Genomic DNA, 70506 nt, shown 5'->3' with positions numbered 1-70506 from the left:
ACTCAGCTCGCAGAACATCAAACTCGATACGCCCGCCTAACACCCTAGAAACCGAATCATTTAACCTCAACCAAACATCTCCTCCTTCCTCTCCATCGACCTCACCCCCTCTGCAGAGACACCATGTCCTGCCACCACCAGAACACCACCTCTGCCACTGCCGCTTCACCACCACACCTCCACCATCATCACCCCTATCCTCCACCATCATTACCCCTTTGTTCTAGCCTCCTATTATATAGTTTTCTCCCCTAATTTCTCTCTAAAAACCTAGGGAAGAAATCAATAAAATAGGACGAGTTGGAAAGACGTAATTGAAGCATGGGAATGGAGCAGGACTGAGAGAGAAGAAGAATGGGTCGAGAGAAGACTCGTCAAATCACATGTTAGGTGAGTTTAATTTCAAGCCCTAATTTCTCTGTAATTTGGGGGTTTTTTCTAGAAACCCTAATTCATGTTGGAACCGTAACAGGAGAGAATTAGAGTAGGGGAATGGGCTCAATTAGACCCATGACATTAGATAAACAGTAAACCTAATTGTACTGTTATATTGGGGATTTTTGGGTGAAAATGGGTAGAACCCTAATTGTGTTGTGGGTATAAATATGTAGTGTGGGTGTGTTGTAAAAACCATGTTTGGATTAGCCTACATCCAGGACTCTCATGTCCTGTTAAATTTCAATTTTCAGTTACAGCTCAAAGTTCAGTTTCTTGCTCATGTTATTTGTTTCCTGTTATGCTTAGTTTCATGTCATGTTATGCTTGTTTCCTGTTAATGTGCAATGCTCTTGTTATGTTTGTTATGTTATGTTATTTCCTGTTGTGTTCTGTGTAATTGTATTATCCATGTTATGTTGTCTTAATTAGTTTGTGTGTTTGTTTCTACACATGAGCTTGTAAGTCCCCTGTTCATCTCACATGTTCTTATTCTGAGGTTTGATGCTTGACAACCATGAGGTCTCTTAACTGCAACATGTTCTAATTCCTCTCTAGGATGAGAAAATAACTGAACCATGATGGTTAGCTATTAGGATGGTTTTTGCTGAGCTTAAAACAGTTTAGGCTAGTTGGATTCTTGAAAGATCACCTGATTTGTGATTAGTGGTGCTGTAAGAAGACCACTAATGCTAGGGGTCTGTGGTGGTTCTAAGGAATTCATTAGCTACATTAGTTAGTGAGCCACTGCCTAGTTAGTCTGTGATTGGTTGTGCCTTAAACAGACAGCCAATACTAGGGGTTAGCTAAGGCTGTAAGGTTGGTTAACTAGACATTTGACAAGAACTTAACCTAGGTGAACTGGCTAGGTAAAGGAAACTCTCATTCATCCCCTGCACTTCCCCTCCACAATTTCTTTTCCATGTTTTGTTTTGATTAAATTGTTCTTAGTTTTTTCTTTGTTTCTTTGCCTCTTAACTCCACTGCCTTTGGCTCACTGCCACTGAATTTTCTTTGTTTCTTTGGTTCTTTAGTTCACTGCCTGTCACTAGCTCAGCCATCTAGGAAACTTCAATACACCCCAAGTCTCTGTGGAATGATCCCTTGCTTACTTTCTATACTAAAACTTGGCCTTGTATACTTGCAAGAGTTTTTGTGTGTTTTCCAACCACACCAAGTTTTTGGCGCCGCTGCCGGGGACTTGGCGTTGTGATTTCGAAGCATTCTTATTTGCTGTTCTTAGTTCATCTAGCCTCACCTGCATATTCATCCTTGCATTGCATACTCATTGCATCTTGCTGTCCTGATTGCATATCATATTTGCATATTAGTCATCTTTACATTCTTGCAATCAATCTTGCATTACAATTCTTGTTCACTGCCCCTGAGTTGCTGCTGAACTGCCCCTCCTGAGACTTGCTTGCCAAGAACTGCTGCCTGAAGCCTACCTGTGCTGCTGTTGCTGCTTCCTGTTGCTGCTGCCAGCCTCTGCTGCTGCTGTTGCTGCTGTGCTCCTGCTGCTGTTCCCTGCTGCTGCTGCCTGCTGAAGCTGGTGTAAGATAAAGCCCAACTGGGCTGTAAGCTGCAGAAGAAGAGGAAATTGAACCAAGCCCAACTGGGCTGTGAGTGTTGAAGCCAAAGCTTAGGATGATCCAAAGCCCAACTGGGCTTTTGCAACCAAACTGAACAGCTGGGCTGTGCTTAAGCAAGTAAGCCTAAACCCATTAAGAGAACCCAACCTGTGGGTTTCCATTTTTTCTGTTGGGCTTGTAATCTTAATTACTTGTGGGCTTGTTTGTTTAATTGCTTGTGGGCTTGTGATGTTAGACTGATTTGGGCCTGTAGTTTTAAATTAGAAAAACTGAACTTTTGAAAGCCCAACTGGGCCTCCGACCAAACAAGCAACAGTTAGGCTATTTCAAAAGCTACATTGGGCTTCAGTTTGCATACACATTGTAGGCTTAGTTCAACTTCCCTTGACAAAGCAATTTCTCCCACCAATGTGGGCTTGCTCCTAATTTCAAAAACCAAAATTGCTCCCAAATTAAACCAAATTTTTATCATCTCCCTTGGGCCTTACTTTTTTGTGATTTGTGTGATTATTTCATAAAACAAAGACATGTCTGGATTTTGGTCTGCCTCTGGGAATAAATCTATTAGAGATGCTTACGGGTAAGATTCACCTTATGAGCCTCCCACAGACCATGATGTCAATAGTTATAGGGATTATAATTATGGACCTTTTCAAGGTCATGAGCCTCAATATGCAAACCCGTATAACTATTCACCCATGTATCAACCTAGCCAACCTAATATGCATGTTTGTAACTTTTGTGGTGGTTTAGACCACCCTGATGAATATTGCTATGTTTTGCATGAATTTAGGAAATCTAGGGGATACCATGAAAATCCAAATTATGAAATGCCCACAAATTGTGAGGCTGGTAGTCATTGGGACCATAATCAACCTTTCGAAGGTTGTGATCAATATTTTGTAAACCCTAATGACCATGCACACATGTACCATTCACCACAATTTGAACATGAAGAATTTTGTACTCCCATGAATTTAGACTCCACCGTAGAAGCTCTCAGACTCGGTGAGCAAAATTCTGATAGAACTATGTCACGCATTCAGGCGAAGTTAGATCAGATTTTGCTTCAACTACAAAAGGAGGAAATTCATGAGGAAATGCATGTTGTCCCTAATGAAGTGTCCAGTCCCATTCATCTAAATGATATTGAATATGAACCTGATTTAGAGGAACATGAATCGACTAAGGACACCACCACTTTTAATGAGGATCAATATGCATGTTACCATGATGATGATTATGATGATAATGATATGTTAGAAGAACATGTTTTTGCTGAAAATATTGTGGAACCTTTTGGTTCAATAACATATGGCTTCTCAGCCTCAACCTTCATGAATGTTGTTTCTTCTGATACTCATTGTAATTCATATGATTTTGATTCTAATATGGGGCTTGTACAATTCTTCTGTGAAGATGAACATGACATAGGAATAGTTGAATCTTCTGTAGACACTAATTTTATTATGCATGAGGACGAATTTGATGTGTCTGATTCCTTGCCTAAGTCACAAAATGTTATTTCTTCCGGTGATGATTTGAGTACTTCGAACAATCATGATACTGATTTAGGTCTTGATGTTTTGTTCGATGAATGTGAGCATGTTTTACCTGTTTCTGATTTAGGGAAAGTATGTGTTGGTACTATTGATCTTACCATGAAATAATTTAGATGTACCCACTTTCTTACCTAAATCTCAAATTGAGATTATTCCACCCAACCTAGATTTGGTTTGCAACAAAAAATTTAAACCAACTTTTCTGAAAAGTCCCAATCTAGGATTGGAACTGTGTGCCTCCCAAGTCCTCTTGGACTATTTTGCTTCAAAATATAACACTTCTAAAGAGCCACAGTTGGAATGCATTTCTTTGCCCATCCCGAAAACAGTCCATTATGAGTTAGACCTTTTGAATCCTGAACCCCTAAAATTAAAAGATTTTGTGCTTAAAAGTAAACCTGTTGAACAATTTAGGTTTAGGGGTGATTCATTCGGTTTTTCACTCTCACTCCCATTTCAGTCCAATTTTAGTGTTTTGAAACTTTCTATGTTTCAACACTTTGTCTTTTGGGTTGATCCTCAACTCTTTAGACTTTTGGTGTATGGTGAATTTTTTGTATATAATCCAGTAGATAAATTTTAAAACTTTTTGGTTTCTTTTGTATATATTTTTGCTAATCCAATATAATCTAAGTTGAAAATGTTGGATTCTAGCCGGTGAATAATGGAGTTCGGTTCGTGTTTTCGACGAATCGGGTATTCTCTCTCCTTTACTCTACTTAGCATGTTCCTCTTCATATGTTGCATTATAATTTTGTTATCTTTTGAAACATTGAGGACAATGTTTAGTTTAGGTTTGGGGGTATGGAATGGATACCATGATAATATGCTATAATTGAAAACGAACTCCTTCTTCTTTTGAAAAAATCGAAAAAATTCAAAAAAATTAAAAACTAAAAAATTAAAAAAACATAAAAAATGGAGCTCATTTACCTTGAAATGTTGACTCTTGTGCAAATATGTAATTATTAGGAGTCTTAGTCTAGATATTTAGGCACCCTGATTCTAGCACAATTCACATAGTGATAAGAAATTTGCACGCGCACGATCTACCAATACATGTATGGCCTCGATCTTCAAGGTGTTTGATAGGAAGTTACGATTGCCAATCACTTTAGAATACTGAACGAAACTTGACTAGCTTGTTCTTTGGTTGGTTGGGATAGAAGGTGGAGGTTACATTAAGAAAGACAACCATCGAATTTAACTGGGTGCATCAAAAAGGGCTACCTCTTGCAAAGTGTCATGTAATCTTTTGTTTCTTTTTGTTATGTATCAAAAGTGTTTCCTTATCAGTTAAAAAAAAAAAAAAAAAAAAAAAAAAAAAAATCAAGTATTTATCAATTCCATCATCTCTTGTTCCAAAAAAAAAATAGTCAATGTAAATAAGAGTCATGTAAATAGTCATTTTGTTGTTTCATTGTAATAAGCAAGGAGGGTGTATGCCATTGATGTACAACGCGAGTAATTGTGAAATACCTCCATCTCATTCACAATTCTCGTAAAGTCCGGACAGCTAGCTAGATTTCGACCTCAGTTCTTAGCCTGAGAAACTATCTCTTGGTGATTAGTAGTCATGACTTCAGATCTTTCTTTACACATGTGTAGATACACTTTACACTCTTATCACATGTCTTTTTTTTTATCAGTGCTAGGATTGTGCCTTCGATAGCTAGATTGACATCTCCATTTTGCTGTGAGCTTAAACTGTTTTGCACATGTCACATTTGATGGAATCTGAGCTCATATTTTCCTTAGGTTTTGTAGGCACACCTCTGGTAAACCTTCACGAGACTTCAACTCGTCCACTAGGGACACTTAGTGGTTTAAAAGGCTTAGTGCATACGCTAAATGCATTCGAGAGACCAGCGACAGTGGTATAGTTAGGATTTCCTTAGTTCTGTTTTACTTGAGGACAAGTAAAATTCAGGTTTGGGGGTATTTGATGAGTGCCAAATATTGTATATATTTATCCCTTTTTGTTGGCATTTTAACTCATCTTTTGTGCATTAATTCTACATTTTATCCCATATTCTGTATTTTCATTGTTTTCAAGAATAAATATTTTTCTTACTTAAATTTGCATTTTTAGGTAATAAATAAAGTTCGGATGAGTCACGGAGCGAAAAGAGCAGAAAAGTAGTGAAAAGCCGGGAGAAATCACGCAAGGAAGCCGCGAAGAATGGTGCGCACAACCTCATTTTCTACACACAAAAGCGCCTCCGTTCTCAGCCATCAGATCAGTTCTCAGAAGCATCCGACGGTCGCTCCTTCATAGATCATCAAAATCTGATGTCTCTGCCGAGCACCACAGCGCTGAAATTCCAAGCCTTCAGATTAGATGGTAGTTGAATCCAACGGTCGCCCCCTTGCTGTTCATCAACGTTTGATATCTCCGCCTTACACTACAACACCTAACCCCATCTAGAGCCGTTAACTTCGTTGTATCAAAAAATCTGACGGTCGCTACCAACCTCTTCAGGGGGAACCATCCGATCCACCTACCAGCTTCGCATCCAGTGACTCAGCTCGCAGAACATCAAACTCGATACGCCCGCCTAACACCCTAGCAACCGAATCATTTAACCTCAACCAAACATCTCCTCCTCCTCTCCATCGACCTCACCCCCTCTGCAGAGACACCATGTCCTGCCACCACCAGAACACCACCTCTGCCACTGCCGCTTCACCACCACACCTCCACCATCATCACCCCTATTCTCCACCATCATTACCCCCTTTGTTCTAGCCTCCTATTATATAGTTTTCTCCCCTAATTTCTCTCTAAAAACCTAGGGAAGAAATCAATAAAATAGGACGAGTTGGAAAGACGTAATTGAAGCATGGGAATGGAGCAAGAGATTGAGGAGAAGAATGGGTCGAGAGAAGACTCGTCAAATCACATGTTAGGTGAGTTTAATTTCAAGCCCTAATTTCTCTGTAATTTGGGGGTTTTTTCTAGAAACCCTAATTCATGTTGGAACCGTACCAGGAGAGAATTAGAGTAGGGGAATGGGCTCAATTAGACCCATGACATTAGATAAACAGTAAACCTAATTGTACTGTTATATTGGGGATTTTTGGGTGAAAATGGGTAGAACCCTAATTGTGTTGTGGGTATAAATATGTAGTGTGGGTGTGTTGTAAAAACCATGTTTGGATTAGCCTACATCCAGGACTCTCATGTCCTGTTAAATTTCAATTTTCAGTTACAGCTCAAAGTTCAGTTTCTTGCTCATGTTATTTGTTTCCTGTTATGCTTAGTTTCATGTCATGTTATGCTTGTTTCCTGTTAATGTGCAATGCTCTTGTTATGTTTGTTATGTTATGTTATTTCCTGTTGTGTTCTGTGTAATTGTATTATCCATGTTATGTTTGTCTTAATTAGTTTGTGTGTTTGTTTCTACACATGAGCTTGTAAGTCCCCTGTTCATCTCACATGTTCTTATTCTGAGGTTTGATGCTTGACAACCATGAGGTCTCTTAACTGCAACATGTTCTAATTCCTCTCTAGGATGAGAAAATAACTGAACCATGATGGTTAGCTATTAGGATGGTTTTTGCTGAGCTTAAAACAGTTTAGGCTAGTTGGATTCTTGAAAGATCACCTGATTTGTGATTAGTGGTGCTGTAAGAAGACCACTAATGCTAGGGGTCTGTGGTGGTTCTAAGGAATTCATTAGCTACATTAGTTAGTGAGCCACTGCCTAGTTAGTCTGTGATTGGTTGTGCCTTAAACAGACAGCCAATACTAGGGGTTAGCTAAGGCTGTAAGGTTGGTTAACTAGACATTTGACAAGAACTTAACCTAGGTGAACTGGCTAGGTAAAGGAAACTCTCATTCATCCCCTGCACTTCCCCTCCACAATTTCTTTTCCATGTTTTGTTTTGATTAAATTGTTCTTAGTTTTTTCTTTGTTTCTTTGCCTCTTAACTCCACTGCCTTTGGCTCACTGCCACTGAATTTTCTTTGTTTCTTTGGTTCTTTAGTTCACTGCCTGTCACTAGCTCAGCTATCTAGGAAACTTCAATACACCCCAAGTCTCTGTGGAATGATCCCTTGCTTACTTTCTATACTAAAACTTGGCCTTGTATACTTGCAAGAGTTTTTGTGTGTTTTCCAACCACACCAGTGACAAGATGAGTTTTCTTCGAGGGAAACTCCTAAACCTCATGTGATCACGTTAGAGTGCAATCAAACTCTCGAGAGGATCTCTCTAAACAAACATATTCATTCCATAATCACAACCGATTACGTTGCACCTTTTTATAAGGTTTATTCTTACAACAGTTATAATAACTAACTAAGATAATCCCTAAGAGCATCTCCAATGCTAGGGGTGGAGGTCATCCTATGTGGAGGTGATATTAAGACTTTTTTTTATGGGTCATTCCTATGTGGCTAAGAAAAACAATAATAAGACTTTTTTACCAAAAGTTTCATCTCCAATGCCAATGTCTTGCTACTCTGATTTTTCATACGTGTTAAATAAAATTTCATTATCAAAAAAAAAAAAAGAATTGGAGACAAATTCCCCTCGAAATATGAACAATTTTTAGGTTAGATAAAAACCAGGGGGAAATTTCCCTCCAACAGATTTCCCTCCAAGAAATTTCCCTCCAGAGAAAATTAGATTGATATAAATCTACAGATCGGTACCTCTTCCTATTCTCACTTTTCCAAATCCTTTAGGTGTTTGAGATTGAGATAGATTGGAGCAAAAATATTGGTTCAGATAGAGGATTGATCATCACTGTTATCAACTATTACGGTAAAATCTTTTGATTTTAGTTTCTTCTTTTGATTCCTGCTTAGTTAAATTTTATCTTGTTGAGCCCAATCTTCAATATTTAGGAAGATTCAGAGATTTATATCCATTTGGTATACATAATGATTATTGTACTTCCATCACACTATTTAGGTTCAAAGAATGCATACTAGTTGTTTGATCAATGTTCAGTAACTTGTATGATGTATTTACTTGTGCTAAACTCATTAATATTTGGCTTGCTTGTATGGATAGGTGATAAACACGGTTGTTCATGGATTCAACATCTGATGATGATGCCAGACACTCTGACCTATCCAGCACTCAAACTAATGGAGTGAACAATAATGGTGTTACCGAAAACCATAACTCCTCTTCAACACCCAGTGTAAAAGCTCAAAATTATCATGGGTTTTTACAATCAAACCACTTTAGCCTATGTCCACCAACACATCCGAACTTCGCTTTGCATAGAGTTGATGCTCCTTACCCTTCTCAGCAATTTTATGGAACTAGATTACCTTATCAGGGTTTTATGAGAACTTCTCCATTTTTTCCTTATGATTCTCAAAATTCTGATGCTTCGGTAACTACGGTGAATACTGAAACTCCTAATTCTCAAAAGAAACCCAGAAAGAAAGTTACAAAAAACACTAAAGCTCCTCAACCAAACCAACATTCCAATTCCCGTGTTACTTGGACAATGGAGGAGGATGTTGCTCTAACAAAGGCGTGGTTGTATGTAACCCAAGATGCAATAACCGGAAGAGATCAGCCCTCTGATAGAATGTGGAATCGCATTTGGGGTGTTTGGAGAGACAACATGGTGAATCCCGATGGGCGAGGGTGGAACGCCTTAAAATGTCACTGGAAAGGGATACAAACACAAGTGTGCAAGTTCCATGGTATCTACGAAATGTTGGAGAGGCATCCCCCAAGTGGAAACAAATTGCAGGACATAGTAAGATTTGCGTATAATAATTTTTTTATTCAATATGTTTTTATTAGTTTCATTTCGTCATCGTTTCCCATTGTATTTTATGTAATGTGTAGGTAATGGAAGCTAAGTTTTTGTTTGAGGGAAATGATAAAGGACCATTCAAGTATGAACATTGTTGGGAAATAATGAAAGCCAACCCAAAATGGTGTTCTCAACAACTCACCTTAGCTAATTCTTCAAAGAAATTGAAGGTACTTGATGGTGACTCAGTTGACACCGGAAATGCATCTGTACCTAACAATGAAGAAGAATATCTAGATGTTGATGAGGTTGATCGAGGTCCTGGAAGGAAGAAAGCTAAAGAGAATGTCCAGAAAATGCATGATCAAAAAGCTGTAGTTGATATGCTGAGTAGTTATAAAAGTACTCTTGAAAAACAACATGCCATCAATCAACAAAATATGGAATGGAGGGAACAAATGTTTAAAAAAGATTTTGAATTGCGAGAAAAATCTCAGAAATTGAAAGAAGAGACTCAAAAGAGTAAGCAAAAGGCCTATAAGCGAAAGGAGCAAGAAAGAATTTTGAACACTAACCTTGAAAAACTCCAACCTGTACTGCGAATTGCATATGAAAAAATGCAAGCTCAAATATTGAAAGAATAGGAGAATGAAGGCTTGTTTGGTGATGAGGTCATGAACGGCGGTGCGGATATCTCATCTATTTGAACAAGTATCAAGTTTTAACTTGAAGTAGGTTAATTTGAATATTTGCACTGTGGTTCTTTTACCTTTTGTCTTGGTTACAGTTGCTTCCACTCTGTAGTGTGATGCAACTCAACTAGTTGTTGGTGTCTTTTACTTTGGTACTTCAATTCTGTTTGGTTGTGTTTTTTCTTTAGCCTTTTATGTTACCTTCTTTGTTTTGAAAATCCTTTTTCAGCTAGTTTCGGTTAGTCGTATGTGTTGTTTGTCACTAGTCAATTGAATTTAATGTTCATAGTATTCAGCCTTAGCAAGGATTTTAAACAGTCTTTATGCTCATATACTTTCTGCAGTCTCTACAGACGTCTGTTTTATCAACTGCAGACTCATTTTAGCTCCCTGGATTACCTGCAGTTGTGTGTGGCTCCATAGATTCCCTGTATTTTCTACAGTATTTGTACAAGTGCAGTATATTACTATTTGCAGGTAGTGTCAGTCTTTTGAATGAATCAGGAGCACACCTCTACTACAATTTCCAAAGTGGGAACTACTTCGAATACCAGGTCTTTGATATTGGGTCTCGCTCGCAGTCTGTAAGAGAAGCGGTTGCATTACCTACCTCGTTTTTTAGAGAACAATTAGAGCCTCGCCCCGATTGTAAAAAGTAGTTACGAGATAAAACTGTTGGATTTTTCTAACGAATTGCGCAAATGTTAAAACAACAAAGGGGTACTGGAATTTTTACCTGATCATAAATCGTTTTAATTTAACATATCAGGCGATAAAGTTACAGAAAATGAACTGAAAACTGAAAGGTGATAAAGTTACAGAAAATGAAAATATAACATATCAGGCCATTCTAAATCTGGCAGGAAAGGAGGTGTTGATATGAAAGCAGAAATTGCAGCACTTGAATCAGATGTCACTAAATTTTGTCGCAGAAATTGCAGCACTTGAATCAGATGTCACTAAATCTTGTCTGACCAACCCAACACAAACAAAAAAAGAATTGCAAGGATTTGTGCAGTCCAATTAGTAACACAGCCAATTCCTCGTGCAACAACACCAGCTACCACCCCTAAAAAAATTCTCCTGGTGAATCCAGAAGTGGATATCATTAATTTCTAGTAGAGACGTTGCTTTGGTTCGTATGTGTATCCCACAAGTGGTTGATAAGATCAGTTTTCAGTGTGTCATGTGCTTCGGTGCTTCGAACTTGTTTCATTCTATACATCATCCTGCAAACAAGAAAGCGATGATCATGCTCTAAATTAACAAGCTTAACTCTTTCTTCTACATGAGGCTCCCATCGTTCCGGATCAATTCCTTGAGGTTCTTCATTCTCGATAATCATATTGTGCAAGATAATACACGTCTTCATTATTTTACCAAGGTCTTTTGCCTTCCAATTACGCGCTGGGCCCTTTATAATTCTCCACCTACTCTGTAAAACTCCAAAAGCTCGTTCCACATCTTTCCTCACAGCTTCTTGTCGCTTAGAAAATAATTCCTCTCTATCATTACTTGGGTTAGAGATAGTTTGAATTAGTGTGGCATATTTGGGATAAATTCCGTCCGACATGTAATACCCCATATTATACTTTTTACCTTGTATTGCAAATTCACAAGGTGGAGCAACTCCATTAATAATGTCATCAAACAGAGGAGATCTATCCAAAACGTTGATGTCGTTGTTCGTACCTGCCATGCCGAAGAAAGCGTGCCAAATCCATAAGTTTTGAGATGCTACAGCTTCTAAAATGAGGGTAGGGACCCTTTTGAAACCATTAGTGTGTGTACCATGCCAAGCCGTTGGGCAGTTTTCCCAGTGCCAATGCATACAGTCAAGACTCCCAATCATGCCTGGAAAACCACGAATCTCTGCTTCCTTAAGCAACCTAGCTATGTCATTTTCATTTGGTTTTCTTAGATACTCTTTCTCATATATTCCGATTATGGCATCGCAAAAACGCTTGAGACATTCAACTGCAGTACTTTCACCAATCTGTATATATTCATCAAGAATATCAGCTGGCAAACCATAGGCAAGCATCCGTACAGCTGCAATCATTTTCTGCAAAGGACTTAAACCTTCCCTTTTAACAGCATCATACCTTTGTGTAAAGTACTTATCATAATTTGTAATATCATGTAATATGCGAATGAAAAGGCTAATATCCATACGAAAACGACGACGGAAATGTTGTGGAGGGTATTTCGAGTCTTCACCTCTAAAGTAATCACGAACAATAAGATTGTGACGTCGTCTCCTATCGCGAACAATTGTGCGTCTACCAAAAGTAGATCCACCATGAGGTCGCTTGTTATCCATTGTCGCAGCTGTGAAAATTATAGGAGTAATTGTTTCAATGGAACTTCTAGAAGATTGTAACTCACCTTCGACCACCTCATCCATGTCTAACAATCGTTTGGTGTAAGTGGAAGAATTTTCGCTATCACAATCAGACGTTAAACTTTCATCAGAGTCCCAGATTGAGTTGTCGGAGTCGGACATTGAACCTGACAAAACCATAATTTAAAGTGCACCTGTTAACAGGCAAAAAAAAGAGTCCAATGTGTTGTCAAAGAAACAAAAAAATCATTCTGAATTGGTAAACGAACACAAAACCAAAAATTTCCCATCTAAATTTTATTTTCTTCACTTGGAATCAAGAGCATACTTCAGTTATAAATACCAACTAAACAAACCTAATCAAGATCATACTTCAGTTAAATAACCCAAATTGGTTTTACCCACAAATGTCAATTGGATGTGTAATTTGCTTATTCTGTATTTGTTACTGCAGTAACCCAAATCTGATTAGAAATCATTTTATTTCGATTTGACAAAATTTACATCCTAAATCAAGCAACTAAGAATGATTTAACCATCAGTTAGAAAAAATCGAAATAGGAATTGTACTTGGGTTTATATTTTAAATTATCTTTTTGTGTAATTTGAATGAATATGAATGCTTAATTGATCAATTCCAATAGATTTGGCGGACCATTTGAAGAAATTTTGAACTGATAGTTCGTTGTGAAGGACATGAAAACAATTTCTTATCATATAGATATATGTTCAAGCAAGCTATTAGATTAAACAGGGAGGTTAACAAATAAATCAGGTATAGAAAAGAAGAAAAATATGATCAAGATTTTACCTTAGCCAGAAGCTTCAATCGAAGATGATTGTTCACAGTGAAGAAAAATATTTCGATAGGAAAGGAAGAAGAAGATGCAATCTTTGAGATTGTCGCCGAATCGTCTAATTTAAGAATTTTTTTTTTTTTTTTTTGGAATAAAAATGATGACGTGTCACTGAGTTTGGGGTCAATGAGAGGGTGAAAATATGACTTTCTGGTTTACCCTTGACTGTGAGATGGCAGCCATGTCATTGTCATTTATTAACCTCCATCTAGCATTGGAGACAAATTTTTGGTTGAAAAAGTATTAAATCTTATGTGTCATGTCTATTTAAGACCTCCACCCCTAGCATTGGAGATGCTCTAAACAATAACCACCCCTAGATACATATGGATACATAACAATTTCCCACCGTGGACTCTGAATAATCTTAATCTTTACTTAATTTCGGTTCACAGTTTTGATCTGATTGAATCACTTCAGAAAATGTAACCCTAAATTGAAAATTACAAATTCTTCCGAATTGGTTTGGTTATAAAACTCATCTTCTTCACTTCAGGTAAAGTTTGTCAACATTAGGATTGTATAGTCGTATTTAACTGATTGAATTTGTTGAAATGATAGGATTTAACTGATTGAATTTGTATATAGACAATATTTTGCTTATAGAAGTTTACTTGCTATATTCTGAAAGACAAAGGCTCTAATTATTCAATTCAAAGTCATTTACTGTGTATTTTCTATGCTATACGGCCGCGGGCTCATTGTAATATTTTGTATAAAGTCTATGGCTGCCATTACTTTTCTCTGGATGGTTTGAACTCACAATTCCATGAACTTCATTTGTGAGGATAGCTGTTGGTGCAAACTTGCTCAAGGGCCCTGCATTCTTTTTTTTTTTGAGGTTTGCACTTTCATTTTTTCTCATCTGCTGTAGGCTTTCACACAATAATGCTTTAAAATTCTAAGCACATGAGTGTATATGGCACGTATTTGGCAGGTCGTGCAAGTTAGTTTTTATATTACGTCTCAACTGTGTATGCTTGCATTGTTCTTTGAGATAGTTGTTTTACCAAATCATTGTACAGCGTGATCAGTGTATAAAGATGCAGAGCCTCAAGTTTGACTAATCAGATGTTTTGCTTTTCTTACTCAGGTTTGTCCTCACAGGGCAGGATACTAGGCTTAGATGTTATAAAAATGCAGGGATAGGGTAAGCATACATTTGTGTCAAGAGTTTATCATTAGTGTTTTTGTGAAGTTCAATAATTGAGAAATAGTGATGGTTGAAATGATTTGTTTTCTTTATCATTCCTTTATCCAGTTTGATTGACAATGTTCCACTACACCATTCATGTCAGATATAAAACCAGGTTTAGATATCAGGATTCATAAATCAAAGCATCAAATTAAAGTTGACCCACTTCAATTGCATGGGGCGGTGAATGAAATTGAACTGCTGTCTGGGTAAGATGTAGTTTATGGCGCTTCTTATCCTGCATCTGCGGGGTACGTACTTTCTTTTCTTTATGTTTCAATTGTATTTAGCACATTGGGTTCCTAAAAGAAAATGTTTTATCTTTTGTTTTCGTTTACCTCAAGTGTGTTAATTAGAATAGTTATCGTGTATTGCCCAAGGATTATAAGAATTGGGGTATATGCATTGCAGAGTTCATTGCCATAACCTTCCTTGTTCCCTGAAATATTCTCTAGAGAAATATATTGTTCCTATGCCGATATGAATTACCAGATGATTGATAGCATATCATTTGATCTCGGACTCGAGAGAAAAGACATTTCAGTAATGGAATGGAGGTTTACTAGGATACTCGTAAGATGTTTCATGTGCTGGCATAAAAATGGTAGCCACCTTATTTGAAAGCTAGAAGAAGCATGAAATGAAAGATCTCATTTCAATTAGTATGGAAGGGTAAAGATACCCACGGACATCAAAATGATCAAAGAGAGGGTTTGCACATGCTTTACTCATTTTATTAACGATACTGCATTCCAGTCTCCATATATGATGGATAAGTTGGATAACTAAGATATTTGGCGTAGGTGTGTATGTATAAGCTGTCTGTAAACCCAATCGAATGTTATTCACCTGAAAATTGAAGTTTATTGCAATACATTTTGCAGGGGTCTTAAAAGGAAACGGCTGCACATCGCGGCTAGCGTCCTTGCTAAGATTGTTCACAATCTCTTCGCAAGTACAACTATCAACTGTGTGTTCTGCCGAAATACAAAGAAATCTACTGTTGGTGATAATATTGTGATGATTCTTAACATTTTCAAATTGAGCACAATTGTATAGATACTGTTGCATTCTTTATTAGTTTGCTGTTCATTTTTGTTGCGAGTCTACAGGTTTTACCAGTGAGATAAGAGAGATAAGAGTCTGGAATTTTGAAGATATTACCAGTGATATTTATGTTTTGCATCTACAGGTTACCATTGAAAAACAAGAATTTTTCTTTTACAATCATAATATAATTTACATTTGCACCATGTCTTTGCTAGAGAAGCCATTTTAGTAACATGTTAATGAAAGAAAGTAGAAGTTTGGTGGCTGAAAATAACTCGACCCGATACACCGACGAAGGCATTAGCCATAGCAACAGCACCCTAATGGCACGGGCGATTCTAGTATATATATACGCCAAAGTAGACAGATACTAACATACACTATGGCATGTCCATGCCAAATCTTCCTAATAAAATGAGTCCTTTTTCTTTCTGGTTCGGGTGGAAGTATTTTGGTTTTTTAATAGGAGTTTCTTGAATACAAAAGGAGAAACTAAAACTAAAGTGCGAAATTCAGTGAATGGAAACTGAAAAAAGGCTTCCTTCCTTTGCCATCAATGGTGGAACCTTGTGAATATTTCCGGCAAGATAATGCAACAGATTCTCTCATCGACTCAGGTCCGCAGAAGAAAACACCTATACTGGAGTCACCAGTTCGGTTTGGGAATTGAGAGAATATATCTGCAAAATATCAAGCAATATGTGTTTCTGTTAGTAAATTTTCATAGTGTATTGTATTTGAATGCTTTAAAGTAAAAATTGTAATTACAGTACCGTCGAAGTTGGGTCTTTCTCCACAACGGATTTCATGACTGTCAAGAATGTCTTTTGGTTCCGTGGGACCGAGTTCCATATGATCACATTTTCTCATGGCAACTAGTGGAAGATCTTTCTTTGGTGTTCTTCGTTTCACTATGGCCGTAGCTAAGGCACCACAGATTATAGCAATAAGGAATGAACAAATGAGAAGCAGATCAGTAATCCAAGATGGGTTCTTCTTCTCTGATCCTTTCACATTGGAGCGAATAAACGCATGGTTTAGGAACACAAGTGTTACGAGGAAAACGATGGATGAAAATCCTGCCAGTGCAGCAAACCATGGTAAATTTTCGGATCCAGAGACTGTATTATCGAAAGCCTTCCAATCAAAGTTTACTATTTCCACTGTAGATTGATCATTTAGTAATTCTCTCACTGTTTTAATTGGTCTGTTGTCCTGGGTAATGAAAATCTTCACTTCAAGACTTGTTTGGCCCAAGGGCTGGGTTAGAAGTATATCCGAAACTGGGATTAACAGACTGATGTCTTCTGATTTCTTCACGGCATATATGAGTTGTATTCTTGAGGGAAGAGTACTCTTCATTTTAATTTCAGTAGATGCTAGTTCTCGCAATATGCTTAGAAGGGGAGTTATTCCGATTCCTCCTGCTACCAAAAGTAGGCTTTCGTATCTGCAAGCAGAAGTTGCTTCCAAGTTTAACAAATGAGGTACCATAGCTATTAGCTAACACTCTATCTTTATGTACTAATTGTTCTCTAGCTTGATAACTTGTTTGTACACACCTCATTCTATTTTGTTACAAGTTGGTGACCTCAACCGCATAGAGGTCTAAAGATTTCTTCTTTTTGTTAGTTAAGCTATTAATTGACAGACCTATAGAAATTCTAGTATGATTGTGTTTGTTTTTGGTTCTAACTTCTGCTTTCAACATCTAGAATGAAAAAGTAGGCATACCTTAGGAAATCGGTACAAACTGGCCCATAAGGGCCTTCAATATGAACAGGAAGACACTTAACTTCATAAGGATCAGAGTGTACTGCTGCAACCATTGTGTCATATAGTGAACTTGTCCACCATCCATCACTTTTGACAATAACGGTAATTCTCTCATCATCTACACTTGAGCTGGAAGTTATACTAAAAGGATGCCATTGAAACTTTGAGATGCTAGGTACTTTTAGGTATATTAAACTTGTGGGACTGTACTTCAATCCTGCAAACATTGGATGCGTTTTTCATTTAAATTTTACTAGTTCTGATAGATGAAAATCACTCCAATACTTACTTGGGTCTTTGGATAGACTGAGTTCTATAGCTTTGCACGGGAATATGCGGGCTGATACTACACCCGTTGGGGGTCTTGATTGTGTAATTCGAAGGAGCTTGTCTAGGCCAAATAGGAGAACCCCTGAGAAAACCATGTAAAAGTGCCGATCTCCAGTATGAAACAAGAACAGTACTAGGAAGACAGCATAAAAATGGTGCGTGTAGTAGAAAATCTCGAACCACTTGCGTCTTATTTGAGGAAGAGATGTGATCCAGATTACTAATCCTGTTACAAGGCCGAGCTCACCTGCAAGGTACACCCGCCCTGTTTTTTGCCACTTCCACATCTGTTTACTTGTTAAGAAAATGGCAATTTTCTAAACGATTTTACTAGATATGAATAACTGAAACTAGCTAGATAGTAAAATTGTGTACCTCATCTTGAATTTGCTGTTTAACACCCCAAATGAAAAAGGTGCTTGCACCATGCAATGTGGCGAAAATTATCATAGCAGTCCCAAGATAGATGTGGTATCTAACTGACGCTTCAAATTGGATTCTGAATAACCGAAATAATGACATCCCTCTTAAGACAGGCAGAAGAAGAAGTGCTAGGCATACTTCTGCTAGCAAACCAAACCTGGTCCCTATCTTCATGAGCCTAAATTGCCATCTGAAAAATAGATGCCAAAATGGTATTGCTACTTGACATTTAATCAGTATATTTAAAGTAATTAAGATCGATTTGGAATACTCACATATTCAGCTTTAGTAGTTTTTCCGGCGTCATTTTCTTGAAATCCTTGGAGAGGTGGGCATACATAGTCCATAGAAGAAAGATGGTAAAGATCATCGCTGCTAGTAGCTCACTGAGAGATATTACCCCAAGACGTCTAGAAATTATAAACGGGTTGGAGAGTTTTGTAATTGACATTTTTTTCTGCCTGTATTCAAATACAAGATTCAGATTTCAATCAAACATGATGAGCTTAGGAAATAAAATAAGATATATTTTGTACCTGCTTCTTCGTAAACCTCGTGGTTTTTTAGCATAAAGATACAAGTATAAGTATCCGGTTATAGCCATTGAAATAAGAGGTAATGAGTAAACAACAAAATTGAGACCTGCGTGAGATAGGATAATCAGTTTCACAAAAGCTCAGCTGAACAAGTATCCAAAGTGAGAGACGAGATAGAGAAACTACGTACCGTAGTATCCAAAAACAGTTTCTCGGGCATTATCTTCAGCTTTGTGCCATGATTTTGTCCATAATTCAGTTGGTTTGAGAAGCCAAAGAGAAACCCAAACAGCAGATATTAAGATCAGCAACAGTTTGAGGGCAATCTGAAGATTAGTCCTAGATAACATTTTCGGTCTTTGTTTTCTTCGTCACTAGACTTGTGGAATGAAAAAGAGTGGGTTCTAAGTTAAGTGCGTCGATGATATTTAAAGACTACTACTCTGCTGGGGTTTGGTCCCCTCCACTTCTAAGTTACTGTCTACCCTCATCCATCCATGGCTGCTTTCTTTTGATTGTACGTATCCACTTCCAAGTTATCAGACTCAATATACATCTCTCTCCGCTGTTTAAAAAAGTGGATTGGTTCTGTTAAAGATGTTAGTAATCTTGTTATTCTTCTTCTTTTCAGTTTTGCTTTCTGATGAATAGTGATGATATAATGACGATATAGATTTCAATTTATACATCATAGAGTAGGTTCATTTATACAAATGTTAAGAGAATTTACTCATTCTCCCGGTGGACCCTGCCGGAGTCAACAGGGGGCCATTTATGGTGAGGCCAATAAAATTTCTGTGGGAGGTAGTTTCTGCATTATTTGAATTTTTGTTATGTTAAAAATTAGACGTCACTTAAAAAGATTCTTCATTTTAGTATGGTTGGTATTGAGAGAAGTCTGCTACTTTACCCTACCTTTTTGTTTTCTTCTTTTTTGTTTTTCTTTTTGTTATATTGGTTATCATTCAAATAAATATTCCACGCTTAGCTTTACTAGCTAGTGTTCTTTGTTGCAGCTTTTCACTTTATACTTCGCAAAAAATCAAGTATAGTAGCAGTGGGAACTACAACCATAAGATGACGATGGCGATTGCTCCATTACAGTGCCGACCTTGATACCTCCAAGTTGACTCAATCTCTACCATGTTTTCTCCACCCAAGTATGACTGAATACTGATAATATACTGCACTTCGAAGTTTTACCAAAAAGGGTGTGATATTCTTTCTTCCTTTTTTTTATTAGGTCCAGGCCTTCAGAGCACTACATATGGTTGCTGTATGCTCGTCATTTTCGAATGGCATCTATCTATCCAACCATCCTTATTTTTACTTCTTTTCAAATCCTTAAAAGGTGTCTCCCTTTTGAATTGCTTTTTATCTTTAGGATAACCAGTTGTTGTAATGGAATGTTTAGACGCGCAACCAAAACAGGACCGTACGTGCTGGGAAATAGTGTTAGCATAATTAGTGGAGTTAGCAGAGTAGATGAACTACTACATCTGTTTCCACACTTTGATGACCTGACTAAGCAGTGACGGATCTAGGATTTGAGATTAGGGGGCTTAAAACTTTTGTTTCGGCGCACATGTAAACAAGGAAACAAAGTTACCTTCCATTTTCGGGCAATTGAATCTTGTTTCCACCTGACCCTGGACAACAACTCCTAGTTTTGGATGTATTCCTGCCTCCTGGAAACAATAATGTTCGATCAATACTAAACTACTAGCAAATGAATTATAATTAATTGTTTAATCAAGATACACCATATTCCAGTGATCTACCCGGTTAAAATGTTTAGCGTGCAGTTGTTAGTAAGAAATAACAACGTACAGATATAGTGAGACCATATGTTATATCAATCTCTGCAGATATACATGTCAAAGTGTTTTACCCAATTAAAACTATCACCAACCCACATCTAAAATATACACATGAAAATGTTTCACCAAAAAGTGATTATCATCAGCCCATTCTTAGTACTGCAGCTGTACCCTGCGATTTCCTAACTCGTAAAATTCATCTATGTTAGAATCAGTATGGATAGCTCCTGCAACATAAGTTGGTTCAATTATAATGCTATAGAAAAAAGAATTGAGCAACCCCATATATATCTGCAATACATCAAGTATAGAAATAAGAACTGCAGTTGCACACCCTTCTTGGCAAAAGATTTAGAGCAAAACTTCACCATAACATATGCATTTCCACCTACTTCAAAAAATCCAAGGCAGTTTATGATGCACATAAGCCTTAACAGCAGCATCTAAGTCAGAATGAATAATGATTTTGTACCGATGATCATCCACTGTGATACACGAATATTAGCCATCACCTCTTCCATAAAGTTTGTTAAACTGCTGATCATCCACTGTGAAAACTTCTTGACTACCCAAAATTCCATACAACAAAAGAGCCCCAATTCCCATGAAAACCCAAACAATCAAGTAATCTGATTATCTAAAGTACCCACTAAAACCCTAAAAAACATTCTTTACAAAATAAAATCCCCAAATCAGAAAAACCAAAGATCGACAAATTATGGTAAACAACAATTTAATTAATTTAACATCAAAAATTTAACTGAAATCATACCACTTTTCAGTATACAAATACAAACTAGTAATCCTAGTGATAGTAATCTCAAATTAAGAAAAACCCATCCCCATTCATGATATTAAACAAATAAATTGATAGATATTCATCTGATCACCCAATATATGACCTCAAATCTCAAATGTATCTCCTTAACTATTCCGTTTCCCTCTTTATGTCGTTCTGCCGCTCAAACTAATCTTGAAAGAAAATCGCTTTCTGTTTTTGGATAAAAAGAAATTCTTACCCTGGCTTGGACTGGGCTGGACGGAATTTGGGCTTTGATTTACTACTAAGTAAGCAATTTTTTTTCTAGGGCTTGGTTCTAGGGTTTAGCATGGGCCGGTATGGCCGGTTTTTACCTCATCTGCATCCAATCCAATTCGCTACAGATTTCAAATTTGGCATCCGCGTCCAATCCAAAAAGCAACGGATTTGCATCCAATGGATACACGGATGAACGGATTGGGTGCGGATAATCCAGTGGATTTGTGTTAGTTAAAATTTATAATGAAAAAGTAAAACCAATATGGATGACTTCTTATAGAACCTAAACATTTCATATATGTATATAAATATAGAAGTGTCATGGACAACACTCCAACCAAACACCATAAAAATTCCAAAACTATCTATATATTATCTAGAAACTATATAAATGCCCTTAATCTAACGGATATGGATGTCCAACAGATTTTCAAGGTTGCATCGGGTCCAATCCATAATCTGTTGAATTTCAAAAATATCCGCGTCCAACCCATTAGCGAACGGTCCAGGCATCCATCCGCAAAAATACCGTTGGTCCCCGTTAAATCCTCGGATACGGATAAAATACTCACCCCTACTTGCTTCAGCCAGTCCTAGTCTTGGCATAGTTCCGCCCTTATAACTAAGAAAATACGGTAGAAACTCTATAAGTTAATGTTGCTGGAACGACCAGAGCTTATTAATTAAGCGAAATATTAATTAACTGATAAATTAATAATTTTTAATTTGGATATTAATTAATATCTTATTAACTTATAGATAAATTTATTATCAAATAATTATTTTTTGAATACTGTAGAATATTTGAGTTCTTCAAAGCACCCTTCAATCTTCCACTTTGCTTCATTATAAACTTCGATCAACGGATAACACAAGTTTAAGCAATTCAGATGAAACGTTAGACGGTGAAATCACTAAAGACTTGCAAAATTTGATTGAAAAGTTTGGTGATCTCAATTCAAGATGTCCTGAATTATCTGGAAGAATATAAATTTACGCAAACCGTTATGGGAACTGATCAAAGATGGGGTAAGAAGATGATGCAAGTTCTATAATAGACCCTCTTCACGAAACAAGGTTGTTAAAGCGGCAATCGCATTGAATAATTTATTGTTGAGCTATGAGAAAACAACATCAAACATTCTTACGATGATAAGAAAAGTTTGAGAAAAAATTCAATGTGATACTGATTTTAACACAAAATAGACAATTGAATCATCTTTCAGTGTCTCCGTCTAATTTAAAATCAAACAGTTTTCCCTTCTTTGACTTTGCTTATTTCCTCTTGGGGTCATATCTTATTCTCCATTGAATTCTTAGCAAAGTTATCTTATTTTTTCATATGTTTTGATTTGATATAAGTGTTTCATTTGATATAGCTTTGATTTACATATGTTTTATTAATATTTTCTTTTCTCTTTGAAGGAACTGTTTTGATTTGATTTGATTTGATGAATTATTTTTCTTCAATGAAGCACTAATTGTTTTGATGTGCAGTACTCATTCGTTCTTTTGTTTGTGATCCGCTAGTGGTTTTTAGGAACAGTGGTGCAGGGTTTCTCAAACAAAATCTCCTTTAAATCAGTGGTAGTTTCCTTACCTCTAGTATGAAAATAGTCAGATCTTATACAAGTTATGGCTTGCTAATAACAGTGGTGTTGTTGGCATTCATCTCAGAACTCGTAACACACAAAACTGTAGGTTTTGCTACCATTCATCAAATTTTAACCATGTTCAAGCTTCAAAAATCGTCAGATGTTGGATTCTCATTCATAGATTCGTCTGCAAATCTCAGTCATATGAGGGTAAATTTGGAAACTCACCAAAGAAACATTAAAACATAACTAAATAAAAATGTTAGACATCACAAGTGTGTGTATGAGACCGATATGGAGATTATGGAACGATGAAATAGTGAACCAATGCGATGCTCATTTTTAAGGATCTTACGCCGCTGTCAGCTGTCAGCTGATACTGATACGTATACAGAACACCATGATCCTTACAGTTACAAAGGAATACGAACTAATAATCTATGGACATGGCTCTCCACCCTTTTCCGAAGTGAAACATAAGGCAAACGGGACATCACCTCACATCCGAAGGTGAAAGCTAAGGCCTTCCTTGCTGCCTCTAAGTACATGCCACATGAACACAAGTAAAATAACTGATTTTCATCGATACCACTGCTACTACATGATGTAATTTTGTAGTGGTAAGTAAAGTGTTCGTTTCTCGGACTTGTTGAGACTGATTTCAGATTTAAAAATCGAAAACAATAAAAATAAAGAAAATATATACACAAGGTTTGTCACAATGTCGAGAGATTACTGAGACTCAGGATTCCACCAAACCTCATATCATGTGGTCCAAAAATCAATTCTTAGACAATTATAGCTCTTGTTTATTGACTCTAATTCTTTGCCAGGGTAGATTTTAAAAAGATTAACTGTAAAACACTAGCATGATGCATCAAAAGAACTTAGACCAAGCATACATCATCATACGACTTCACAACTAATTAAGAAAAATCCTAAAACGATTAAATTAATGCAAAAAGTCATAAAAAGAATTAAATATAATTACCACACGCATGAAATATGGCTTTCTCCGTCATCCCAGTGTTGGGGTTTATCTCCTCATATTAATCGCTTGCTCAAAATACATGTTTGTTGCTCAAAAGTTGATTAAAAGAGTGAAAGGTGTAAAGCAGCTGATTTGCAACAGCGTAAAAGTGTTACAGATCTATGGCACAAAGAGGAACAATAGTTAACTGTTGTATATAAACGTTACTGCTCTTCTGCTGTTGAACAACGACACTGTTCTACGACTGTTTTCCGTGCGTCAATGTTCTTCCTGTTCTTGAGCTGTGCAGCAGCAGAAACAGAGTTTGATAAAACTCTGATTTCTTCTTCTCTGGCCCTCCTCAGGTCCATTGAATCCGGCCAGAACTCCAGCAAAATCTCGCCTGAAAATTCCGTTGCAAAACTGAATTTGAATTCAGTTTTTCCCGCCAAAATTCTGGTGAAGATAAAGGGTGCCCCTATCCAGAGTAGGGGTGTATATAGCAGCCCTCTTGGGGGTGCCATGGGGTTCCCCTTATCCAATCTGTGGGTGCCAATATCAAGTGTCCTCCGGGTGCTTTCCGGCAACTTTTCGAGCCAATTTTTTCCAAAAATGTTTATTGGCCAAAAATACCTACAAATAAATAAAACACCATAATAAGTACAAAAATGAGCCCTAACAATATATAGAATCTAGACAAATCAGACACAAAAATGTGTCTATCATTACATCCATGGGATACTCTTATAATATCCTTTTGAATTTCCTGTATCCTTGGACGCATAATCGTAGTCCCGCCATCCACAAGTAATAGACCTCGTACGACCTGATCATAGTGTTGCAACTGTAACAATAAAATACTCAAAGAAGATGTTAGAAATAAATTTCTGAAACGCTTAAATAAACACTCAATGGAATCAACAAACAGAGGACAGAGTCACGTGTTCAATACGGTGTTCTTAACACGATAATTGACCGGTACGCCTCAAGAATGAGTGATGCCTATTCCCTGTGGTCAAGTCGTATCCAGGATAAACCTGCCCGTTTCAAATATTGTTAGCACTACAATACTTGCCCACTCATACGAACTCAACAACAATGGAAGAAGGAATAAAAACCACACAGAGGGAGAAAGACGAAAAGAAAAGGATAGTAGCTCTTCTGGACACAAATTGGAATGAAGAAACCAAAAGGTTTATATAGTGGAGAAGAGAGATAATCGAGAATAATATGCATTAAGAGTGAACTAAAGAGAATATAATTTTGTATAAAACCAAAATAAATTTTCATTAATTTAAGATTTTCCAAAACGGTAAAAAATAGTAACGCAATTAACTGCACATTATGTCGACATAAAAATAAAAATGGAAATAAATAAATCCTTTCCAAGTCATACACCCCCCACATTAAATACAAAATTTATTTGATATTAGAATATTTAAAGAAATATTTCAAAAGAATTTTGTCCAAAAAGATAAATCTTGGTTGACCTATGTCCACGGTGTAAGAACGAGCCCGAGCCTTAAGCCCAAGCCTTAATGAAAACAAGTATTGTTTGCCCCACCCGTTCCACGTATATTGTTTGTCTAACTATCGATAATGGAATAGTTAAATAGTGGAGATCCTCTTTAGTTATACCCTATGTATAACTAAAGGTCATATTTCATTCACTCATAATAAAATGAGCAAGTTCCCTTAGAGACTCAAAGGTTCTAAGTTCCATTCCCACCAAGACTACAAAACCGAAACAATAAAACTCATTTTCTCCAACAATCCCCCACATAAATAAAATACCGATAAAATCAGAAAACGGAAAGCGAGAAATACCACTTAGGCAAGAGGTATCCATGAGGTCTTGAACCTTTGCTTAGTGAGAAATTGCCGGAACTACTTGATGGACAGTGAACGTGATGTCTTGAACTTCCATCGTTTGGTGTAATCTGCTATAATAACCACATGTGATATCTCTCTAGGTACTGTTAAGTGATGAGTCCTAAAAAGTGCATATTTCTATATATTTTTCTTGGCATTTAACTCATCTTCTGTGCATTAATTCTACATTTTATCCCATATTCTGTATTTTCATTGTTTTCAAGAATAAATATTTTTCTTACTTAATTTTGCATTTTTAGGTAATAAATAAAGTCTGGATAACTTGCGGAGCGGAAAAGAGCTGAAGAGTGGTGAAAAGCCGGGAGGAATTACACAAGGAAGCCGCGAAGAATGTTGTGCACAAGACCAAGAGGCTAGGAATGGGCTTGAAGAAGAAGAATTGTCCTTAAAGAAGATATGGGATTGGCATACCCAAGGCCCAAAGCCCTTTCTCAAACCCATTTCCACTATCCAAGCCCGTCTCGGATTTCAGCCGTCAGATCGAAGCATTTCAGCATCATACGGTCGCTCCATCATCGCACATCAAACTCCGAAGCTCCCGCTTTACATCGCAACGCCCATCTCCATCTTGGGCCGTCCTTTTCGTTGCATTCCTCCATCCGACGGTTGCTACCCACAGCCTCCCATCTCACCGTTGGATCCACCTACCATCGTCACATCCCACAGACCAGATCGCGAAACGTCATCCCTCGCTGAAACCGCTCAACACTACAGTACCAAACACCCTACACCTCTACCAAACCCCCTACCCCAAACTCAGTCGACCTTTTCATCTCCACCTTACCCTGTTGCAAAACCACCTCTCCCTGCAACTGTCGCCACCACCTTCTCCCTGCCACAGCCACCCTAGTTCCGCCACCATCATCACCCTATCGACCAACAACCAAAACCCATCTCCCCCCTAGCCCTCTAGTTCCCTATTTTCTCACTTTTTCACGCTTCTTTGCCTGAATCCCTAGGCGTGAAAAACTGATGAATTAGGTAACCTAGAGTTGCAATTGGCGCATGAGAAGAGGTCAGGGAGCAATTACAAAGCATGGGTCGACGATTTCAAGAATCAATTTCAAAAAATTAGGTAACCCTAATTCAACTGATTTTTGGGGAAGAACCCTAATTTTGTAGTTTTGGGAAATTGGGTCTGTGGGTATAAATATGTATTGTTGGGTTGTGTTAAAGACATGCCCGGAGTAGCCGGTGCACCAAGTTGTAGTAGTTTATTTTCAGTAATGTTCATCATGTTATAATTTAATAACTAGGGCTTTGATGAAACTCATAATCATATGTTAAGATAATTCATGTTCATGTTGTTGTTCTTGATTGTGCTTCATTGCTTTAGGAATGACAGGAAGCTAATTAAACCAAATGAGCCTGTGATAGGTTGTGCTGTAAGAAGACAGCTTATACTAGGGGTGAGTTAGTGAAGTTGGTTGATAAGTCTTCCATTTGAGACCTCTCTGGAAGAAGGAATGTGCTTCATTGTTTTAGGAATGACAGGTAGCTAATTAAACCAAATGAGCCTGTGATAGGTTGTGCTGTAAGAAGACAGCTTATACTAGGGGTGAGTTAGGGAGATTAACTGATAGATCATTCATTGTAGCTTTATCTGGAAAGGAACAAGAACACAATTTGAATAGGTATTGCCTTAGTTTAGGATTATTGGGTGAATTCAAATGCCCTAGTGCTTTTAGTCACTAGAAAGATTTAGAATACAACACCAGCTCCCTCCTTGTCCCTGTGGACTTCCCCTTATTTGCTCACTCACTACTTTAGATCCTGTATACTTGCAGGTTTAGGTTAAAACATAGTTTTAGGACTTATTCCTTGAGCTACCAAGTTTTTGGCGCCGCTGCCGGGGACTCGGTAGCGGTGCCATTGTTGCTTTCTTTTTCTTTACTTTACCCTGTTCCTATTTTGTTTAGTTTTTCTTTTCAGTCATTGCTAGTGTAACTTAGTGTAACTTCCTTTTGTATCTCTAGCTGTAATTTTTGATTTTTAGTTTCTGCACTTTGTGACTGAGTGTAACTTCTGCCATTTGCATATTAGTACCACCTGCCATATCACATAGTTTTCATAGTTCAATTTATTTTGTAGCATACTACTGCAACTGTGTAGTTCTGCATCATTTGCATACTACTTGTATATATGTGTTAGCTGTACTGTTAGTTTCAGTCAATTGCATCATTGTTTTATCTCACATTTAGTTTAAGTCACCTGCATCATAAGTCATGTGAGTATCTTTAGCATATCTGTTAATTTTTCTCGTGTTTTCTTTCATCTTGCATCTCATGCTGTAGATTTTAGTAAGCCATTGTCCTGTAACATATCCTGTAAGATATCTCATGTTGTAACCCTGAGTTTCCATGTCCTGTAACACATTGTTTTCTTAGTAGTGTTAAAAGTTGTGAAGCCATTGTTCTCTTACTGCCTTGGCTGCCAAGCTGCTGTGCTGCTGCAGCTTTCTTTCCAGCTACCTCAACTGCCCTGCTTCTCCTGCTGCTGTTGCTTTGTGCTGCTTGCCTGCAGCTCCTCTCTTGTGCTTTCCCTGCAACCTGCTAGCCTCCCCTAAGCTGCTGCTGCCTGCTGAAGCTGGTGCAAGATAAAGCCCAACTGGGCTGTAAGCTGCAGGAGGAGAAGAAATTGAACCAAGCCCAACTGGGCCTTGAGTGTTGAAGCCAAAGCTTAGGATGATCCAAAGCCCAACTGGGCTTTTGCAACCTAACTGAACAGCTGGGCTGTGCTTCAAAGGTAAGCCTAAACCCATTAAGAGAACCCAACCCGTGGGCTTCCATTTTTAATTTGTGGGCTTGTAATAATTTTTGTTTTTCTTTATTTTTTTATTTGGGCTTGTAATAATTTTTCTTTTTCTTCTTTTTCTTTCTTTATGGGTTTGTAATTATTATTGTTGTTTTTATTTTCTTTTATGGGTTGTGCTAATTTATGATAGGATAATTTAAAAAAAAAAAAAAAAAAAAAAAAAAATTACTTGCTCCCAAATTCAAAAAACCAAATTTTATTCTGCTCCCACATTAAAAACCAAAATTTTTCCCCATTAAAACCAAATGTCTCCCGCCAAAACCAAATTTTGAGCTTTGTAAACTCTTTACTTAGCCTTTGAGCCCAATCATGTCTAGATCTTTTTCTACAGTTGGGGAATACAACGAATCCCTTAGAGAACTTGCGTATGGACAAACTTCACGTTATGAACCTCCCACAGACCATGATGTCAATAGTTATAGGAATTATTATGGACATTTTCAAAGTCCCGAGCCTCAATACATGAACCCTAATGACTATTCGCACATGCATCATTCGCCACAACGTGAAAATGAACATTTTGCTAGTGCCTCACTCACACAATCATCACTGATCGATCAATTAGAAGCTCGAATCGCAGCTTTAGAAATGCAATCACATGAGGAATCTCTCACATCTAAGTTTCTTAGGCAACCTGAAATCTATGCATGTCCCGCATGTGATGGCTTAGACCACACTATTGCGAATTGCTATATTTTCCATGAATTTAGGCGGACTGGAGAAATTCCAAGGTTTGTAGAACCTACAGATTATTATGATGGTGGTTATTGGGACCATAATCAACCTTTTCAAGGTTGCGATCAACCATTTATAGACCCTAACGACCATGCACCCATGTATCAATCACCACAAGGGGAGGACGAACAATTTCACATGAGCCCTTGTATGCAATCTATAATGGAAAACATCAATCTCCTCAAACAAAACACTGCTAGTTTAGAAATGCATACATTGAATGATCATAGCAGCATTTTTATCCCTAATGAAATTAATTATCAAAATAGTGTTTTTAACCCTACTCATGATAGTCATATTGAACATGAACCTAATCTAGAGGTAAATGAGTGGAATAGAAACACTATAGTTTTTAGGGAAGGACACTCTTGTTTTGTTGAGGATGATAATAATTATGATATTATATTAGAAGAACATGTCTATACTGATGATGTTGTGGAACCTTTGGGTTCAAATACATTAGGCTTCTCTGCCCAGACCTTAATGAATGATATCTCTTCTAGTATTCCATATGATGTTTCCATTGAATTGCCGATGCATGAGGACAAATCTGTTGATGATGTTGATGATTCTGATTGTGAACTTGCTAATTTGATTGATGATTGTGAGCATGATGTGACATGTGTAGATGATTTAGGAGATTTTGATTTGATTGATAATGACGTGCCTATTCTCCTACATGAGTCACAATCTGATGGCCTTCCACCCAACCTAGATTTGGTTTGTACCAATATTGTAAAACCAATTTTTCTGAGAATGCCTAATCTAGGTTTGGAACTGTGTGCTTCCCAAGTCCTCTTGGACATTGCATTTAAATATAATATCTTGGAGGAACCACAGTTGGAAATTGCATGTTTGCCCGTCCATAGCAAGTTCACTTTGAGTTAGATCTTGTGCATGATGAACCCCCAAAACTGCGCGATTTTGTTTTCAAAATTTATCTTCTGTAAAATCCAGGTTTGGGGGTAGCTCATTTTGTTTCACAGCTTCACTTGCATGCCTACCATATTTTTATTGTGTGAAGCTGTTGAAACCTTACACTTTGTCTTTTGGGTTGATCCTCAACTCTTTAGACTTTTGGTGTATGGTGAATTTTTGTATATAATCCAGTAGATAAAATTTTAAAAACCTTTTTTCTTTTGTATATATTTTGCTAATCCAATATGATCTCGGCTGAAATATGTTGGATTTTTGCCTTGAATAACGGAGTTTAATTCTGCTTTCGCCGAAATCGGGTATTCTCTCTCCTTTTACTCTACTCAGCATGTCCCTTTCCATATGTTGCATTTTAATTCTTTCCATATTTTGAAACATTGAGGACAATGTTTAGTTTAGGTTTGGGGGTATAGAGTAGATGCCACGATAATATGCTATAATTGAAAACGAACTCCTTCTTCTTTTTGAAAAAATTGAAAAATTCCAAAAAAAAATTAAAAAATCAAAATTCAAAAAAAAAAAAAAAATTAAAAAAAAAAAATCATAAAAATGGAGCTCATTTACCTTGAAATGTTGACTCTTGTGCAAATATGTATTTTTATTAGGAGTCTTAGTCTAGATATTTAGGCACCCTGATTCTAGCACAATTCACATAGTGATAAGAAATTTGCACGCGCACGATCTACCAATACATGTATGGCCTCGATCTTCAAGGTGTTTGATAGGAAGTTACGATTGCCAATCACTTTAGAATACTGAACGAAACTTGACTAGCTTGTTCTTTGGTTGGTTGGGATAGAAGGTGGAGGTTACATTAAGAAAGACAACCATCGAATTTAACTGGGTGCATCAAAAAGGGCTACCTCTTGCAAAGTGTCATGTAATTTTTGTTTCCTTTTGTATATGTATCAAAAGTGTTTCCTTGTTCTAAAAAAAAAAAAAAAAAAAAAAAAAAAAAAAAAAAAAAAAAAAAAACGATGTATATTCAGAAAAAAAAAAAAAAAAAAAAAAAATATCAGAAAAATACAAAAAATCAAGTATTTATCAATTCCATCTCTCTTGTTCCAAAAATAAAAAGAGAATAGTCAATGTAAATAAGAGTCATGTAAATAGTCATTTTTGTTGTTTCGTTGTAATAAGCAAGGAGGGTGTATGCCATTGATGTACAACGCGAGTAATTGTGAAATACCTCCAACTCATTCACAATTCTCGTAAAGTCCGGACAGCTAGCTAGATTTCGACCTCAGTTCTTAGCCTGAGAAACTATCTCTTGGTGATTAGTAGTCATGACTTCAGATCTTTCTTTACACATGTGTAGATACACTTTACACTCTTATCACATGTTTTTTTGTTATCAGTGCTAGGATTGTGCCTTCGATAGCTAGATTGACATCTCCATTTTGCTGTGAGCTTAAACTGTTTTGCACATGTCACATTTGATGGAATCTGAGCTTATATTTTGACCTAGAACTTTGTAGGTACGTTCTAAGCAAACCTTCACGAGACTTCAACTCGTCCACTAGGGACACTTAGTGGTTTAAAAGGCTTAGTGCATACGCTAAATGCATTCGAGAGACCAGCGACAGTGGTATAGTTAGGATTTCCTTAGTTTTGTTTTACTTGAGGACAAGTAAAATTCAGGTTTGGGGGTATTTGATGAGTCCTAAAAAGTGCATATTTCTATATATTTTTCTTGGCATTTAACTCATCTTTGTGCATTAATTCTACATTTTATCCCATATTCTGTATTTTCATTGTTTTCAAGAATAAATATTTTTCTTACTTAATTTTGCATTTTTAGGTAATAAATAAAGTGGATAATTGCGGAGCGGAAAAGAGCAGAAAAGTAGTGAAAAGCCGGGAGGAATTACAAAGGAAGCGCGAAGAATGTTGTGCACAAGACCAAGAGGCTAGGAATGGGCTTGAAGAAGAAGAATTGTCCTTAAAGAGATATGGGATTGGCATACCCAAGGCCCAAAGCCCTTTCTCAAACCCATTTCCACTATCCAAGCCCGTCTCGGATTTCAGCCGTCAGATCGAAGCATTTCAGCATCATACGGTCGCTCCATCATCGCACATCAAACTCCGAAGCTCCCGCTTTACATCGCAACGCCCATCTCCATCTTGGGCCGTCCTTTTCGTTGCATTCCTCCATCCGACGGTTGCTACCCACAGCCTCCCATCTCACCGTTGGATCCACCTACCATCGTCACATCCCACAGACCAGATCGCGAAACGTCATCCCTCGCTGAAACCGCTCAACACTACAGTACCAAACACCCTACACCTCTACCAAACGCCCCCTACCCCAAACTCAGTCGACCTCTTTCATCTCCACCTTACCCTGTTGCAAAACCACCTCTCCCTGCAACTGTCGCCACCACCTTCTCCCTGCCACAGCCACCCTAGTTCCGCCACCATCATCACCCTATCGACCAACAACCAAAACCCATCTCCCCCCTAGCCCTCTAGTTCCCTATTTTCTCACTTTTTCACGCTTCTTTGCCTGAATCCCTAGGCGTGAAAAACTGATGAATTAGGTAACCTAGAGTTGCAATTGGCGCATGAGAAGAGGTCAGGGAGCAATTACAAAGCATGGGTCGACGATTTCAAGAATCAATTTCAAAAAATTAGGTAACCCTAATTCAACTGATTTTTGGGGAAGAACCCTAATTTTGTAGTTTTGGGAAATTGGGTCTGTGGGTATAAATATGTATTGTTGGGTTGTGTTAAAGACATGCCCGGAGTAGCCGGTGCACCAAGTTGTAGTAGTTTATTTTCAGTAATGTTCATCATGTTATAATTTAATAACTAGGGCTTTGATGAAACTCATAATCATATGTTAAGATAATTCATGTTCATGTTGTTGTTCTTGATTGTGCTTCATTGCTTTAGGAATGACAGGAAGCTAATTAAACCAAATGAGCCTGTGATAGGTTGTGCTGTAAGAAGACAGCTTATACTAGGGGTGAGTTAGTGAAGTTGGTTGATAAGTCTTCCATTTGAGACCTCTCTGGAAGAAGGAATGTGCTTCATTGTTTTAGGAATGACAGGTAGCTAATTAAACCAAATGAGCCTGTGATAGGTTGTGCTGTAAGAAGACAGCTTATACTAGGGGTGAGTTAGGGAGATTAACTGATAGATCATTCATTGTAGCTTTATCTGGAAAGGAACAAGAACACAATTTGAATAGGTATTGCCTTAGTTTAGGATTATTGGGTGAATTCAAATGCCCTAGTGCTTTTAGTCACTAGAACGATTTAGAATACAACACCAGCTCCCTCCTTGTCCCTGTGGACTTCCCCTTATTTGCTCACTCACTACTTTAGATCCTGTATACTTGCAGGTTTAGGTTAAAACATAGTTTTAGGACTTATTCCTTGAGCTACCATTAAGTTCGTGCCGTTGTGTCCTTTTTGGCCCTGGACAAATCCCGTTTCTCAGAATGCTATAGAGAATCATCTTTATTCTCATAGAAAGCGACCCACTCCCACATTCAGATAGGTTAGTTCCATCAAGAGTGTTTACTGCAACACCCCACTTCAATCTTAAACTGAAACTATAGAACTCATTAAAACTTAGTTAAAAGTCATCCTTCACATACAGTCACACTATCACGTCTACACCATAGGGAAGGGGAAGAGAATGAAATTCTCTGGTAGTGTTTACCTTGACCCACCAAAAATTAGTTGTCTCATTCAAAACCTTGATCTTGGGATCTCCAGTCAGCAAGGTTGAGTATCCTTCATGGAAAGTTTATTTAATGAGCCTAAGCCCCATCCCCCTTGATGCATTACTAACTATCTCTTTGGACAAACCTTTTGTCAAAGGCTGTACGATATTCTTGGACTTTATCCAATCAATGAAAACAACGCCTATTGAGATTAGTTGTTTTTAGCTTTATCTATTACACCTTGGCTAACACAATGTATAGCTGGCACATGCCTATGCCAGAGAGGAGTGTCTTTTAAAAAACATCTTAGACAGTCAGCCTCCTCTCGTGCTTTATCTAGTGCAATACTATCATATTCCATAATGAATTGAGCAAAATATGCATGTTTGGAAATATTCCAAAAATAAACCCTCAAGATAGAGTGAAAATATATCCACTCGTAGACTTAGACTCCTCTGAGTCTGATATCAAGTTTGCATCACAAAATCCCTCAAGGACAACAAGATACCTTTCATAAACCAAACAAAAGGTGATAGAGTATTTTAGGTACCATAATACTCTACTAAGTGCATCCCAATGCTCTTGATCTGGACTACAAGTATATCTACTTAACTTACTCACAATATAGGCAATGTCTGGACTCTTACACTTTATTAAATTCATCAGACATCCTATAACTCTTGAGTATTCAAGTTAAGATACTCCATTACCCTTATTTTTCTCGAGTCTAAAAGAAGAATCGTATGGAGTACAAGCAGGCTTACAATCAGACTGATTGTATCTCTTAAGAACAAATTCAACATAATGAGAATGACTAAGACTATAAATGTTTGATTATCTTTTAATCCTCATCACTAAGATTATATCAAATAGGGCCTAAGTATTTCAAGTCAACGTTCTCATTCAGCACATGTTTTTAGTGGAATTAATCACATCTACATTTGTATCAAGTATAAGCATAAAATCAACAAACAAGCATACAATCACACAGGCATCCTTAGCAAGTTACTTGTAAATATACTTGTCATATTCATTAACTTAAGTCCACAACACATTATCACATGATCAAATATTCCATGTCACTGTTTACATGCTTACTTGAAAACTATACAAAGATTTGTTTAACTTACAAATTTTGTCTTCATAACCTTTCACTACAAAGTCCTCAGGTTGGTCTATGTAAATTTCTTTATCTAATTCACGGTTTTATAAAAGTTGTCTTAACATCCATCTGATGTATCTCCAAGTTATTTATGGCAACAATATCAATTAGCATCTCAACAGACGTAATTCTCGTCACATGTGAATAAGAATCAAGAAAATATATACCTTCTTCTATCCTTATGTTTTCCACAGTTTCATCTACCTTACATTTCCTCCTGAAGATTCATTTATACTCTATGGTCTTATTCCCTGGAGGTAAACTAGCAAGCTCCCAAGTCTGGTTCTGAGGGACTGAGTCCATTTTACTAAATGAAGCTTCTTACCAGAATGGAGTTTTAATTAGTAAATGTTATGGATTCTTTACGAGTATAGAGCTCAGACTAAGCTAGGCGTATTATGAAGTCAAATCTATAAGAAGTCCCAGTTCTAATCCTTTTACTTCTCCTAGGATCAACTCTACTCCATCCTTCTTTGAAGGTAAATTTTGACTAGCTGAAAAGACATCTAGGGGATTAACAACACATCTTAAGAAGATACAGGTTTCATAAAAAACATGTTCAAAAAACTCATCATCCCTAGACTTCATAAAAGTATTCACAACAATATCAGAAAAAGCAAAACTCGCAACTAAAAGCTATATGCAGCAGGGTACTCAGTATACCTTATCTAAACACCCCCACACTTTGACGTATGCATAAGAAGGTTGTCTAACTTTCCATAATCATATGGAGTTTTACCTAATCCTTTAAAGGTTACTCTATTCAGGATATAGCAGTTTTAGAGAACGACCTCCCCCCACAAGTTGGCGGTTTAATCCTGAACTAGTCAACATGGCATATATCATATCCTTAACGGTTCTTTCTTTATGTTCAATTGTACCAATAGACTATGGTGAATGATAAGTGTGATCTTATGAATAATGCCAATTAAAAAGTAAATTTCTCTTTAAGAATTTCATACTTGCTATCACGTCTAGACCTAACCTTTTTAATGGTAACACCTGATTGGTTTTCAACTTGAACTTTATACATCTTATGGCTTCTAAAACATCATCCTTACCTAAACATGTATATATGACAAAACCATATATAGTCATCTACGTAAGTTACAAACCAATTTTTACCACCTTAGAAAGGATTGAAAACAAGTCAATTAGGTCTAACAGGATTAAATTTCAAGGGCTTAGAAATACTCTGAATAATTTTGCTAAAAGATTTTAAAGCAAATTTGGATACTTCACAAGTTTCACTTTTGTGTTCAAAACCAAACTAAGTTTGGGTTCGTCTGCTACGCTAGCTAGTTAATGCATTGACTTATAAACTAACGGTTCTACTACAACAAAACATGGTTTTTGCAATGAAAAATAATGTTGCAAATATTTAATTTTGCTCAGAAATATAATTTTCTGACGTATTTTAATTGTCGGTCGGTGCGTTATAAAAAGAGGTGTTGCAAATACTCTACGCGACGCTAAAAACGTTGAGAATGCCGAGGAGCTTTTGCAGCATAATTTTTCTATTGCAATTATGTATTTACGTCATAAATATTTCATATGCCACATAAGTTATTCTTTATTATAATTTTAATTTTTTTTATTAAATCATTTTATTATTGGATAATGTGTATTATTAAATAACTCTTTTTTTAAATTTTGACAGTTTTTTTTCTTAATAAATCGCATTTTTATAATTGAGAATACTAAGATAAAATGATCACAATTCAACTGAATAATTTGAACACAACTGATTAAAAATGATCACATACATTCCAGAATAACATAAATTACATTAACCTTCAAACAACAAAAAATATAATTTAAATAAAAAATCCTTTACAAATTCTCCATGTTGTTAAACCAAATTGTTATACATTTTGGAACTAAACTGGTTTCTCTCGACAATACAACAAAATTTTATTTCCAATCCTCATAATTATTTCTCTAGATCTGGAATCTATTCTTTGAGTTTTAGTCGATCATCACTTTGAAGGATTAGTTTTCTTTAATTAATATTTTACTCTACATATGGAAAGCCAAATCCTTTTTCTCAAACGAACATTGGGGAAACAGGGGGGGGGGGGGGGGGGGGGTAAACGTGGTCCACTTTTTCTGATTTGGTAATTTTTTTGACTAGCACGTGGTCACTTGCTTGCTAACCCAATTCTTTTTTTCCGGAAGGAGATATATCGACCAATCAGAAGAGAAATTTGGATAAAAAAATAATTAACGTGTAAGATTTTCCATAATAGAAAATATTTTTTAACTTCATATATTTTGAGAAATCTTTTTTTACACACTTAAAAAAGGCAAAAAGATCCTTTTATTTATTCTAAAAATTTAATTTAATTTAATTTTTATTTACTACGCCAACGTTTTTTTATTTATTCGCGAAAGCCGGACTCAGGTCCCTACCCGGATCCAACCATTTAAAGTGACCCCACCTCAGACGCAACACCGTTAAACCCACTATACAACTAATCTATCACAAACCTTTACGCCAACGTGTGTTGCAAGTTCGTATGTTCCTACTATCTTTGGCCTTAGCTAGCGCAAATATTTTCAACGCATGATACGTCATAGATGAGTACTGTTTTTGACGCTTTTTGTAATGTTGCAAAAATAATGTCACAAATGCGTCTGTTTGTAAAAAGCAGTTACGTAATTAACGGTACATTATGTCGACATAAAAATAAAAACGGAAATAAATAAATCCTCTCCAAATCATACGCCCCCCACGTTAAATACAAAATTTATTTGATATTAGAATAATTAAAGAAATATTTCAAAAAAAATTTGTCCAAAAAGATAAATCTTGGTTGACCTATGTCCACGGTATAAGAACGAGCCCGAGCCTTAAGCCCAAGCCTTAGTAAAAACAAGTATTGTTTGCCCCACACGTTCCACACATATTGTTTGTCTAACTATCGATAATGAAATAGTTAAATAGTGGAGCTCCTCTTTAGTTAAACCCTATGTATAACTAAAGGTCATATTTCATTCACTCATAAGAAAATGAGCAAGTTCCTTTAGAGACTCAAAGGTCCTAAATTCTATTCCCACCAAGACTACAGAACCGAAACAATAAAACTTATTTTCTCCAACACATAGTCTGTCTGTGGCGTAGGCCTGTTGATAAAAATGTTGCCATCACACACAGCTCGACTTCTTGAATGAGCTGCAATGCCTTTATGACGTTGTCGAACAAACCCTCTCGAATGGTCCAGAATTATATTGCTACGAAGATCTTGTGTTTGATGACGTACACATACGTGAAAGGAGCTCGCTTCTGTAAATGCGTCGGGGCCTAGCTGTTGAATATGAAGATTATGCCTACTCAATTTCCCACCAGAACTTACTTCTACAAGATTATATGTACTAGACGATTCCTGTAAGAAATTATATCACGGAGTTGCAACAAATTCACTGGTGCTGCATTTCATAAAAACTAAACTTATACGGCGACTGCATTTCTGATTCTCCTAAAACAAGTGCTAAAACAGTTTAAACATCATTACGTGCAACAAAGGGAAGACGAAAGTCTGCATGCATTGTTACCTGACGAACTGCAGTCCACTTTAAATGTGCAGCACTAGGTGCATCTTGCTGCAGATAAGTGTGCACAACCCTGCCACCTTCACCAATATGCACCTCCATAACTGAATTAACCCAATAACGCTCATCCTTTTCATCACCAACACCACCCAAATACATGAAATACTCCTCCACAATGCCAACTTCACCTCCTTTCTCTACCAACACTAAAACCCTCGGATTTGACATCGGCAAATTCCTTGAACCAATCTCGCATTCTCGCTTGTTTCTTGTGAATAAAACTTAAACCGCAACGGCTTCTCAACTATACAATCTGCCGGAACATACACAATTGTAACGTCAGGTGCTCCAATTCCGTTCAAAGACCAAAACAAATCCCTGTTTTCAGAATTTGACACGAATTCCATAACTTTTTCACTAATTTTATCTGAAATTATTCCCAGAATACCCCCAACATACACATTATTAGGTAATTCATCAAGGTTAGACTTGGAATTGATAATGTGACCATCAACTATAACAATATTTAGGGTTTCAGTATCATCATCATCTTCATCACCCCCATCTAATTCAAAACCAATGCGATTTGTTGGGTTGTGTGAAATTGAAGAAATCTGGGAGTTCTTGATGGAAGAAATATCAATAGTTTTATAAGATTCATCTATTCGTGTAGGCCAAGAACAAGAAAGGGAAGATTCAGCAGACGAATCTCTAAGTTTTTGAATATTTGGGGATTGTTTTGAAAGAGATGATGAATGTGAATCTTCTAGGGTTTCAGCGATTTGGAGAACGATTGGGTCAATAAGATGAGACGATACTTTAGGAACAATCGATAAAGATCGGAACTTGGTTCTAGTTTTGTGTTTTAATAAGGGAGAAGAGAGGAGGGGGATTGATTTTGAGCTTTGAAGGTGGTGCTGACAAGGTGGCGGGAATATTGTAAAGAAGAAAAAGCACATTCCTAGAGAAAAATCACATACATATATGTTAATGTAGACTAATGTAGTAATGACAAACTATTAAGAATACTTTCTGTGACTGAAATAAAATTATGTTCCCTTATAATGAGAATCATGAAACACACTTATCACCACCATTGCCGCCGCCACATGGGCTGAGAGTTGTTCAACTGATCAAATTCATGCTGAAATCCCAAAGTTTCTTTGCTAGTTCTGTATCTCTACCCTGTGGGGTTGTTTTTCCAATGTTGTTGTCCAGGAAATACTCCCCGCTTACACCTTTGTTGTTCGGATGTATTGCAACGTAGCATGTTGTAGACGCACCCTTAAAAACCAGTAACATGTGAGATAAATGATTTAGGTAACAGATATCAGCAGGATATTTGCTGTCAGGAGAACTGAGAAACAACAAGAAAACATCTTCTGCAGAATGCATGAAATATAATGAACATACCTGTGGAACATTTTTCCCCACAAGCTTACTAACTGGAGCTACAACAACTTTAGATACCCAGCCTGCGAAAGAGTTTGCACCATATCAGTAAGATAAAACCTCGAAACCTGACAAGTCAGTTCAAATTAAACGAATTTGTGCGCAAAAGCGAAATTCAAAAGTAAACCATGGACAATAACTTACCACCAAATATGCTGCTATTACGCCAGAGATTTGTCACAATTGCTCCTGGATGAAGTGAATTTACTGTTATTGGCACCCCATCTTCCTGTTCATCAAGAAAAACAGAATGTACTACTTGAAATTTCAGAACATTTTATTATGGTTATGATATACTAAGGAGAAAAACTTTTGAGGATAACATACCTTAAGGCGTCTACTGAGCTCATTAGCGTGCAATATGTTTGCAAGTTTTGATTGTCCATAGGCACCCCAGCTGTTGTACCTGCAAATAAATAAGAGAAAGAAACTAGAATTCAACTTTTTGGATTTTAAAGTTTTTCCTAAGCAAAAACTCTTCATCTCGGAGTTACGAACCCTGATTCTTCATTAAGTTTGTCGAAGCGAATCCCTTCTTTATATGCAAGCTTGTGAGCTTCAGAAGAAACATTGACAATTCTTCCTTCTATGTTACTTCGAGATGCAGTCTTTTTCATGGTCTCCAACAGAAGATTTGTCAAAAGAAAATGACCTGCAACAAAATTGAAATCATATAAGATAGAAACATTGCCAGATACCTGTCCACAAAATTGAATTATGCTGGGGAATAAGGAATTAGATAAGACGGTCAGGACAGTATAGTGCAGAACTCAAGTATGAGGACGTCTTGTTTGTTGACGCTTGATAAGGTTACGGTAGCCTAATCAATCTCTATATTGACAGACACAACAAAATCCGGACCACTTTATGCAACATACCTAGATGATTTGTTGCAAACTGAAGCTCTATTTTGTCTGGAGAGAGCTTGTAAGGCAGTGCCATAACTCCTGCATTATTACTGCGACAAAGAGTAAAAACTCCTCAACAAAAAAGCATTCATCCACAAAAAATCACATACAAAATTGCATATGAATTGCGAAAACAAACTTCTCAAATTCTTTGGATACTCACATAAGGATATTCAGCGGAAGACCCAAAGACTTGAATTCTTCCGCAAACTTTCTCACTGATGCCATGGAACTAACATCCAGCTCCAATATCTCAATTTTCGCAGAAGGTGTTTCCTTCAATATCGTTTCTTTCACTGCGTTACCCGCAGCCGTATTCCTCACTGCCATGACAATTTGAACTCCACGCATTGCTAGAACACGTGCAGTCTCCGCGCCAATACCATTCGATGATCCTGTCATCACCACAATAACAATTGGATACAAACATAAAAAGAATAACAAAATAATTTGGAGGTACCATGAAAAATTCTACAATCCGCAATCATGAAAAATTCTTATTCAAAATTATTCTTGATTCAATTCCACAAAATTGCTAGTCACCGCGAAATCAAATCTCAACTTGGATATCCAGCTAGCAAACCATATTATTTCAAAAGTTCATACTAGTCCAAGAAAATAACAACAACGGCAACACAATCCCAGTAATTCTTGTTTTGTGGAAAACTAAAACCAAAATTATATAAGAAAAAGAAAAAAACAAAATTTGTTCATCCAAAACTAGCAGTTAATAAAATAAAAAAAACAATCGAAGAATTGATGGATTATTACCGGTAATAATAGCAGTAAGGCCAGAGCCATCAATTCCAAGAGTTACATCTTCTGCTGTATTACATGCTGAGAACCCAGATGCTCCTCTTCTGCTAAACAACACCATCTTTTCAATCTTCTTCTTTCTTTCTTTGGTTTTGTTTCTGCTAAAGAATGAAATTATGAAATAAGAATAACTGCTGGGCCAGCCTGTCTTGTTTATATATTCTTTTGTTACTTGCCAGTCCAACAACGATTCCAACCACTGATATCCTGATAGAGTTATTCTCAGATTTAGCAAAAAAGTGTCCTAGTTTTCAGGAATATAAATTCTAGAAATCCAGCAAATATTAAACTCTTAAACAGTGTCTTTCTTGTCAAGTACTTCTCCGGATAGAATTTTGCAATACTTGGTTTCAAAGATGCACGAAATAACATTCTAGAAAGCAAGAAACACAAATAAGAATTTTTTTAGCATACATTGTTCAAATTAAGGTGAAGCCTGATTGTTGCTGTGGTATGTACAGTATACTTTTTTGTTAGTTGGTGGTGGTAGATTTTCTATCTTTTCACCAGAAGACATTATCATTGCAAAAAGAAAGGATAAATAAAAAAGGTGGGAATAGTGGCTCGTAGTGGAGAGCCTGTCAATTATCGAATCACTTGTCATTTTCCATTAAAAAAGAAAAACAAAATATCACTGATGCCCCTTTCGGCTTACACAATCAAGCATGTCCCGTGAGGACAGATTGTGACAAAGGTAATCTTTTGTTTCCATCCTAAAACAATTAAAAAAAAACTATCTCATTAAAAAAAAAAAAAGGAAAGTCTTTGATTTGGACTCTATAAATACTGCAAACCCGACAGATGATCGTGATATAAACGATTCAAATTTGGTTGTTCTGAGTTATAATAAAGAGAAGCATGCAGAAACGCAAACGAACAACGGAAGAGATGAAGGCTAAAAGCAATGCGCACATTCCACACGAGGTACTTTTGCAAATACTGCACAAACTTCCTATTAAAACTTTGATGAGGTTGCGCTGCGTCTGTAAATCATGGTCCGAGTCAATCACGAATGATCGACAATTTATCCATGCCCACTTACTTGAATCCCAAAAGAGTCCCAAACTCATATTCAAATTCTTACCCAGAAAGTTGGGTTATTTTATTTACGACCTTTCTGTTTTTTTTAGTTGGAAAGGAAGAATATCCCATAAATCACTTGTTCTATTTGGAAAAAGATAAGTTTGTTAATGGTAAAAGCCAAGTTTTACCTTATATTCAGAATCTAATTGCTTCGAAAAACAGTTCTCCAAGGAGATTAATTGGTTATTGCAATGGTTTGGTATGTTTTTGGGTCGGTCTTCCATATGCAACAGGCGATTGGACTTATTTTGTCATTGAGATATTTAACTTTAGTAAACTCGAGAAACTACGTATTGTCTCTCGCGTACAAACCCCAGGAAAGACATGGGTTCAAGATTGTCGATTCGGATATGATGGTTTGGCCAAGGAATATAAATTGATGTGTATACTTGAATATATTGATGGCGCTGATGTTGAAGAGTTACACAACCGATATATGATTTTAACACTTGGAAGTACTACTGGTACTTGTACTCAATCCTGGAGAGAGATTAAGCATCTAATGACACCAAAACCCTGCCCACAAGGACTTAGGCTTGCGTCACCCGGCCATTATGTTGATGGAGTTCTTTTTCGGATCGACTATGGAAAATCTTTGATTTCGTTCAACCTCCATGAAGAGAAGTTTCAAGTAATTGATATACCGCACTGCGTGTATCCTTGGGGTTATGATGATATATTGGAATACAAGAGATGTCTGTGTTTTGTTGGAGTTTACAAATCTGATAGTCATAGTTATAGTGGTAAGGTTGAGTTATGTATGTTGAAAGACAGAATCAACCAAGTTTGGGTAAATGAAACTATTACATTCGATCTTCCAACAACTGTAGGATATCCTCCCAGAGCTCCATGTTATTCTGACCAAAACCATGCTACGTTTACACATATTGAGGGAGGTAATACTGATATTCGCATTATACAGTTCGCTGGCCGGATGTATCTATACTGGAGGAAATTGACAAAGCACAAAGGAAATATCCAGCGGTTATTCAATTTTATGATTTGGACACCAAAAAGCTTACTGAAGTAAAAGGTCCTGCATATGGTAAATGTGGTTACGATTATTGTGTCACTAACCATGTTGAGAACCTTGTGTGAGCACACAAACCACGAGGGGATCCGAACGCTCACAATCAATCATTATCATCTAAAGAGATTATGAAGATGGTACCCTGGTGTTGATTCATTGGCTCAAAACCTTCGGGTTTATCATGGCCTCATCCAACAACTCCATGCGTGGCGTTTGTGCATGGGATATAAGTATTAAGGAAAACAAAACATATAAGTAAACATGCACGGAGCTAAATGAATGTAAAGTGCTGAAATGTAAATAAGACCAAGGTTTACGTGGTTCAGCACTAAGGCCTACATCCACGGGGTTTGTTGTTTTACTATGTTCTTCACGGTTACACGAATAGTTGAATGACTTTTGGGGTTTACATGTTTCTCTCCTCTAAGGGATTAACTTACCCTTACTATTTCTCTCTCTCTCTCTCCTTCCCTTCCTGATATTTTTCGATCCCCCTTCCTCTTGGTGGAGATTGGGTATTTATAAGGTTAGAACGTGGGACCATCTCTGAAGACCGTTGGAACCTTATCTTCTTGTGTCCTCGCGTCCATCACGCGGAGGTCTGCGTTTGCCCCTTGATCCCGCAGAGGCATCCTCGCTCGTTCCACAGGTTGGTCGACACGTACACTGCTCAGAGTGTTTAATGTGGGTAGTTGAGGGGTCTGCTCGTGTCAGACAAGTGTCTTCTGCCCCTTTCAGTCCGTGTCAGCTAACTTTCTCTCCACCGTTGATCTTAGCTCCTCTTTTGGGGATGAGATAAAGTAACTCCTCGGGGTTTATTTGGTGTTTCGTGACGCATCATGTTTTGATGTTTTGGCCTGCATGCTTTCCACGTACCTTTTTATATACACGTGTCTGATAGTGAGATATATGTGTACACAATTTGCCCCTTTTCTTCGGGCTTGAATGACTAATGGGTGCCTTGAAGAAAAACTATCGTCGCATATTCTTCTCACTCCTAATAACTTCTCCTAGATACTTGGGCACGTCTTTTATTCGTGCATTAACTGCTTATGTAACGGGCACGTTTCCCATTCCTCCCTTAATTTCCTTCTCTTTCTTTCGGGTATTTTAAGGATAGAAAGAAAATTTAATTTCATTCTTCCTAAACACTCTCTCAGTTTTCATTCTTTTTTCAGCCTTTAAATTTTCTGTCTGTCTTCATTGAACCTGTGACCTTAAATTCTCTTTCAGTCTTCATTGCACCTGTGATCTTAAATTCTCTCCACCTTAGCATTAATCACGCCCGCTTCTCCTGTTTGTTTCTTCTACTGCTGTTTTTGCCGGTAAGTTTTTCTTTTCTTTATTTCCACCGTTTTATGCTGTGTTGATTTGTGAATTCTCTGCTACTGTTGTTCCTTGTTTGTGATGAAGAACTTCTTCTGATGCTTGCATACTAGTTTGCCCCTGTTCTTCATCTTAAATTAAGGAAGCCATTACTTCGAGGGTTCTTCCACCAATACTCACAGCCGTTCCGTATCCCAACTATCGGGGAATTATCTCCGCGCCCTGAAGGAATGCTATCTGCGGAGTAAGGGGGAAACGTCGATGACTTGTTACGTCCCCAATCCCATGGAGAAGGAATGGTATACTCCTGAGAATTTCAATAACTCCTTCGGTGATTACGTCAATAGTAGGAATCGCAAGCCGTGGAGTGTCAGCCTTCGGAATCTCCCTGCTCCTCGAGGCGAGATTCGTCTGTTAAATGAGGTCAGCGATGCCAAGCTGAAGTATGTTCCTGGCACGGAGGCGTCCAGTCGTCGGAAACTCTTCCCCGCGCGAGAGAGGATCAAGCGCGACCATGACTACGAGTGGCACGCCACCGTTATCGAGATAGTTGGTCCGTGGGCTTACGGTTGGATTCCTGGTCCCCGCGGTTGGCGGCCTACCGAGAATAGTAAGCCGCGCGAATCTCCTCCTGTTCGCTATGGAGATTTCTGCCCCTGGCGTCTGAACTTTGCGGGCATGAATTTTCCTTATGCCCTGGACGTCGTAGAGGGAGACGAGGAGGATGGTTCCGGTGCTATACTCCCACCGAAGAATACTCAGCTGCTCAGGTACGCAGATTCTAGCTGCGCTTCTTTTTTAGAACTTCCATCAGACGGGAAAAAAATTCTTTTTGTGGTGTTGGTTTCAGGTATTGAAGAAGAAAAAGATTAGGCCGAAGCAGTCTTCTACTACGGTGATGGGCGAGGTTGAGCCCAAGAAGAAGTTACTAGTCCAGTGAACGAAGAGTTTGCTGAGGACGAGATTACAGATGGGGAGGAACGTACTGGTACCTCCCCTATCAATGTCGGAAGAGGTCTTCGCTGGTCACGCTGGTGATGAAGGAAGGAACAAAGTGTGGTGGCTGATGACGTTGTCATCGGGGATGTTTCCGTCCCTGCTGGTGATGTCGCGGATACCCTTCCCACTTCTCAAGAATTTTCTTTTGATCGGATGTATTCCACGGGGGAGTTCTTTGACGAAGCCCTCGATTTTCCCGAGGACTTCTCTTTACTTTCCCCCAATGATGATTGGGATGTTCTTGGTGGTGATGGTAATGGGGATGCTACTGTAGAAGATGTTGGTGCGGAGGAGCCTGCTGTGCATGTAGGCGCGGAGGAGCATGCCAACATTGTGCTGAGGGGGTCGTGTCAGAGAAGGAAAATCTGTCGTTGACGCGCCGATAGTCTTCCCCAGTCGCCGACGTCTGAGGGTGAGGACGCCATCATGGATTGGTTTAAGGAAAAGAATCTTCTGTTTGTCTCTCCCCCCCTGTTGTTGCTGGGGAAAAGGAATCAACCGCGTATACCCGTCGCATGATGGAGATGTCTTCTAAGGCGCAGGTGTCTGAAGCCTGGGGAAAAAGGTTGACTGTTCCCGAAGCTACCCTTGCCGGAGCCTCCTACTTCCGTTGCCGATATGATGGCCATCGCCGACGGGTATCAATATGGCTTTCCGCAGCAGCGTGTGCTGGAGGTAAATTTTCGTACATACTTCTACGTGACGATCAGACGCTTCGGTGAAATAATGTTTTGTCATCTTGATGTGTAGATGATGAGGAGCGAGCATTGTAACCACGTGCTGTATCAGTTCTTCAAAGCGAAATCTCTGAAGCTCGAGGCTAAGCTTCGTCACGAGAAAAGGAATTATCTGCGGCTGAGGTGGAAATAGAAGACTGAAGAAAAGCCTTAAGGAGAAAGAAAAGCTGGGTGAAGCAGAGGCTGATCTTCGTTCAGAACTTGTTGCAGTGCGCGCTGAGTTAGAGCAAACTCGTAGCCAAGTTTCCACTTTCACAGGTTTGGTTCTTTTCCCTCGCCGTATGTCGTCATTCTTTTATCTTAGTTGTTCTGTCTGAGTCTCCCCACCCTATCTCCAGTGGGTGGCGTCCCCGAGCTGATATGGCTTCGAAACGAAAGAGCTCGGCAAAAATCTCGTATTAGAGATTTGGTTGAGAAAATTAAGAGTGAAGCTAAGAAATGGGATGCTCGGGCTGAGGTATGGCGCGCCGGCATGTTCAGATGGTCGACATGCAAAATCTGTACAACCATGATCGTGCTTTATTTAATGGCACACTGCTGTGGACCGTGATAATCTGCGGGAAGCCCGTGAGCGTACTTCCTTGTTGGAATCTAGGATTCAGCTGTTGGAAGAAGAATTACAGACGGCTCGATCCATTCCTCTTTCAGGGGTCCAGGATAATATGCTCTGTCTTGCCAGAGAAAGAGATGATGCTCGTGCTGAAGTCTACGCTCTCAGCAATGCTCTTTCCGTCTCGTGCCGACGTAGCTCGTCATGCTGAGTCTGAGAGGAATCTTGAAGTGTGCATGTACAGACTCAGCAAAGGGGTCTCAGAGATAAATAAAGAGGTCGACCACCTTCGTCATATGGACTCGATGAAGCAGGTAGAATTAGATGCCTGTCAATTTACTCTCACCAACCTTCAACTAGACTATAAGAAATTATCCGCGGAATATGATCATCTTGATGAAGCGCGAGATGCGGTTGTTAATGAGTATGAAGAGGCTTCGGCTTGTGTCGAAGGTATAATCCCATTTCATCGAGTGTGACCTGTGTTTTTTTTACGCTAACTCCGTGGTGTTGTCTTTTTCAGAGCTCGAGGGACGCCTTCGCGTCACAAATGAAAAACTTGAAAAGGCTCAATCTTCCTTAGCGCAGCAGGAAGAACAGACCAATCACTTCAAGAATTTAGCAGCAACCCGCGAGGAGGCCGTTGGTGCTGCTTCTAGAGAAGTGAATCGGCTATCTTCGTTATTATCCCAAGCCCAACAGCGGACAACAGTTATTAAACACAAGGCTCGTTGTCAATTGGCTGAGGAGACGAACAAGATGCTGGAGAGGATAGAACTTGGCCTAAGGAATGAACATGGTCTCGTGAAGAACTATCCTCGTCGTCCCGTTCCTTCTGCCTTGCCCAGCTCCTCGGGCCCTCTTCTGGTGGGAGCGTCCCATCAAGTCTTCGGAATAATCCTGCCGATGGGGCCGCCACTAGGTAGAGATCGCAGCGTTTGTAGGGTCCGCGGCATCATTATACTTTTTGTAATCATGTAACAAGGATATTTTTTGCTGATGATCCTGTAAAAGGAATATTTTTTGATTGTGTATCCTTGACTTTGGCCTTTCACTTCTTGTAATCACCCTTTATGAAATGAATCCTCTTCTTGATATACCTACAATGTTGTTTGTTTTTATTTTAAGTATTTGTGAAAAAACAAAACAAAAGTTTTTAAGTGTTTTGAGTGCGATACTGAAGGAAGGTACCTTCGTGATCGTCTTGAGACCTGTCACCCCGCTGGCGAATCCTGGGCCAGAGGATTCCCAGACGGTGGGGGCCGGGGCAACGTTCTAGGATATGGGATTAAAATATTTACGCACCCATTCCGTCGACCCGTTGCCTTAAGATTGGTTGGGTATCTCTTTCTGCTGGGTGCCTTCCCCCTGGTCCTACACTTATGGACACTGATGGGGGAGCCCTGAGAGATTGTAGATTAACTACTTTCCCCAATATTGTAGGTAGATTCCACTGACTTGATAATTTGAAAGCTTGTTTGATTGATAAGTTGAGGTCTGCAATTCCTCTTCCAGAGATAGAAACATGTGGAGCGGTCAGGCTCCCTTCTTCTTCTGGTACACTCCAAGCAGATTCAAATCTGCGTTGCTTCTATGGGAAGTATGGTTTGAGCCATTTAGCATTCCAAGGATGCCGGAGGACCTCGCCTTTTAGATTACGAAGGTAGTAGGAACCGTTACCCGCAATGTCGTGGATCATAAAAGGTCCTCCCCATGTAGGTGCTAACTTTCCCCATTTCTTTTCTTGCTGATACCGTGGGATTGTTCTCAACACATACTGTCCCTCTACAAAATTCCGTAGCTTTACCTTTTTGTTGTACTCCCTTGCTAGTCTTCGTTGATAATTTTCCATCTTTTGCAATGCTACTTCCCTTCTTCCTTCCAAGTCGTCCAACCTTTCTAACATCATATCTGTTGTGAGGTTTTTCTCCCAAGCTTCGGTCTTCGTGGTTGGCATGAGGATTTCCGTAGGTATGACTGCTTCAGCTCCATAAGTTAGAAGAAACGGGGATTCCCCGGTAGCGGATCTTCGTGTTGTCCTGTATGCCCATAAGACATTGTGCAGTTGTTCGCACCATCTTCCCTTATGCTCGTCTAATTGTTTTTTGAGTATAAGGGCGAGGGTCTTGTTGGTAGCTTCCGCTTGTCCGTTGCTTTGAGGGTATATGGGGGTGGACTTGTTCTTTCTTATTTTGAAAGTGTCGAAGAGCATGTCTATATTTTTTCCCTGTAATTGCTTGCCGTTATCAGATACAATTTCAGCAGGTATACCAAATCTGCAAATGATGTTCTGGAATATGAAAGTGAACACATCCGCGTCTCTGATCCTGGCCAAGGCCTTAGCCTCCACCCATTTACTGAAGTAGTCCGTGGCTACTATCAAAAATCGTCTCTTCCCTGATCCTTCGATGAAAGGCCCGACGATGTCTACGCCCCATTTTGCAAATGGCCACGGGCTATCGAGTTTAACATTGTTGCCGGCGCGTGGATTTTTTTCGCGAAGCGCTGACATTCTTCACATCGTCGGGACATCCTCGCGCATCTTGTATCATTCGGCCAGTAATATCCTTGCGTTTTTGCTTTGTCAGCTAGTGATCTCATGCCGCTATGATTCCCCGCGTCACCATAATGGATATCATTTAGAATTCGATGCCCCTCTTTCCGGGACAAGCAGCGTAGTAATGGTCCAAGGAAGGATTTCTATACAGGACCCCCTCCCGAAGATCATATCTTCCCACTTTGGAGAGTATCTTCCTAGCTTGTTTCCGATCCGCAGGTAAGCTTCCTTTTTCGAGAAAGGCATGTATTGTCACCCTCCAGTCATCTTCGTTGCTGAAGTCTTCGTCTTGATTTGCTCTTGACAGGATCCTCTTCATCAAAGTCATTATGGATGTCTTCTCCTACCTGGTCTTCGATATTTTCTTCCATCACATCTTGATTGGTAGCGAAGGAGAATTGAGATGCAATCGAAGGCTCGTATACCCTTGCTATTTTAATACCTTCGGCATTTTTATCCCTCAGCATGGATGATATATATGCTAGGGCATCCGCGTGCCTGAGGTCCCTTCTGCATAAGTGCCGGAACTTAATGTTCGGGATTTGTGATGCCAATGTTTGGACCAAGGCCATGTAAGCTGAAAGGGTGTCATCGTACACATTATACTCGAGCCCTATTTGCCGTATGACAAGCTGCGAATCACTTGTCAGCCTTACATCGGTTACCCCCATCTCTATTATTACGTAGGGCATGTACGACAGCTTCGTATTCAACAATGTTGTTGGTATGCTCTTTGAATTCCAATCTAAGTGCCTGTATAATCCTTTCTCCAGTTGGGGTGATAATGACAATACCTATTCCTGCTCCTTCCTTATTTTTAGATCCGTCGACAAAGACTTCCCATTGTCTATGACTCGCAGGTTCGAGGATATCCATTGGATCCTTGATTTTCTTCCTCGGCTTCTGGTATTCCCTTAATCTCTTCGTCGTTGTCAAGGGGGTCTGCTAAGAAATCTGCCAGCACTTGGGACTTCTGAGAATGTTGAATTTCATGAATGATGTTGAATTGGTCCAGATGGGTGTTCCATTTGGCTATTCGGCCCACTTTTCCCGTGCTTTTGAGGACTGCTTCCAATGGTGCTTTGCATGGTACCCTGACGAGGTGAGTTAGGAAGTAGGTTCTCAGTTTTTGGGTAGCCCATACCAGTGCGAGGATGAGTTGTTCAATCTTAGTATAATTTCTTTCCGCGGAATTGAGTGTCTTGCTGACGTAATAGATAGGCTTTCTACCTTTGTATTGGTTTTGACTAATACCGCGCTGACTGCGTCCTCCGTTGCTGCTATGTACAGTGCCAAAACTTCATCAGGGTCTGGCTTCTGCAGGATCGGGATTGAAGCTAGCTAGATGTTCTTTGATTTTTTGGAATGCTTCCTCGCATTCGGCGGTCCATTCGAACCTGCTCCCTTTTTTAAGAATATTGAAGAAATGTTTGCATTTGTCCGAAGACCGTGCAATAAATCTGCCCAACGCTGCTATGGACCCATTGAGCTTCTGCACTTCCTTCAGATTCTTTGGGACGGCATCTCTACTATGGCTTGAATCTTCTGGGTCTACCTCGATGCCCCTTTTCGTCACCAGATACCCGAGGAACTTCCCCGAGGTGACACCGAAAGTACATTTCTCCGGATTCACTTTCATGTGATGCTGTCTCATTGCTTCGAAGATATTCCTCAGGTCCTGGTGGTGATTTTTACGCAGCTTGCTTTTGACGAGCATGTCGTCCACGTAGACTTCTAGGGTTCCTCCAATCCATGGCTTGAAGATAGCATCGACCATCCTTTGGTATGTTGCCCCTGCGTTTCGAGCCCGAAAGGCATTCTGGTATAGCAATAAAGGCCATGTGGGGTATAGAACGCTGTGTGTGGCTGATCTTCTTCTGCCAGGGCTACTTGGTTGTAACCAGAATCCGTCCATGAATGACAGTCTTCGTACCTTCAACTGCTTCAACCAGTTGATCTATGCTCGGCAGGGGATAGCTGTCCTTTGGACATGCCTTGTTGAGATTAGTAAAGTCGATGCATATTCTAACCCCTCCATTTTTCTTAGGAACAATGACCATGTTGGAGATCCAGGTAGGGTACTTGACTTCCTTGATAAATCCTGCGTCTAGTAGCTTCCGAAGTTCTGTTTCTACTGCCTCATGATATTCTGGAGCCACTTTTCGTATTTTCTGCCTGAACGGGGGCGTGCCCGGTTTGATGCGTAGTTCATGTTGGATTACTTTTGGGTCAATCCCCGGCATATCTCCTAACTTCCAGGCGAACACATCCGCATATTCCTTAAGTAATTTGGTTAAGGAATGTTCTCTTCCTTCGTCCATGATGGTCCCATTTTGACCATCTTCGGGTCTTCTTCCGTTCCTATGTTGATTTCCTTTATGGGTTCTACTGGTGTGAACACAGGCTTCGGGTTTCCGAGGACTGGGGCGCTCTTTAATTGCTATTTAGCGTGTTTCTCTGCTCTTCGCTGGTTGTTGAGGTACTTGTTTCCGAGCCTTGGACATTACCATCTTTCGTCAAGCCTTTTCCTGTAGTTTCCTTAAGGAATAGGTCTACGGCTTTCTCTTTCGCGGTTTCTTGATTTCTTACTCTTCGGATTTTTCGCTGCTCTTCTTGCTCATTGTTGATATGATCCTGAGTGGCCTGGCACTCTCGCGTAGCGATTCGATCTCCCTTGATCTCCATTATTCCCTCAGGTGTTGGAAATCTGAGGTATTGGTGGTATGTTGCCGCAACTCCTTTGAGCTTGTGTACCCATTTCGTCCAATAATGGCGTTGTAGGGGGAAGGGGTGTCCACCACACTGAATCGGGTATCCAGTTTCATGGGCCCTGCGTTAACCTGTAACACGATGTCTCCCAAGGGCTTCGTGGCTGCCATTGAATCCGTAGATGGTGTGATAAGAGGTCATCAACTGTTCATCATGGAGCTTCATCCGTTTGAATGCATCATAGAATAGGACATTTACAGAGCTTCCCCCGTCTATGAGGATCTTTTTGAGGTTACATCCAGCTACTGGTAATGTTAGGACCAAGGGATCGTTATGGTCTTCCATATCTTCTTCGATATCCTCGGCATCGAAGATAGGAGATTCCATCCATTCTTCGTGTTCGTCCACCGCTATCCCATCGACCTTATATAACTCGCAGCGGTCTTCGAATTGCTTCCGTAACCTTTTTCCAATCTGCGCTGTGAGTGAGGGTCCTGTGGCTTCGGAACACGAGATGGTGTTGATTGTTCGGTTTTCTTCCGGAAGTTGGACTGGTTTGGTTCGTTTGGATCTGTCCTCGGTAACCCTTTCGTATGTGAGCTCTCCCGCATCAATTAATTTTTATCAGGTTCTTGCATTTTTCGGTCTGGTGTCCGTTGAAACAGTGATACTCACAGTAATCTTTAGACTTCTCGGATCTCGGGGGCTGCTTTCCCTTAGACCATGGCCACTCTAAGTTTTCCCTCCCTTTGATCTCTCGTAGGATACGAGCATAGCTAGCGTTGAGTTTCGTGTAAACTTGATCTTCGAATTTTCGGTCGCCTGTTCTTCGTTCATCCCTCCGTTCCTTCCTATCTTCGTGAGGTCTCTCATCTGAGCAACCCCTTTTGGCCCCATTGGTTTGTTCCGCTGAATTGGTGCGGTGAGACCTCTGCGGATATGCCCTCGGGTTTTCCCGTTGAATTTCTTCAAGTCGAGCGTGCTTTCGATAATTATTCGGAGATCTCTTCTGTCTTGGGCACGCTCCCGTGAATTTCAACAAATAGGGGACTCATTCGGTCTAAGCCCCATTTGTAGCAGTTGATGCTTACCACTGGGTCCACGCTCCCTATGGCTTGGCAGATCTTATGCCATCTGTTTGTGTACTCCCTCGTGGTTTCCTTGTAGCCAATTGCTAGTGAAAAGAGCTTTCCATCCGTTGTTTACAGTCTTGTTGTACATGTATGTTCTTAAGAATTTCTCTGCGAGTTGGTCGTATGAGTGGATGGAGTTTGGTGGCAGATTATCAAACCATGATAACGCCGATCCCTTCAAGCTTGACGGGAAGTATCTACAGAGTACGGCGTCGTTCTGACCCCATCTAGCTAAGACACGGTTGTAGTACCGAACATGTGCAGCAGGGTCGCTGGATCCATCATAGCATTCGAACGTCGGGACAGGGCATTTCAGTGGAATAGGGGTGTTGGCCAAGCGATGCGTTAAGGGCGTGGAGTTAGCTTCTCTCATGACCTCTTCTAACCTTCCCCCACCTTGTTTATTTTTTAATTGCCTGATCTCTGCCATCATCTCATCTCGTAGTTCCTCCATTGCGCGTTGGTGCTCTAAATTCTTCAGCTCATTACCGTCTGACTCTCCATCGTCATAATCCGGGTCGGATACGCTACGTCTCCTTGTCGCGTCTTCATTAGCCGCTAGGACGACTCTACAGTCTTGGTTTGGCTCTGGTGCTTTGGAGCTTGCTTCATCAAGTTGTTGGCTGGTCTTCGTGCTTAGAGCAATCCGCTCCTTTAAATCTTGATTTTCTCTGGCCAACAGAGCTACAGCTTCTGCGTAAACCTGCTGGTTCTTCCTCAGTTCCTCAAGCTCAGCCATTAGTCGGTGTGATTGGTTGGACCCCTGATTGGGAGTCCCAGCGCGTGCCGCTACAGCCGTGGTGCCGCCCTCCTCCATGGTCTGTACTAAAGGTGGCAGGGGTTCAGCTTCGGTTGCTGGTGTTTCCAAATTGGAGTGAGCGCCCCTTTGCGGTGCCAGAGCCGCCGGTATGGTTTGATTCTGATTATTTGTTAGCGGCATTCCAAAGGTTAGAAGGTGCGCGGGTTGGAATGTTCTGGATTCATCCACCCTTTCTCTTGGTTGATTAAGTTGACTCATGGCGAAGGTATTGCTAGCCTCCGCAGCCTCCCCGTACTTTATCGTTGCTGCTCTGAGAGCCGCCGCTGCAACTGAATTAGCGTTCATGGGTGAAGTGATTTCTGCAGTATCTTGCCTTCGATTGGTCATTTTAGCTTTATCTCCTTTCTGCTTGCTTCGGGTGATGATCGGGGTTGTCCTGGGTGTTTATTTTGACAAAGCTTTGGATTTTCCTGCTTCCTGCGTCTTTTCCATCACGTGCCCTTTTGTTGATAATGAAATCTCGCGTAAACTTGCCTTCTTTACTCACAACACGTTCTCTCTGCATAAGTTATTTCAAACAACAGAAACGGGAATATCCACGTGAAGCGGGTTAGTTGGCGAAATACAATTTTTCAAGAGGGAATTAATACCCGCGGGCTATAAAATACGGGTTAGAGTTTTATTAAAGGAGATCCTTAGTATAAAAACTACGAAAATTGTAAATCCGATGGATTAGAACAATAACCTGCTTAGAACAATAACTCTTATCGAAGATCAAAGGTGGGTTTTTGAACATAATACAGTTAACGAATGATCTATACGGTCCAAGCTGATAAAATCAGAGCAATCATATGCCAATTTAAAATGAAACCACAGGACAAGATAAATCTTTTACCGGGACGAAGTCCCTGTTTCTAGCGCCAAATTGTGAGCACACAAACCACGAGGGGGTCCGAACGCTCACAATCAATCATTATCATCTAAAGAGATTATGAAGATGGTACCCTGGTGTTGATTCATTGGCTCAAAACCTTCGGGTTTATCATGGCCTCATCCAACAACTCCATGCATGGCGTTTGTGCATGGGATATAAGTATTAAGGAAAACAAAACATATAAGTAAACATGCACGGAGCTAAATGAATGTAAAGTGCTGAAATGTAAATAAGACCAAGGTTTACGTGGTTCAGCACTAAGGCCTACATCCACGGGGTTTGTTGTTTTACTATGTTCTTCACGGTTACACGAATAGTTGAATGACTTTTGGGGTTTACATGTTTCTCTCCTCTAAGGGATTAACTTACCCTTACTATTTCTCTCTCTCTCTCTCCTTCCCTTCCTGATATTTTTCGATCCTCCTTCCTCTTGGTGGAGATTGGGTATTTATAAGGTTAGAACGTGGGACCCATCTCTGAAGACCGTTGGAACCTTATCTTCTTGTGTCCTTGCGTCCATCACGCGGAGGTCTGCGTTTGCCCCTTGATCCCGCAGAGGCATCCTCGCTCGTTCCACAGGTTGGTCGACACGTACACTGCTCAGAGTGTTTAATGTGGGTAGTTGAGGGGTCTGCTCGTGTCAGACAAGTGTCTTCTGCCCCTGTCAGTCCGTGTCAGCTAACTTTCTCTCCACCGTTGATCTTAGCTCCTCTTTTGGGGATGAGATAAAGTAACTCCTCGGGGTTTATTTGGTGTTTCGTGACGCATCATGTTTTGATGTTTTGGCCTGCATGCTTTCCACGTACCTTTTTATATACACGTGTCTGATAGTGAGATATATGTGTACACAATTTGCCCCTTTTCTTCGGGCTTGAATGACTAATGGGTGCCTTGAAGAAAAACTATCGCCGCATATTCTTCTCACTCCTAATAACTTCTCCTAGATACTTGGGCACGTCTTTTATTCGTGCATTAACTGCTTATGTAACGGGCATGTTTCCCATTCCTCCCTTAATTTCCTTCTCTTTCTTTCGGGTATTTTAAGGATAGAAAGAAAATTTAATTTCATTCTTCCTAAACACTCTCTCAGTTTTCATTCTTTTTTCAGCCTTTAAATTTTCTGTCTGTCTTCATTGAACCTGTGACCTTAAATTCTCTGTCAGTCTTCATTGCACCTGTGATCTTAAATTCTCTCCACCTTAGCATTAATCACGCCCGCTTCTCCTGTTTGTTTCTTCTACTGCTGTTTTTGCCGGTAAGTTTTTCTTTTCTTTATTTCCACCGTTTTATGCTGTGTTGATTTGTGAATTCTCTGCTACTGTTGTTCCTTGTTTGTGATGAAGAACTTCTTCTGATGCTTGCATACTAGTTTGTCCCTGTTCTTCATCTTAAATTAAGGAAGTCATTACTTCGAGGGTGAAATTTTGAGCATGTATACTAATTTTAGGGTTGCTACGTTATCGTGGTTGTATTGCTATGGATGTGTTTTTTGATTTTTGGTAATGTTTTTTGATTGTGTGTAACTTGTTCTTGATTTTATTCTTTTCGCAGCCATGTCTGACCGTCCGCGGCCTACTTATCAGACTCCTGATTCTGGGTTATCGAGATCTCCTCCGCGTCGAGAGTCTCAAGATGATGTTCGTCGGAGTCGAGTTTCTTCTGGAGCGAAAGCCTCGTCCTCTAGGGAAGAGATTCCTTCGATAATTCCGTCTGGTTCTCGAAGAGTCTTTGATCGCTCAGTGGCTCGTCCTCGTGATGATACTAGGAGTACGCAGGCTCCGCCCCGCTCTGTTGCTTTTGACATTCCTCCTCTACGTTCGTTAGTGCCCGAGCATCATCTACGGTCTTCTCCAACTTTTAAAGGGAAGAATACGAAGGGTGTAGCTCCTAGGGTTGAATCTTCAAAGAATCCCCCCGTGAAGAGAAAAGCTTCGGAAGCGTTCGTTAGTTCATCCGGCCCCGCCGAGGAGGATGAGGCTGCTCCCTTGATACGCAGTGTCTCTGTTAGCAGGAAAAAAGTAACCTTCAAGCATATCGATCTTGAAATATTCAAGGAAAAGCATGAGCTTCAAGCCTTCGGGGTTCGTTTCTATGCCCCTGAGGATGATATTACGTATGAGCTTATCTCCAAGTATGAGTTCGATGAATTTCATTTGTTAACGACGGTTAGGGCATTCGAAGCTGGTCTCATGTTGTCGTTGTACAAATCAGGTGATTCCTTCTACTACGACGTGCTCGCTAGTCGTGAGGGTTCTTCCACCAATACTCACAGCCATTCCGTATCCCAACTATCGGGGAATTATTTCTCCTATTGAGGGTATTTAAGCTTGCCAAAATAAAAAGATACAAAGAATCAAACTTTGTTTCAGGTCAAGTGGGATTCTAAACATTCTGATGTGTATTCATAGGCAACAAAAAATTGACGGCACCCGCTGGAGCAGCTTTGATTACTGAAGGACGATACCCTTGTAAAGACCAGCCCACCCCACCCTTCAGTTACCAAGATGCGCCTCAGGGCATCAAGCATGCCGTTATAAGCATGGTGCTCGACCCGAGCTCCATACTTTGGGTCCCTGGGAAGTCCTGTAATCTGGAACCTTTTCTTGACCACATCAAGGGGGTGGCAGACAGCTTTGGCTCTTCCATCGCTTAAATAGTCCCAGACGTGGCATCAATTAAAGCTCGTTTCAGAGGCCTCGGCTCTTCCATCGCTTAAAAGACAACTCAGGCACAATGCTAACACCACCTGGAAGAATAGAAATGCGGAAGAAAAGCAGAATATGATGCAATGGAACCAACTACAGAACTAGGACAGTACAAAAGCATTTTCAACAATTGTTAGTCAATTTCATGGTGAAATCCGACATATTCCTGGCTAAATCTCATATCTTGAGCTTTTAAGTTCCTTTTTTGAAATGTTGTTGCTACTCTCCATTTACGCCTCTTGACAATTAGATAGGAAACAATGTAGAATATCATCGATGCCGTGCGTAACCAAATGTGACCCGTGGGGACAGAAACAAAAATGTAACAAATGGGACCTTTCGTTATCTGGGCTAAACTGTCAATGACAAAGAAAAAAAGAAACGAAAAAACTATCTATGATGCATGCAGTAGTGCAAATTCAGAGCAGCACATTACGGAAGCATATTCAAGCATTGTGGATCAATCTCATGCTCAAATCCCATAGTTTCTTGGCTAATACTATATCTTGAGCTTAGGGGTCTGATTTTGAGATGTTGTTGTCTTTAAAATATTCCCACTTACACCTCTGACGGTCGGATGTAAAGCAATGTAGCATGTCGTTGATGCCCCCTACAAAAAATCATGAAAAACATGTGTCATTTTTGAAAGGTAGGACTTAGTAAATTGCTACGGTATATTGAAGATATGGCATCAAATATGCAATTCAAATCTATAACCTTTAGTTCAGTTTAAAAAAATTAACAACTTGTATAATTTTTTTGCTCCAAAAAATTGTGCAGCAATACCAACCTGTTGAACATTTTTAAAAACCAATTTTCCCAGCGCTGAAACAAATCCTGCATTGAACCAGCAACAGAAGAGTATGACTACATTTTTAGGCGAAATGATTCACTTCAAAGCAATTTGTGAGTTTTCAGAAATAATAACGAAAGATAACTTGAATATCATATATATGCCAGGAAAATTTACCACTTAAAAAGGTATTGCGAAAAATATTGGTTGCTACAGCTCCTGGATGCAGAGAATTTTCTGTTACTTGAACCCCATCTTCCTGTTCACCAAACCATTAAAATAAAGACCAATCCGTTGCATATGAATTCAATTTGTTTCCACCTCCATTAAAAATTATTCCTTGAGGCGTCTTGCAAGCTCATTAGCGTGCAGTATATTCGCGAGTTTTGATTGTGGGTATGCTCTCAAGATATTGTACCTGTAGGTTAGAGAGACAAAAATGTGTTGGAAAAAAAAATCCACCAATTGAAGTTTGACTTGCAATAGTGACAATGTGACTGCTCAACCTCAGAAGCGCACTTAGTCTAACAGCATACTGTTGATTCCAATTATTAATTGATCCTCTTTAGCAAATAAATATTCTTAAAGAAGAGTTTCCCTACCCTGATTCATCATTGAGTTTATCAAAACGTATCCCTTCTTCGTATGAATGCTTGTGTAAGTCAGATGACACATTGATAATTCTTCCTTCTATGTTATATTCTTCGGCAGGCCGTACTTTTCATGGTTTCCAGTAAAAGTTCAGTCAAAAAGAAAAAAAAATGACCTGCAAGCGAAGAAAAAATCAAGTAGTTTTTTGAGGAATCATCTCAAGTTCACTTTCAAGCATACCAAGAATATCTTTTCTTCCTTGAAGAGTTTAATAGAACAAACTGTTTGGTTTCTAGATGTGCTGATGAGCTACAAAATATAGATTATGCTACAAAATATAGATTATACATCGTTGCAAGAATTTCAATTTCCATGAGCATGTTTTACTGTTTGGGAGTTTTTGAAGCCATGGCATATAGAAAGCATTGCAAATGGTAGTAATACCTAGATGATTTGTTGCAAAAACCAGCTCTATGTTGTCTTTGGAGAGCTTTGAAGGAGGTCCCAACTCCTGCATTGTTACTGCAACAACCCACAATGTCGGAAATCAATACTAATTCAACTCAAGGACACCTGAAAATCTTCTAAGATACTGACACAAGAATGTTAAGTGGAAGATCAAGGGACTTGACAATCACAATTTTTCTCACAGACGCCATGGAGCTAAGATCTAACTCCATTACATCAACTTTGGCGTTATTGTTTTCTTTTACTATCGCTTCTTTGACAGTTCTATCTGCGGGCACATTTCTCACTGCCATGATTACACGAGCTCCACGCACGTGCAGTCTCAACACCAATACCACTTGATGCACCTGGAAATCTAACTCCAAATTTAGAGAAGATACACAAATGCCGTGATCGAATTTCACAATGTCTCAAAGCCTATACAAATACAACCCATCATATAGTTCATAAAACTGATTAAGCTATGCCATCAAAGGCTACTGCACAACCTCCCCTTACATTCAAATACATACCTAACCTCTGTGTCATTTGACTCATTTGTGCACATAAGCCATACAAATCCTAAACAAAAGGAACATTTATAGCTGGCATTAGCTGATGAAATTCAACGGGGATACATTTAGGGGTACAGCCTAGGCGACAATTAGGCACGCCTAGACGCCTGCCCTTACATATCATGTCATTTTTGCACATAAGCCACAAAGCCTAAACATGAAATTCAACGGGGATATGTTTAGGGGCACAGCCTAGGCGACAATTAGGCACGCCTAGACGCCTACCCACACACACCATTATTGAAGTAGTGATATTCAGTTCAAGAGGAAGAAAAATGAGAAAGTTAACAAAGATGAGAACTTTTTGTTACCACTTACCAGTGACAATGGCAGTAAGAGCAGACGCATCGATTCTATTAGTTACTTCCTCAGTTGTACTCGAAGATGAAAACCCAGATGGACCATTTTTGCCGACCACATTGATTGGTATCTCTCTAATTAAGAACCCAAAACAAGAGTGATGTCAGTGACTGAATCAGATTACTGATTTTCAGTCAAATGATAGATTCTTTAAGCTCCGAATCATTTATTGTTCTTCCTCTCAATATTTACCGGAGAAATCAAGGAAATAAACTCTCTGAGATTAGCCCCAATTTGAAGTCAAAAAATTTGAGTTTATTTTGGTCTGGAAGAAAGTGAAATCAAGTCAAGTCAAAAGGAAGATCGATTGGGATTAGGATTTGAGACTAGCATTGGCATTGTTGTGATGATGTAGCGCTGTGATGGATGATGTAGAGCTACCGGGTTAAAAAAATTGTGTTTGCGGCTCTGCTTGGTTCGCGAGACGGGATGATTTTTTATTTTTTTTCATTTTTACCTAAATATAGGCTAAACTAGTGTTTCTTTACCCCTGTAAAAACCAGTTAAGCGAAACTAGGCTTAGGCTTCTCATGTTATATAGTCCTTTTAGAGTAACTGCAGTGGTATGATTAAAACCAAAGACCAAATACCAAAAAATAATCAAAATTTTGGGTTTAGTCCGTGGGTGTACGCTACGGTAGCCGAGTATATTTGGTCGAGCGTGGATATAAACTTCGTGTGGTGTCGGGCGTACATATAATTCACGCCTGTATGAGGCGTGCATATATATATAACGCCTGTATGAGGGTGTACGCGAAGATATAAAGTACGCAAGCTGTCGAGCGTACTTATAATGAACGCCCAAGTAAAGAGGCGAACTTATAATGAACGCTTACATGTGTTTGTCTTATTCACGCTTCAATGGGGCGTGTTTTATATGTGAGCCTCTAACTGGACGGACATTTTACCTACGTCTCGTGGGGCGTACTCTTTATCAACGGTTGTAATAAAGGAAAATTATATGCACGCCTGATTGATGGATCGTAAATTATATGCTCGCCTATTGACAAACGTAAGTTATATGTTCGCCTATTAACAAACGAAGTTTTAAGTTCCGCTCGATCAAATATAATTTTGCTCCAGCTTCCAGACCAAATATAGTCTAGTTTTTAGTTTTAGTCTGGTATTTGGTCTTTACTCCGTTCGACTGTGGTTCATTTCTAGACCAAATATTTGGTTTTGGTCGTCCACTGTGGTTGCTCTTACCAATATAAAAACCCAACCCGAAACTAGGCTTTCCTTTATCCACGTAAAAACTCGAGCTAAGCGAAACTAGGATTTCCGCATAAATACCAGAGTCATGAAATGCTAGGCCTTCCGGGTAACATTTCAGTTGATTAAAGGAAACATTAACAGCGCATTGCAAAACGTTTTCGGGGAAAATAACCAGCAACAATTTACCTATTTCATTCTTAGGGCCAAATAAATAAAATCCCGTACTACTACTGACAGATTTAATGAAAAAAAGTTTATTGATAAGTTGTTGTCATGACTGACCATACAAGCAAATACTCCTTTATACAGAGGAGTTTGTTTGAAGAGCAAGAAAAGTACAAACAACCTTATCACTAAGATAGCAAAGATAAGATGTGACTCATAGATGACTCAAAACAGTAAAATGTACAAAACAGTAAAACACACATTCACTCTAACACTCCCCCTCAAACCTAAACAGTGGGAAAACAATGTATCGAGTTTTTCTTCAAAAGAGAAAAACGAGTGAATGTAAGGCCCTTAGTGAGAATATCAGCAAGCTGAGAAGAAGTGGGAATGAACTCGACACCAAGATCACCTGCTGCAAGAAGTTCACGCACTGAGTGGTAATCAACTTCGATATGTTTGGTTCTTTCATGAAAGACAGGATTGTTAACTAGGTACCTAGCACCGAGATTGTCACAATAGAGATAAAATGGCTTTGTAAGAGCAATTTCCAGTTCATTGAGCAGTTGAGAGAGCCACATCACTTCACTAGACAGTAAACTAACATCCTTGTATTATGCTTCAGTAGATGATTTTGGAACAGTGGGTTGCTTTATAGGACCAGCTGACAAGGGAGTAGCCTAAGAAGATACATTAACCTTATGTTGATCTATGTGTATCGGGACACCCTGCCCAATCTGAGTCTGAATATCCATGAATAGAAGAAATATCACCAGTAAACAGAATAATGCCTTCTCCAATTTTACTCTTGAGATAGCGTAAGATGCGTTTAACAAGAAGCATATGAGAGTCACGAGGAGCTTGCATAAATTGCGAGACATAATTAACAGTATAAGTGATGTCAGGTATGGTGAGAGTAAGGTATTGAAGAACACCAACCAAGCTACGATATTGGAGAGGATCTGAGAGAAAGACACCATCATGAGCTAAAGTTCTTTTATATGTGGTGACTGGTGTATTGCAGGGCTTACTATCAACCCTATCAGCTTTAGTAAGAAGATACAATGTGTACCTTGTCCGAGTCAGAATAGTTGAATCAGGTGAAGTAGTCAAATTTGCTTCAATACCTAGAAAATAATTGAGCTCACCCAAATCCTCCATTGCAAAGGTTACGCTTAGCTTGGAGATTAATGAAGCGATAAAAGAAGCATTGTTGCCTGTAAGAATTATGTCATTAACATAAAGTAGGAGAACCACAGTAGCAGTGGGAGAGTTGAAGATGAACATAGACTGATCTATATTAGCTCTAACAAAACCTTGTTGTGTAAGAAAGCCACTGAATTTTATTCGACGAAGTAGAAACTTCAGTTTCAAGTTTAAATTGAAGAGATTGGAGTCTCCTTTCGTAATCTGAAGATGCCATGTATGATATGCGAGACATCTACGAAAATTGGGGTTCATGTTAGGATGCGAAGATTAAAATTTTATTAGAAAAATTACAAAGGGACAGAAATTACCAGAGAACCCAAAGCAAATTGAAAACTGGGATCCAATAAAGTTGAAGCCGTGCGAACTGATGGATCATCTATACGGGGAGCATCACAAATCTTCGAAACCATATCAAACCTATGACATAATTCGTCATTACCCATAGCGGCCATCGGATCGACAAAAATAGAAGAAAGATGACTCATAGAAGAATTAATTGAATCTTTTGATATGAGAAGAATCATCATCATCAGATTCAAAATTTGAAGCGGAATCATAAAATCTTCTACGTCTTTTGGAAAGATTGGAAGGGGAAGATGAACTATGGGTTCTGGTAGCTTTGGTTTTGGTTCGACCTTTGACTTTAACGTTTGAAATCTCCATCTGCGTGAATGGTACAGATGAGAAACAGAGGCAACAATATATTGTTAAAATAAGAGAGAGAATGTTTCTCACCTCTTCATTCTGCGAAGATGTCGCATCAGTTGATTTATTAGCTCGCTTAACTGGTATTTTTCCCTTAATGGTCTAAAAAATAAAAAAAATAAAAGATATAAGTGAGAATTCTAATATATAAGTGAAGAAAAAGATATTCATGTGAAGATAATATACATGTTTCTCTTCCTCGGATAAAATGAGCTCCCAAGGATGATAATTGGAAAATTCTTCAGGAAGTGGGAGATCAGAATGATTAACAGCTCTACCAGATACGTAAGGGCCCGTTAAAATGACAGGACAGTTTACCCAAACAGTATCATTAGATCTACGAGCAGTATGGTTAGAATTGTCATTCCAGTCAACATCTCGCATGATCTTCTCATTCTCAGCAAAAGTATCCTTTCTTCTTATGCGAATAGCCCACATCTAGTAGATTCTTTCTTCATAAGACCCACATAATAGTGCTTACAGAAATTATCGAGAGTATATTCAACAGGGTCAATCGGTTTGTCACGATGCAGTATATTTCGTACTTCATAGGCATAAGAAGTTCCTAAACCAGCTGCGCGACGAGCATATTCAAGAATTATCCTAATAGCATCACCACTCAGCTGAAAAATACCCCGTGCGAATCGTTTATTAGCTAAAATTTCATAAAATAAAGGAATACTGGGATCATATAATGGGATAGGAAGACCAGTTAAAAGTTGTTCCAAAGAAACGATAATTCTTTGATTTGTCCATTTTTCGGAGTTAATCAGATCAAGAGTGAGTTTGGATGAGTAATTAGATCCAGAAGGAAGAGAAAGTGAATAACCTCTTGCGCTGAGTTGATCCTTCAAAATTTTAAAAAATGCTTCATTTTTCTTAGCAATTGGTGCCATTAAAAGAATGGGAATAGTAAGAGCTTGAAAGAGAATTTAATATGATCAAGATGAGATCAAATAATAGAGAAGGAATATGAGAAAACGCAAAGGTTTTTAATAACGCAAAGATTTTTAATGAAGGATTTTAAAACAAAAGAGAAGTAGCAGTAGAAGAAGAAAAAAGAAGTAAAAAAGAGAAGAAGACGAAGTAAATAATGATAAAAAGAGAAATTACTCTCGAAAATCGAGGAATTTACCTCATTAATGCGAAGGAATGATTGGATAGAAAAGAGCGGTTCGAAAGACGTGTCAAATGGTGCGTTGTCGAGAAGACACGCATAAAAAGGAAGAGTTGAATCTGATATTTGTCGGCAAGGTGGAATTTGAAAAGATAAGCATGTGCGATAAGACAAATTGAAGATTTCTCATTTCGCTCATCAAGTAGGATTTGAGAACGAAACGAGAAGAGGCAAAATGTAGGAATAGAATATCGCACATGTATTATATGCGAGTAAGGAATAATTAGATGTGCGCAAAGAGCGTCGCATACACTCATATGTGTTAACGAATTGAATGATGTCGACCTAATCATGAATAAAGTGTGAAGAACTGTGCGAAGTTTATAAGGTTTGCAAAAATAACCAATGTACGTGTGCGATAATATCGCACAAAGATTCCGAAAATAAAGGATCTCTTAGCTGTCATCCATTATGTAATATCCTATATAAAGAGTAGTTGGTCTATAGAGAAGCGGGGTTCTTTAGAAGGACTTTGGTCAAAAAATTAGGAGAGAGAAAGATTGTAAAGTGAGAAAGAGTAAACCTGAATTTCCCATTACCTTGTAATTGTTCTTGTGATTTTAATAAATAAAAAGATGATTTACTTTGAGGCTAGTTAATTACTAGTATATTCTTATATTTGTGTGGCTGTGAGATTTCTTGCAACTACAGATGAAAGATAGCTTCAGTACATGTAGTGGTACTACAATGTTATTGAAGTCTATACGACTATCTTGATAATAAGAAATCGTTCTTCTAAGTAAATCTGCAATAACCACCACCAATCATGAACAAATTTTAAAACACAAAATTGGTTAAAAAGACCAAAATCAACAATTTCTGGATGAAAAGGACATTTAGATTTAGATACTGTTTAAATGGCCAAAATTTTAAAAAGGAAAATTTCTTGTTTGGTCCTAAGCCCATAAGGTTATTTATAGTAGGGTCCAACCAGAATTTTCTTTTATCTGAAGGTCCACAATTAATTAAAACATGAAAATGACCACAATACCCTGACTACCAAACGTGTGTGTCTACATGCTCATTATATCGAGTACATATCTGCTACACAGTTTATGAAATTCGAGTACATATCCGCTACACTGCTTATATAATTTGAGTACATATCTGCTACACTGCTTACATGTTAAAAAAAAACAGGATCTCTCTAGTGCTCCACTCCCATTGGACCACTTCCTCCAAAAAGCGCCAACACTCTTAACATCAAACATATTGAACCTGTAAATGTGACCAAAATGTAACAATTAAAACACAACAACAACCAATATATGAATAACAGAACAAAAATGAATAGTACAAGTAATATGACAACATCAAGATTAATACTACCTAACGATGGTTCAGTTTTATTTCGGTATTCCATATATGTGTTGACAAAATCATAATAATTAACTGACTAAAATCTATGTATAAAACAGATTCAAAGAGCAACTTTTTCAGTATTCAATATATGTATTGTTAATTCACTGTCTAAAACAACTCCATGAAGAAAAATAACTAAATCGAGAGTCTTATTTCAGTATCGCATATATGTACTTATGGATGAAACAACAAAAAGTGATAAAACTAAGAATAAAACATAGTCAAAAAGCAGTTTGTATCAGTATGCCACATATGTACTGCTGATTCATGAACTAAAAAACAACTGCATGGAATGAATCTATAAAAAAACAGAATCGAAAGAGTATTATTTCAGTATGGAAGATATGTACTTATGGATCAAACAACAACAAGTGATAAAACTAAGCACAAAACATAATCAAAAGTAATTTGTATTAGTATACGACATATGTACTGCTAGATAATACCCCTGAAACAATAAACAAGCATGATTTTCTTAGAAAATAAAGAACGAAAATAACAAGAAAATCAAATTGAGAGTTCAAATAAGCTAAAAACATCATAATCTAATCAAAAAATCGAATAATTACGATTAAGATTCATACAAACAGTACGTCATATACGTACTGATGGTTAATACACAAGCAAAACATATAGATGCATAGTAAACACAGAAAATCAGTACGTCATATACGTACTGATGGTTAATGCACAAAACCAAACAGAAACAAAACCAAAAGTCAACAAAATGAAACTAAAATATCAGATCTCCAAATGAAATGAACGTAAAACATGATTTTATAACTAGATCTGGACTATTTTCATCAAAAACCACCAGTACATCATATACGTACTGATGATTAATACACAAAAGCAAATTAAAAACAAACCAAAGACCAACAAAATGAAACTAAAATATCAGATATACTAATGAAATGAACCTAAAACATGATTATGTATCTAGATCTGAAGTATTTTTATAAAAATTGAAGTAAAAAAATTAACGAATCAAGAATAAAGATCGTAAACACACAAAAAACCGAGTTCAATTCCTATTTCCGTAACCCAAAAATCTTAAGTCTTAATTTCTCTCCAAGGAATCAAGAGATATATGTACTGCTGAATCATACAAATTAAGTGATGAATCCATGAGTAAAACAAAATCAAAGCCGATCTAAAACCTAATAAATTAATAAAAAACTGTAAATCATCAAAATCAGTTTATAAAGCTAGGTTTTTGTCAGTACTGCAGATATGTATTGTTGGTTCATACACAAAAATGAACTGAAAAAAAATCTAGAACCAATAAAATGAAACTGATATAATCAAATCTACTGACGAAATGAACAAAAAAGGTGATCATCCGTCTAGATCTGAACTATTTTATAAAAAAATAAACAATCAAGCATATAGATCAAAACATAATCAAACATCCATAAAACTATTAGATACTAGAAACCCTAAGATAAACATTACTAGAAGAAAATTGATTAAAAAAAAACCTAGACTAACATCAACAGTAAGAAAATCAACTTACCAAAAACTTCATATAAATAATCGAGCTTGGATTCGCGGATCGATCTATATCTTGCAAAAATCTTCATGGGATTATCTCTTCTCTGATAGACAAAACGGGAGAGAACGAAAAAAAGAAGAAGATTTTCTCTACTAGCAACGAGAGGAAAGAGAAAAAAAAACGGATCTGGAAAAAAAATGGTTCATCTAAAATTTATATTCTATTACACTAGGGGGTATTTTGGAGATATCAAAAAAAGTACATGACTTTCTCACACGTATATGGACATGGAATTAAACTTTTTGGTCCAATTTCTTTTTTTATTTAAATCTTTGGACCTGTGGTTACTGAGCTTTAGTGGGTGGACCTGCCACTAACTAAGACTACTATATTAGTACCTAGTGGTAATTCCTACTTTTAAAAATGGTCAGGATGTAACCACTTTCATCGTTCCCAATTTCAAATATTTTTTCTTATTTTTAATTTACACAGGATGTATCCAGTTTCATCCTTGCTATGTTTTAAATTTAAGCTAGGATGAATCCAGTTTCATCCTTACTATTTTTTTTTGTTCATTTCACCCGAACTACTTTTTATTCGTCCATTTAAACCGTGATTTAAAAATATTTGTACAAATGACCCATTTTCCGATTTTAAAATGAGAAATCAGCAAGTACATACAACAATTTTCCATCAGAAATTACCACCTCCTCTATCGATCTACCATGCAGTACTCCCCCAAGCATATTCTTGTTTGAGTCTGCATCATGATCAAAACCTAAATACGTACAGTAAATCACGAAATGGGGCTTCTCTAATAAATTTACTTCTCATTAACACCTACATCTGAAAGAAACTATTGAATTGGAGATGACAGAGTTTATCACACAAAGGGAACTATATTGATTATAATCTTTACACACGCCTAACAAGACAAGGACTCTAATTCTCTTTTGAAATACAACAAACAAGTAAACAATGAACTCGATACTCTTATGCTCAAGCCTCAATCTACAACAAGCTAAAGAGATCGAACTACAGAAAAATCAATCTTTTCTCAGCAAAATTAGGAGACACTAAATCCTTCAACTTCACATGGCATAAAGTGATTGTTATGATTTTTTTTTCTGGTTCTATTCACCTTCCGAAGCCTATGTCTGATCCTCTTATCAACTACCCAGCAACCCAATTAGATTCATGAAAAGAAACATCCAGCATTTTTGCAGGGATCTCACTTCATTACCTATATCTCAAATTAAAACCTAAACTAGGGTTTAATAACAAATACTTAAAAGTAACAACAGGAAAGCAAATCACATCAGCATAATCACATCATAAAACAAGAACATTAATTATATTTAGGTCACCTGATTTCGATTTCCCTACCATCGCATCAGAGCAGATTCAACCCAAATGAGAAAAAGAAGAAAAATGAGGATGAACGAATAAGAAGGAAGGTAGAAAATGGGGGCATGGAAGTTGGGTATGGGTTCATGCCGATTCTCTACCAACCAGCTCCACTGATTTGACTCTGTCCGTCAGTGTAGCAAAACTCAAACCTTTTCCTTCTTTAAGGCAAACAAGAAATCCTTGGATTTCTATGAGGATTGCTCTTCTTTATTTACTCCTTTATATAACGTTTTATAAAACAAAACAAAAAAACAGTTTTAGAGCTCCAAATGGGCATTTCTGTCCTCAAAACTTCGTTACATTTGGAGCTCCCTAGCGTGGCGTTCAAACAGAATCAAATTTGACCATGTTATCGTGTTCAAATTGTTTTGGGGGTTGTTCAAAGAACAATGATGAATTAATACATTACGTCGAGACCACAATGTCATGGTGTTCAAATTTGGATGTATGCAAGAATATTCTACCATGTTATTTTCATTTGGAAATTTTTTAGTTTGATAATTTTGCTTGTTCATTAACTTATCTACTACTGAAGAAAAAACATTTCGAAGGTGTAGCTTTCGATATTTTCCGGTCAATTGCCCAAATATTT

General features: G+C 38.5%; 6 protein-coding genes and 1 long non-coding RNA gene across 9 annotated transcripts; 1 reads left to right on the top strand and 6 right to left on the bottom strand.

Moving 5' to 3' along the window:
• Positions 1-8965: 8965 nt before the first annotated feature.
• LOC113304997 (glutathione S-transferase T2-like) lies at positions 8966-10821 on the top strand. Its single transcript, XM_026554115.1, has 4 exons — positions 8966-9319; positions 9412-9841; positions 10489-10659; positions 10781-10821. Exons 1-4 carry the CDS (start codon positions 9062-9064, stop codon positions 10819-10821), a joined length of 900 nt encoding a protein of 299 aa, XP_026409900.1. The 5' UTR covers positions 8966-9061.
• A 298-nt stretch (positions 10822-11119) lies between these two features.
• On the bottom strand, positions 11120-12423 carry LOC113304996. Its single transcript, XM_026554114.1, has 2 exons — positions 12232-12423; positions 11120-12007 (listed from the first exon to the last, which is right to left on the bottom strand). Exons 1-2 carry the CDS (start codon positions 12313-12315, stop codon positions 11120-11122), a joined length of 972 nt encoding a protein of 323 aa, XP_026409899.1. The 5' UTR covers positions 12316-12423.
• Positions 12424-15606: 3183 nt separating this feature from the next.
• LOC113304276 (ferric reduction oxidase 8, mitochondrial-like) lies at positions 15607-19164 on the bottom strand. The gene is made up of 8 exons (XM_026553349.1): positions 18713-19164; positions 18523-18628; positions 18262-18447; positions 17939-18176; positions 17523-17850; positions 17192-17450; positions 16231-16907; positions 15607-16137 (listed from the first exon to the last, which is right to left on the bottom strand). The coding sequence occupies exons 1-8, from the start codon at positions 18870-18872 to the stop codon at positions 15956-15958; spliced, it is 2136 nt and encodes a 711-aa protein (XP_026409134.1). The 5' UTR covers positions 18873-19164; the 3' UTR covers positions 15607-15955.
• A 19060-nt stretch (positions 19165-38224) lies between these two features.
• LOC113304995 (protein ABCI7, chloroplastic-like) lies at positions 38225-39670 on the bottom strand. The gene is made up of 3 exons (XM_026554113.1): positions 39022-39670; positions 38715-38917; positions 38225-38545 (listed from the first exon to the last, which is right to left on the bottom strand). Exons 1-3 carry the CDS (start codon positions 39668-39670, stop codon positions 38225-38227), a joined length of 1173 nt encoding a protein of 390 aa, XP_026409898.1.
• Positions 39670-42355, bottom strand: LOC113304274 (short-chain dehydrogenase TIC 32, chloroplastic-like). The gene is made up of 8 exons (XM_026553348.1): positions 41843-42355; positions 41235-41466; positions 41042-41121; positions 40662-40815; positions 40491-40569; positions 40308-40392; positions 40125-40186; positions 39670-39995 (listed from the first exon to the last, which is right to left on the bottom strand). The coding sequence occupies exons 1-8, from the start codon at positions 41946-41948 to the stop codon at positions 39837-39839; spliced, it is 957 nt and encodes a 318-aa protein (XP_026409133.1). The 5' UTR covers positions 41949-42355; the 3' UTR covers positions 39670-39836.
• A 15661-nt stretch (positions 42356-58016) lies between these two features.
• LOC113304275 lies at positions 58017-61423 on the bottom strand. 3 transcript variants are annotated; one of them, XR_003338120.1, is made up of 8 exons: positions 61135-61423; positions 60775-60823; positions 60433-60609; positions 60239-60316; positions 59806-59969; positions 59381-59621; positions 59201-59247; positions 58017-59020 (listed from the first exon to the last, which is right to left on the bottom strand). It is a non-coding gene; the product is annotated as an uncharacterized LOC113304275 (long non-coding RNA). The 3 variants fall into 3 exon arrangements; XR_003338121.1 differs by lacking the exon at positions 60775-60823; XR_003338122.1 differs by lacking the exons at positions 60433-60609; positions 60775-60823.
• Positions 61424-63255: 1832 nt separating this feature from the next.
• On the bottom strand, positions 63256-64217 carry LOC113304994 (uncharacterized mitochondrial protein AtMg00810-like). Its single transcript, XM_026554112.1, has 2 exons — positions 64074-64217; positions 63256-63966 (listed from the first exon to the last, which is right to left on the bottom strand). The coding sequence occupies exons 1-2, from the start codon at positions 64215-64217 to the stop codon at positions 63256-63258; spliced, it is 855 nt and encodes a 284-aa protein (XP_026409897.1).
• Between the last annotated feature and the right edge of the window lie 6289 nt (positions 64218-70506).

Source organism: Papaver somniferum, chromosome 8 (genome assembly GCF_003573695.1).
Source record: "Papaver somniferum cultivar HN1 chromosome 8, ASM357369v1, whole genome shotgun sequence".
NCBI lineage: Eukaryota > Viridiplantae > Streptophyta > Magnoliopsida > Ranunculales > Papaveraceae > Papaver > Papaver somniferum.
The sequence above is the reverse complement of the archived record's forward strand: the minus strand, read 5'-3'. Positions and strand labels throughout refer to the sequence as shown.

Excerpts from the sequence above, each read along its gene's own strand:
- LOC113304276 (XM_026553349.1), bottom strand. The coding sequence starts at position 18,872 with ATGTTATCTAGGACTAATCTTCAGATTGCCCTCAAACTGTTGCTGATC. Across the intron at positions 18,177-18,261 it reads AAACTACTAAAGCTGAATAT|ATGGCAATTTAGGCTCATGA; the intron begins GTGAGTATTCCA and ends TCTATTTTTCAG. Across the intron at positions 16,908-17,191 it reads GTTTGTACCGATTTCCTAAG|ATACGAAAGCCTACTTTTGG; the intron begins GTATGCCTACTT and ends TTCTGCTTGCAG.
- LOC113304997 (XM_026554115.1), top strand. The coding sequence starts at position 9,062 with ATGGAGGAGGATGTTGCTCTAACAAAGGCGTGGTTGTATGTAACCCAA. Across the intron at positions 9,842-10,488 it reads GAAAGAAGAGACTCAAAAGA|GTAGTGTCAGTCTTTTGAAT; the intron begins GTAAGCAAAAGG and ends TACTATTTGCAG. Across the intron at positions 10,660-10,780 it reads ATTAGAGCCTCGCCCCGATT|GCGATAAAGTTACAGAAAAT; the intron begins GTAAAAAGTAGT and ends TTAACATATCAG.
- LOC113304274 (XM_026553348.1), bottom strand. The coding sequence starts at position 41,948 with ATGGTGTTGTTTAGCAGAAGAGGAGCATCTGGGTTCTCAGCATGTAAT. Across the intron at positions 41,467-41,842 it reads CCTTACTGCTATTATTACCG|GATCATCGAATGGTATTGGC; the intron begins GTAATAATCCAT and ends TGGTGATGACAG. Across the intron at positions 40,393-40,490 it reads AGCTCAGTAGACGCCTTAAG|GAAGATGGGGTGCCAATAAC; the intron begins GTATGTTATCCT and ends CTTGATGAACAG.
- LOC113304994 (XM_026554112.1), bottom strand. The coding sequence starts at position 64,217 with ATGGCCGCTATGGGTAATGACGAATTATGTCATAGGTTTGATATGGTT. Across the intron at positions 63,967-64,073 it reads AATTTGCTTTGGGTTCTCTG|ATTACGAAAGGAGACTCCAA; the intron begins GTAATTTCTGTC and ends TGGCATCTTCAG.
- LOC113304996 (XM_026554114.1), bottom strand. The coding sequence starts at position 12,315 with ATGGTGGATCTACTTTTGGTAGACGCACAATTGTTCGCGATAGGAGAC. Across the intron at positions 12,008-12,231 it reads TGTTCGTGATTACTTTAGAG|ATTGGTGAAAGTACTGCAGT; the intron begins GTGAAGACTCGA and ends GAATATATACAG.
- LOC113304995 (XM_026554113.1), bottom strand. The coding sequence starts at position 39,670 with ATGTGCTTTTTCTTCTTTACAATATTCCCGCCACCTTGTCAGCACCAC. Across the intron at positions 38,918-39,021 it reads TGTGTATGTTCCGGCAGATT|TGTTGGTAGAGAAAGGAGGT; the intron begins GTATAGTTGAGA and ends CGAGGGTTTTAG. Across the intron at positions 38,546-38,714 it reads AGTGGACTGCAGTTCGTCAG|GAATCGTCTAGTACATATAA; the intron begins GTAACAATGCAT and ends AATTTCTTACAG.